Here is a 72,089-nt window from a genome sequence, read left to right as displayed (position 1 = left end):
AATATTACTGGTCTTGAAGATTTTATTGATCATGATCAGCTGAGATTTGAAAATGAAGACTCAAATTCTGATACAGAAAATCCTGACAGTCTAAGTTCTGATACTGTAAACTCTGATGGATTAAACTCTGATGTTATTGAAACTATGGTGACTACGCCAAAGGAAGATGCACCTATGCAGGGGGAGCATACTCAAGAACATACCACATCTCAAGAAGTATCAAAACATACATCTGGCTCTTCAAGTTCTGATTTGTCAAGTTCTGATAAGCCAAGTTCTGATAGTTCTGAAAATCTAAATTCTGAAGAATCCAACTCAGAGAGCATAGTTTCAGGGGGAGCATCAGAAAATGAAAATGAAGACAACATGGATCATGGGGGAGCATCCAGTTCTAAAGAAAACCTTCCATCTGCAAGGAAGTGGACTAAATCACATACACCTGATTTGATAATTGGAAATCCTGATGCAGGTGTCAGAACTAGAACAGGTACTTCAAACGAATGTCTTTACAATTCTTTTCTCTTTCAGACTGACCCAAAGAAAGTTGAAGAAGCTCTTCAAGATACTGATTGGGTGCAAGCAATGCAGGAAGAGTTAAATGAATTTGAAAGAAACAAAGTCTGGACCCTAGTGCCAAGACCAAAGAATAGATCTGTTGTTGGTACAAAGTGGGTATTCAGAAACAAAACAGATAGTGATGGCATAATTACAAGGAATAAGGCAAGGCTGGTTGCAAAAGGATATTCTCAACATGAGGGAATTGATTATGATGAAAGATTTGCACAAGTTGCTAGGTTAGAAGCCATAAGGATATTTTTGGCTTATGCTGCTCACAAAAAGTTTACTGTCTTTCAAATGGATGTGAAAAGTGTTTTTCTCAATGGAGAATTGGAGGAGGAAGTATATGTTGAACAACCTCCAGGCTTTGTAGATTCCAAACATCCAGATTATGTCTACAGGCTTGATAAAGCACTTTATGGACTTAAGCAAGCTCCCAGAGCATGGTATGAGACATTAGCTCAGTTTCTTCTGGAAAGTGGATTTAACAGAGGGACAATAGACAAAACACTGTTCTACCTCAACCATGGAAAAGACTTACTTCTGGTCCAGATTTATGTTGATGATATCATTTTTGGGTCTACAAATGACAGACTTTGCAAGAAGTTTGCCAAACTGATCCAGTCAAGATATCAGATGAGTATGATGGGGGGACTTAGCTATTTTCTGGGCCTTCAAGTCAAGCAAAATGAAGAAGGCACTTTTATTTGTCAAACTAAGTACACTAGAAACTTGATGAAGAAATTTGGAATGCAAGATTGTTCAAGTGCATCCACTCCCATGGCCACTGCAACAAAACTAGATAAGGATACTGGTAAATCAGTAGATATTACTGATTACAGAGGTATGATTGGCTCTCTACTCTATCAAACTGCTAGTAGACCTGATATCATGTATGCTACATGTCTTTGTGCAAGATTTCAAGCAGATCCAAGAGAACCTCACCTAACAGCTGTGAAAAGAATTTTCAAATATCTTAGGGGAACAGCTGATCTGGGATTATGGTATCCTAGAGAATCAGATTTTAAACTAATAGGTTACTCAGATGCAGATTTTGCAGGTTGCAAAATTGACAGGAAAAGCACAAGTGGAAGCTGCCAATTTCTTGGAGGCAGATTGGTTTCTTGGTTTAGCAAGAAACAAAAGTCAATTTCCACATCAACTGCAGAAGTAGAATATATTACTGCAAGAAGCTGTTGTGCACAGATTCTCTGGATGAAGAATCAGTTACTGGATTATGGGTTAACATATTTCAAAATCCCTATTTACTGTGATAATCAAAGTGCTATTGCTATGACAGGTAATCCAGTTCAACACTCTATGACAAAGCACATCAGCATCAGGTACCACTTCATCAGGGAACATGTAGATGAAGGTACAGTGGAATTGCACTTTGTTCCAACAGATCAACAACTAGCAGAAATCTTCACAAAACCATTGTGTTAAGCTACTTTTACAAGATTGGTAAATGAACTTGGAATGGTTTCAGGTTCTTTCTCTAAATCTGCTTAGTTTTGTTCTGATGCATCAGACTTTATGATCAATATTTACAGAATTTAATCTCTTTGTGTATTCTGTGCTTAATTAAAAAATGTGTTTAAGTACTGACTGTTGTCTGATATATGTTTGTAAGTCATATGTCATAGCCTATTTGTATATTCGAGGATTCAACTCAACTCAAATAAGAATGTAATAAGTAAATAGTGGATCGACCGTCAGAGAGATCTCGCAAAGCAATATCTGTCAAAGGATTCAGAAACAAGGTTCATCTACAGACTTGAGGAGTTAATTCACTGGAAAAAGTTCAAGAAGTTGATCATGCCTCAGTGATATAAATCAAGATCGTGGATATAATCAGGTGACAGAGATCTCGTCAGGGTATCAATTAATTACAAGGATTTAATCTGAAGAAAATCAAAGTGTCAAAGTCAAGACATGAAGAAACGTCACGGAAGTTAGTCACTCATGAACCAGACAGTACATCGAGTGTCAACATTGAAGTGGTGGAATTGATTCATAATTTTCAGTGATTTTCAGAAGATCTGCAGAAGGATGGGTGCTGTTGAAGACTAGAATTAATTCTCTATTAATTAATTAAGTCATCTAATTTAATTAAGAAAATAAATTATATCTGTGAAGAATAATTTATTTATTAATTGAATTAATTGATTAATTAATTCTGAATTAATTTTAGGAATTTTCAGGATTTAAATTGGATTAAAAATCTGCATTAAATCAGCAAGACAATTGAAAATGAACTAGCATGACAATCAGGATTGTCATACCGATTGTCATGCTAGGCCATTTTCAATAGTCTCACCGAAAGTTACACTAGGAGGATGATTGTCTTGCTAGTTCATTCTGATTGTCATGCTAGTTCATTCAGATTGTCTTGCTAGTTCAATCCATTGTCCTACCGATTGTCTTGCTGAGCTCAGAGATTGTCTTGCCAGTTCAATTCTATTATGTTGATTAAAAGAAGCAGACAAGTAGCAGATCAATAATATCCAATACACAAAAAAAAACAAAAACAAGAACACAGCAGCCGCAGCAAATATTTCATTTTTCATCTGCTTACTTCAAGATTAAATTTCTAGTTTGTAAAGTTAAATCCAATCAACTAGAAATCATTCTCTTGTTCTTGTGTAACAATCTAGCGGATCAAAATCCCTAGAACTTAATCTCAAATCGCGTTTAGCATTTGATTCTAATTATTGCAAAAATAGAAAAAGTTCATGTCGAATTTATTCTAAATTTGTGATAATTAATTTGAGATTAATTCCTTGTAATCGATACAGTTGTTGTAACACCTTTCAAGTTTAATAATATTTTTATTTAACTTGAATTTTGTTTCACATTTTTTATTCCGCATTTAATTCGATTATTCGGTACTGTTTGTATTCAACCCCCCCTTCTACAAACACATTGGGACCTAACAATTGGTATCAGAGCCTTCTGATTAACGAACAAATCAAGATCCTAGACTTTTGTGATTTTTCAACTCCTTGAATTTTTATTTATTCAAAAATTCATAATGACTTCACATAAAGTTGGAACCGTTAAAATTCCACAATTTGATAAAGAGAATTATATCATGTGGAAGAAGAAGATGCTATTATTCTTACAAGTTGCAAATCCCAAATATTCAAACTTGTTAAAGAAGGGTATAAAAACTCCGATGGTTATTGAACCGGAGGTAATAATAGATGGTGTGGTGACTACTGAAGCTAGAACCTATCCAAAAGAGCCTGAAGATTTTACTCCTGCTGAGAAGGAAGAAGCCTCCTTGGATGCCAGCCTTCAATTAATATTAATTGATTCCCTTGATCCCTTGATGAACAGACATGTGATGAACTGTAAAAATTCCAAACACATGTGGAAAACTATTGAGGTGATTAATGAAGGCACAGAGGAAGTTAGGGAGAACAAGGTGGAAATCCTAACCTCTGAATATGAACATTTCAAATCAAATCCAGGAGAAGGAATTACTGAAGTGTTTGAGAGGTACAATGCGTTGATCAACAACCTGAACATCAATGGAAAGTATTATTCAATCAGGGAGGTCAACAAAAAGTTCCTTTTAACACTGCCAGCTCATCTTGAACATAGAATCACTGCCATTAGAGAAGCTAGAGATCTGAGTGAGATTTCTTTGGACAGGCTCTATGGAGTGTTAAAAACCTATGAGTTGGAGCAGATTCAACAGAAGGAAGTCTACGGGAAGGATAGAATGGTCAGCACATCTAATGCACTTGTAGCTGAAGGTCAACAACAACAACAATCTCAACAGTTAGAAAGAATGGTACAGTTTTCCAAGGGTGAGGAAAATGAGTTAGTAGCAGAATATGATCCTCCTACTACAAATCAATCAAGTGATGATTTTTATTCTTTGGAAGAGCTGGAGCAATTGGAAGATGAATCAATGGCCCAAATTGTCAAGAGATTCTCCCATGTCAGATTCAGGAGGAATCCCAAGCTTAAGTACAAGTCCAACTACAACAAATTCCAGAAAGGTGGATCTTCATCCTCTAACACCATCAGTGGTGGGTACAAAACAGGAATGGTTGATCGGAGCACCATTAGATGCTATAACTGCAATGAGTTGGGACACTTTGCCACAGAATGTAGGAAGCCAAAGCAAGTAAGAAAGAACTCTGAAAGGGCTTATCTGGCAAAGGGAAGAAGCTGGGATGATACTGACAGTGAAGATGAAGATGAAGGAAATCTTGCTCTTATGGCTATTGATGGAAAAGCTTCATCGTCAAGAATAGAGGTAAAACTTTCTGATGCTGAAATGGTTTATCATCTAAGAGGTAACTTAGATTGTGCACGTCGTGATAATGAACTGTTAAGTTTACAGATCACAGACCTTGAGAAAGAGGTCAATGAATTAAGACTTGTGCACATTAATCAAGACAAATTAAAAGAACAGGTATCTTTTCTAGAGAATAGAGATGACTGTTATAGAAAACTCGAAACTATTCTCAAAGACAAGATCACCGGTCTTGAGACTAAGGTTAGAGCCTACTTCAATTCTTGTTCGAAGGCTAAAGAGTTCTACAGTAAGCAAGCTGTTAATCAAACATCTGGAATAGGTTATGATTACAATGCTGCTATTGGAGAATTAGGCATAAACTCCCCTCCTCATGTATGTGCTAAAGGGAGGGAAGTACCACATGTGCTTAAGGGTGTTGATGAACCCCTCTATAAAGCATCAATTGCTGAACCATTTGATGCGACCTCTTCTGTTATTCAAGAAGAAATACGTGCTGAGGATCATGCTAATGAGAAGATTGTTTCCAAGTCAAGTGAGTCAAAAGTTCCAGTCAAAGTTGTGAAAGCAACTGAGACTAACTCAGACACACATGAGTTGGATAACAATAATGCCATGTCTACCATGCATAAATTGCCTGCTGTTAATCACTCTCATAAAGCATGTGGTGTTGCTAATTGTATGTCTTGTGCTTTTAATATGATGTATGCTTATTTTAATGGTAAGCATGTGTCTAATGATAAGACTACTCCTCGTCAGCATGTGAATAACAAGAAGCATGATAGGTCTAAGACTGCTAGTCCTTCTAAGGCTAGAAAGGAGACATTTGTGCCTAAGCTTAAACAGAAATTTGTTAACGCTGTTTACAAGGTCAAATGTTCAGTCATTGAGAAAGTTGAGACATTTAAAATTAAAAATGTTGTTTTGCCTGACAAAGGACAGTTCTACAAGTATGCCGGGCCCAACCAAGTTTGGGTTCCGAAGAAGGTCTAATCCATTTGAAGTGCAGGGCAGTATACAGGTGTAACCGGTAGTGTGGATTCTTGACAGTGGATCATCAAGACATATGACCGGAGATAGAGCCCTGCTATCAAATGAGGATTGAGAAAGCTGGCCCCCTGGTTACCTTTGGAGATAACAGCAAAGGTTTATCTGAGGGATATGGCTGTTTGCAAGCTGGGAATGTTATCGTTGTAATTTTGTATATTGTGCTAGGTTATTATCAGGAAGCAGTATCTAACATATAGCACCAGTGACGAGACTTGAGAATATTATGACATATCAGGCACCTGCTGCACATTACACTTGGAATTGTACTCTAGTAAGATGTGTACAAGTGTACTCCTGATTGGTGAGTTAAAAGAGGAAGTCAGTGCACCACAGTTCATGGACTTTACAGCTGCAGATCTATTGGACTATGCAATCTCTTATTCACAATCTCACTTCAGGTTGGTATGAACTAGTATACTGCTCAAGCAATCGTCAAGGACATGGTATGGCACTCTAACTGCAGTTACAGTTTTATATGAATAAGTAGAGTCGTCATATTTATAACTATCTTATCACTAGGCACAATCATATTGTTTTATAAGTGCAGTGGTATATTGTTTATACAACATAACAATTAGTATCTAAAGTACTTGACAAGTATCGGTCAATGATATGTTGTTAACATTATGTTGCAGATATTTGTAAGCTTTTGACATGAATGAGAATTACTTAGACTTTACCCTAAGTGATCAATGTTTTATCAAAAACTCATTCATTTTGAAAAACAAAAATTAAACTTCTGTCTACATTAGTGGTTTCTTATTTCATGTAAAATCTTTTGAAATCACTAGTGTAAATCATTTTCTCTCTATTACCATATGTTCTATGATACAGGTTCAGTCTCCAATGACTTTCTTTCATTGACAGTCATGAGGTTGAAAACCCACAACGTCTATCCCAGACTGTAAAGACAAACACAAAAACAGAACCAACCAACACTCTTTTACCACTAAAAGTAGTATGAATGAGCGTGAGGGAGATAGTGCCTAGTGCACCACATAAGGAAGGTTCTGTAGTCAACCCAGTAGCTCTGTCTCATACATAGATGAGTAGTATTTAAACCGAGACAACTGCTAGCCCCCATACATCTTCTCAAAAAGATGTAATGGCTGAAAAGGCACAAAAACAGTTACTAGATTCATTCTCTCAACAGGGTGAGTCTATTGAATTTTGCCTGTCGGCCAAGGTATCCGATGTAGTGTCACCACTTCAAACATAATCAATTCTTGATGCACAAGGAGAGGTTACACACACAAAGGATGAGTTGACGGAAACAAGATTTTCGACCATTTTAAGGTCAGATTCGATTGTTCAAGGTTCGTTAGTGGACCAATTGCCTTTACAGGTGTTAGGAGAGGATACTGATCCAAAAGCCATATGTCAGTGGTCAGTGTCTACCTCCCCAGGCTTAAATCCCCTGGATGCATCTGCGGATAGTGGATCTGACATAGGCGCAGATCGGCAACTTGTTGACAATGATTCAGATATTACCTGATGAGTCACAAGGAAATGTCTTCACAGGCATTAGAAGGAAACTGTGATCTTTATGCTAAATTCTTTGGATCATTGTTTACCTTCCCAGAATTCAAATCTGGAACCCTAAAAGGAAAACTAGCAACTTGTAAATTATGACTCAGATTCATCTGACGAGTTTAACAAGGATGGGGATTTGTGAACTCCCATTGCACCACCTGTGACCTCCTTAAGGATGGCTAAGGTGATTTTCCTTGCAGGTACAGCTGGATTATGGAGCTATGAGAGAAGAGTGATACACTTGTGAGAATGAGTGTAAACACGAGTGGAGAGAAGAGTGAAACACATGTGAGGTACACTAAAACACAATCACACACTCACAGTGAGGAAGAAAGAGAAACTACTTGTTATTTCTTTTCCAACCAAGTGAAATATGAGAACTCCTTCAGACGACGGCATACATTCCTTCTTTAAGGGGGAGATAAAAGCTTAAGAAATAGTTTGGAGGATTCCTCAACTAAGGGGGAGAAATAGCAGGGAGGAAGAAAAAGATCCTAAAAATGTACACTACTCCACACCATTATTGTTTGTAACTACGGATCCTATTGTACGGGAGAGGTGGTAAACACAAGGTGATTTTCTGATAAGGGAAGAAGCTGTTAAGGGAGTACCATTGGTTTTTATCTGTGGATCCTATTGTACGGGAGAGGTGGTAAAACGAAGGTGATCTTATTTAATCAGTTGATTCTCATAGGGGGAGAAGCAAGAGATATGGGCTTCTCAGCAGGAAATGTGGTTGTACAAATGAAGATGGAACTACTTGAAGATATGTTCAGTCTAGAGGAACATCTACTTGGAATCTGGAAAATGTTAAATCTCATCCAGAACTTTTCTGCTATTTACTTTGCATGTATGTTTATATCTTTTTCTTATTTGTTAGTTGAGTTATCCTCTAGGTATTTGTGTGTTATTGTCTAACAAACAAATAGTGGGAGATTGTAAGTCATATGTCATAGCCTATTTGTATATTCGAGGATTCAACTCAACTCAAATAAGAATGTAATAAGTAAATAGTGGATCGACCGTTAGAGAGATCTCGCAAAGCAATATCTGTCAAAGGATTCAGAAACAAGGTTCATCTACAGACTTGAGGAGTTAATTCACTGGAAGAAGTTCAAGAAGTTGATCATGCCTCAGTGATATAAATCAAGATCGTGGATTTAATCAGGTGACAGAGATCTCGTCAGGGTATCAATTAATTACAAGGATTTAATCTGAAGAAAATCAAAGTGTCAAAGTCAAGACATGAAGAAACGTCACGGAAGTTAGTCACTCATGAACCAGACAGTACATCGAGTGTCAACATTGAAGTGGTGGAATTGATTCATAATTTTCAGTGATTTTCAGAAGATCTGCAGAAGGATGGGTGCTGTTGAAGACTAGAATTAATTCTCTATTAATTAATTAAGTCATCTAATTTAATTAAGAAAATAAATTATATCTGCGAAGAATAATTTATTTATTAATTGAATTAATTGATTAATTAATTTTGAATTAATTTTAGGAATTTTCAGGATTTAAATTGGATTAAAAATCTGCATTAAATCAGCAAGATAATTGAAAATGAACTAGCATGACAATCAGGATTGTCATACCGATTGTCATGCTAGGCCATTTTCAATAGTCTCACCGAAAGTTACACTAGGAGGATGATTGTCTTGCTAGTTCATTCTGATTGTCATGCTCGTTCATTCAGATTGTCTTGCTAGTTCAATCCATTGTCCTACCGATTGTCTTGCTGAGCTCAGAGATTGTCTTGCCAGTTCAATTCTATTATGTTGATTAAAAGAAGCAGACAAGTAGCAGATCAATAATATCCAATACACAAAAAAAAACAAAAACAAGAACACAGCAGCCGCAGCAAATATTTCATTTTTCATCTGCTTACTTCAAGATTAAATTTCTAGTTTGTAAAGTTAAATCCAATCAACTAGAAATCATTCTCTTGTTCTTGTGTAACAATCTAGCGGATCAAAATCCCTAGAACTTAATCTCAAATCGCGTTTAGCATTTGATTCTAATTATTGCAAAAATAGAAAAAGTTCATGTCGAATTTATTCTAAATTTGTGATAATTAATTTGAGATTAATTCCTTGTAATCGATACAGTTGTTGTAACACCTTTCAAGTTTAATAATATTTTTATTTAACTTGAATTTTGTTTCACATTTTTTATTCCGCATTTAATTCGATTATTCGGTACTGTTTGTATTCAACCCCCCCCCCTTCTACAAACACATTGGGACCTAACAATGTTTCTAAACTCTGATAGTGATATGTCTATTTAGGTAACTATTCAATCCTATGAGGATAAATGTGCTAGATGCTGACCTAGTAGTCTTCAATAAACAAGGGATCCCATGTAAGAAGTAATTATTTCTGTGGAAATCTATTGACACAAGCAAATTCTGATAATTGAGCTTAGTTGAGTTTACTTTGTCTATCTTATTACTAAGTCACAAACTAGAATAATGCTACTCATCTGTTAAGTTCTGATGCTAGTAAATATGTTGAATGTACTAAGTGCTGATAAACCTCACTTATCAAAAGAAAAAGAAAGAGAAACAAGGATTAAAAATCAGGTACTCCTTTGAGATCTAGAGTAAAAATGTGGAAGGGAAGACCCAAGTGCATTGCTAGTATTAAGTAATATGCATCAGAAAAGCAAATCAAATATTTTCTTGGTGACTTTTCACACTCTATGATTACTGGAAAAATACTCTGATAATAGCATAAATTCTGATAAGCAGTCGTGACTCACTTACACTGAGAAGCCACTGTAAAATAGAATTTAAAAAGATGCACAAAATTAGCACAAAATAGTTGAGGTGGACTCAAGCATGAATTCATTCAATAGTAGGTTTCAGAATAATGACAGCTCTTTAGCAAAGTTTTAGTTATGCCTTATTTTTAAGATGTACTGAAGTGAATCAGACTTTACTCCTTGTCTGTTATTTAGCTTACTGCACACACTAACCACTCCATATGAATGATGAAAATCACTGTGGTGATCTATGTTGTTTTAGATGAACAGTCATTGTGTCACATTGCACAAATTCTGAGGACAAGTTCTGATTGCATGTTCTGATGATTAAGTTCTGAAGAATATAAATCAGAATTTGTGTGAGGACTTACTAAAATAGGCATTCCTTTTTCGAGTTAAGAAATTATGTTCTGATGACTGTTAAGTTCTGATATAAGTCTAAGTTATGATATTACAGTCTGATTCTTTACTTGACTTATTTGTGGATAAAATTTGACAACAGTCTCAGATTAAACCAGAATATGTTGAAGTGGAAGATTAATAGTCACTATAGTTAGGGATAGTGGTACTCGTACATGAACAGTCAATTTTTACTTGCTTCTTGTGCGCATTAAACCATGTTTTCTCTTTCCGATGAATGTTTTTCTTTTTCCAAGTCTGGGGAGACGAGGTAGAATTAATTCTACCTGTCAGCATTAAATTTCTTTGCGTCTCCTGGCATTCTCTTGCCTATATAAGCAACCACTTCACATCAGCCTTCCCATCAAATCTTTTATCACAAACTCACCTTCATAATACTTATATAAAAAAACACCATGGTCAGATACAATATGTTTTTGAACTACGAAACATTCAACATGGAGCTGAGCTGTACCGATTGGCAGCAGGAATGGCACGTTACTGCCATTCCTGATGAGATATGGGACTCCGTTCCCCAGGAGGTACTCACCCACCTCCTGTTCTTCTACATGGACTACCATCGCCATCTGGAGCGATTGGAGGAGGAAAGGCTGGAAGCTCTCCGCCAGCAAGAGTGAATCATTCGACTCGCTATTCTGTTTGTCGAGAGTAGGAAGAAGAAATAATTTATTTTTTTCTTCCTGTTTTTCTTCATCATCAGCCTTGCCCTGCTTCTTGAGCTAGGACAAAGGCTGTTGACGTTAGGTTTAGCAGCTTAGGGAAATCTCGTACAAGTTCTGATGTAATTTAAATCTCATGAATGTATTCTCTTGATATATTAATGAAATTTGTTTCTGTTTCTAGATCTTGTCTCTGAGATATTTTGTAATGTATTGATAAATCCTGATACATATTCATATTCTGATGACCATATAAATTCTGGTTTAAATTACGTTCTGATTTTATTTTATCAGTACTTGCTCATCTGATTTATTATGGTCATTTTCACTTGAATTTTTTTTCAGAATATTGATGTTGCAGTGAAAAATAATTAAATAAGTGGGAACGATTTCAATTTTGAATTAAAACTGTTTCACCTTGATTAATGGAATAATTGGGTAAGTGGAACGGTTTTTCCTTGAAAAACTGCAAGTGGTATCAGAGCTAATCTGTTAACGCACATACAGTTAAAGATCCAAACACAATCATGTCTGAGACAGAATCTCCAACTAAGCCTACCAAAACTGAAGAACCCTAGCAGCTCTCGTGATATTTGTTCATCACTGAGAGGTAACAGTTCTATACTGTAACAGAGTTTATTGTTTCAATAAAGTTTGTTTTCTGTTACTTGAGATATTAAAGTTCGATTTGATTATACTTTACACTGTATTCACCCCCTCTACAGTGTGTGTGACCTAACAAAGTGCATTACAATGACAATGTCAAATCTCACCTTAAACCTCATGATACCAAACTGAAAATCTACAGAATTTAATGTACCCCTTTCCACCATGTTTCCCACTTGACAAACCAAACCAAACATCAACCCAAACCCAAACTAAACCTCAACCAAGGTAACCTACTGAACTAACACTCCCACATCCAATATTGGCTTGGTGGAGATCATCCGTATCTAAGGTACAATATAGCAAAACAAGAGTTAAAACATTACACTAATTACAAGTCATCACAATTTCGAAAATAACAACTTAAATCCTCCATATATATACGAATCAAAATCACATAACAAGGAGCACAAATCAAAATCAATATCTTAACTCAACTGAAATTAGAGTTTATTAACAAAAATCAATCCAAATAATCAAGAACTTTCAAAAATCATGAGTTGAATCTATGCATGCATGCTTTCGAACTTGCAAGCCAAAAACACTATGGTTTCCATATAAATTTCATCAAAACATCAACATGCAAGCCTAGCATTAACCATAACTAATATGATCACTTAGCATGCAAAGAGTTTTATCAAGTTTTTATTTCCAAATCCATGTTATTATCACATAAACATACAAAATCAAACAAAGCAATAAGAACAACATCCATTCGGCTCCTAACAAGTCATGGCCGAATGGATTAGGGTGAAAACAACATTTGCATAAGTGTGACACACTCATGTGACACACTCATGTCTAGCCATTATAAACCCCATGATAATATATCTCATGTTGTAAGCCTTAGATTCACAAGAATCAAGGGTGTTCACTTTGAGTTTAACAAAACACTACCATGCAAGATCAAAATATAGGTTTTTCATCATAAACTCTTTGGATTATAAATGAACAATATATGGGAAGGGAGATTACTTAAACGGAGGGTGGATGTTTGAATGAAAATGAAGGAGAATGGGGGTGGGGGTGGGGGCTTCGGCCGAGAGAGGGCCGAGAGAGGGAGGAGGGAGGTGAGAGTGGAGTGGAGTGAAGTGAGAGTGAGGTGAGAATTATGACAACTTGTCCTTAGTTTTATGGTTTTGGTTTGACTAAAATGTGAGTGGAATTAAGAATTGACAAAAGTAACCCTCAAGCAAGCTTGTGTCATTTTGCATGCAAGGATAAAGAAGTAACTTGGCTAGTGAAGTAGTAGTTAGTGGGGTTGAAATTTCCAAATTTGCCCTTATCTTGTGTTGGGAGTAAAATGCATGCATGGGCAATTAAGTAATTTGCAAATTAAAAATCAACTAATCTATATAAAACAATTTCTATAAATATAAATACACTTCCATAAATCATAAAATATATATTATAAAATAGCTTATGATTTTAGAAATTTAATGATATAAAATTTGAAAATTTTTGTTAAAAGATTTTTAAAAATCGATTTTTCATATAGAATGAAATACTTTTGATTATCATTTAAAATACTAAATAATATGATTTTCCCCTTTCAAAAATTTTGTATAAACTAATACATCAAACACTTAATTTATAGGCACTCAACATATAGATCACACGCATCTATAATTTAACACAATTTAAATCTCAATTATAAACACACAATTATATATATAGATAAGTTTTAGAAATAGCGGTCGTAATATTTACCGTATTATTTTCAGCAGTTCTAAACATGCCTAATTACTCAGTGAGTGTTCTGACTATCTCATTTCTTTTGTTCTTAAAAAACTAAAAATAGAAGTTGTTCAAAGATTTTTTGATCAAATTATGCTGAGTCTCTAGACCATTCTTGAAACCCCAAAATATCAAGGTAGATATACCTCTAATCTTTAGAACATATGGTCCAACCGGATATCATTCTCCCATTAATGTAAAAGTATAGTGCCTTATTATTGTCAAATCTTTCTGACGAGCCTATCCTTCAAACATCCTTTGAAGGTGCTCAATCATATCATAAGCATCATTATGCTCTTGTTACTTCTAAAGCTCAACACTCATAATTACAAGCATGAGACATGAAACATCATTTGCATAATTAATTTTCTTCTGGTAAGTATTTTGTTCAGCACATGTTTCATTCTCAGCTAGAAGAAATAAGGGAGGAGTTTGAGTGACATCCTTGAACCTGTGGACAATCCTCAAGTTCTCATGTCAATTGAGAAAATTATTTTATGTCAGCTTGTCCTTCTCAAGGACTATTACATAGAGAAGTAATTTGTGTTATTTTTCATTTGATATCTACAATATTAAAGTGCATAAAATGAATTATTCTACAGATGATCATTAAATTATGTTCAAGTGATTATTCATATATATATATATATATATTCAAAATATACACTACCACATAAATGGTCTTCAGCAACATCGAAAAAAATGTTAAAAATGCTGAAAAATGTAGCTATAGGGCGTAAGGCAACACTTTAGTCAATTTTATGGGTGTTGGAAATTTGCATGTGGCCTTTGATGTTATGCCAACACATTTTAGAAAACAATGCCAACATCCATTTTATGTTGCTTTAGGGTCCTATGGAAACACTTTTTACTCAATAGCAACACCAACACTGGTGTTGGTTTTAACTCTATGACAACACCCTCTAGTCAATAGCAACACAATATTGATGTTGACTTAATTGTTATTGCAACATCTTTCTCCATCTATAGCAACACTACTTGATTAACATTTCTTGTTTTTCCAACACCTCATCATGTTATAGCAACACCAATTGAATTATTTTTGCCAACACTCTATAAGGCGAAGGCAACATTTTTAGTGGTAATTTTTAAATAGCTTGTTACTTAAAAGGACCTCCCAATTTTAATCAATTTCATTCAAAGAAATCAAAATAATACACAAACCAATTCCAACTAAGATATGCAATATCAAATTAATTTGAATATAAATTTTAAACTCATACTTGAATAAACTTTAAAGTCATACAAGATAAGATTACATGTTTCGGTCAAAATCTAACAAAATATGATAAGTATAATAGTTATAAAGTTGATCACAAAAATAACAAAATATTAAAATATAACTAAGAGATGCAAAAGTATCAAGGACATGCATTCCTTGCTCCACTTGCACCATCATTATTTGGTGACCGCCTACTCTCCAGCTCCATCTCCTGTATATTTCCAAAAAATAAGAAGTAAATACACAAGTTCTAAAAAATGAGATCTATGATAACTTTAAATTAATATTTGTTAAGGTATTAGAATGGGGTGAATGGACAAATAAAGTTATATATTATTATATATAATCATTTAATAGAAGTAGATTATTGAGATGTCCGGGGAAGAGCAGGAAACACCGAATAAAAATCGAACAAAAAGAATATACAAATACTTTTACCTCTGCGATGTCGTGCATTACGTTGCTGAGCAACTTAGTGTTTAAATTTGAATACCCCTTCCTTGGGAAAGAAAAGAGACCAGAGTTGCAGCAGTTCCATGTATTTTGATAACCATAAAATCAGAATTATGAATAGAGAAAATGCCAGTACATACAAGAAAAATGTGACAGGGAAGCTGAAATCCATTTTGAAAATTGGTCTAAAATGAGCTAAAGGGCAGTGTATCCTAGACCATCAGCTCCAATTAATAAAAATTTAAAACTTAACTTAAAGCTAATTAATGCATAAAAATTCTAAACCCACCCTCCCAGACATACACACATCTAGATTCACACTCACACACCACATACACACACCCAAAAACAGGCTCCCTAGTTGTAAAAAAAAGAAAAGCAATCCAAACAAAATCATCAAAAAGGTAGCATGGAACCGAGAAAAAACTCAGAACTCCCTTTATTAACTTACTACGCCACCAAACCGAAACCATCGTCCTACTCGATACTCTCCTCTTGCAGCAAATAATCTGCCAAAAAACAAACTCTCCCAAATCATCGAAAAACCCCACTTCGTTGTTTCTCTCCTTCGAACACTCAAAAAAAGAAATTGGTAATACCTCAGATAGAGCCTCAATCACAATATAGAAATCTTCTGATTCAGCATCAAAATCACAAATAATGTCTTTAGCTGTGCCAAAAGACATATTCTGAGTTTTCCCAACAATACATAGATATAATCAGATAATGCTAACAGTCATGAAATGAAACTTGGATATCAAGCTTAAATAGCTACCATTAAAAAAATGTGTAATAGCTGGAAATAATCTACTCGTGAATCAAATCATTTTGTAATTGATCCCTACAAATATACCTTGAATCCAATGTAACACATGGTTTGCTCAGAGTTTGTCACTGCTTGCACCTCCTGTTTCCTTCTCATCACCCTCCAACAACATGAGAGCGACATTTCCATTCATCTCACACATGACCCCACGCTGTCCAGGAGACAAAGGCCTGAACATATCTTCGAATGTGTCATAATTACAATCTAAGTGAATTACATCTACTAGCACACTTCAGGATATCATTAACTCAAACTTACACAAAAAGCATAGAATTAGTACAAAACATGAGATGAAATACAACCTAAACCAAATATGAGTACAAAACCATGAGCACATCAGAGACTGAAGAATGGAAATTAAAAGCAGCAACAAGCAATCAAGAACAACAATATTAGAAATTTGAAACAATTATTCTTCAACATCTATGCAACAAAACTGGATAAGGATACTGGTAAATCAGTAGATATTACTGATTACAAAGGTATGATTGGCTCTCTACTTTATCTAACTGCTAGTAGACCTGATATCATGTATGCTACCTGTCTTTGTGCAAGATTTCAAGTAGATCCAAGAGAACCTCACTTAACAGCTGTGAAAAGAATTTTTAAGTATCTTAAAGGAACAACTGATCTGGGATTGTGGTATCCTAGAGAATCAGATTTTAAACTAATAGGTTACTCAGATGCAGATTTTGCAGGTTGCAAAATTGACAGGAAAAGCACAAGTGAAAGCTGCCAATTCATTGGAGGCGGATTGGTTTCTTGGTTCAGCAAGAAATAAAAGTCAATTTCCACATCAACTGTAGAAGCAGAGTATATTGCTGCAGGAAGCTGTTGTGTACAGATTATTTGGATGAAGAATCAGTTACTGGATTATGGGTTAACATATTTCAAAATCCCTATTTACTGTGATAATCAAAGTGCTATTGCTATGACAGGTAATCCAGTTCAACACTCTATGACAAAGCACATCAGCATCAGGTACCACTTCATAAGGGAACATGTGGATGAAGGTACAGTGGAATTGCACTTTGTTCCAACAGATCAACAACTAGCAGATATCTTCACAAAACCACTGTGTGAAGCCACTTTTACAAGATTGGTAAAAGAACTTGGAATGGTTTCAGGTTCTTTTTCTAAATCTGCCTAGTTTTGTTCTGATGCATCAGACTTTATGCTCAGTATTTACAGAATGTAATCTCTTTGTGTATTCTGTGATTAATTGATAAATGTTTTTAAGTTCTGACTGTTGTCTGATATATGTTTCTAAACTCTGATAAGTGATATGTATGTCTAATTAACCATTCAATCCTATGAGGATAACTATGCTAGATACTGACCTAGTAGTCTTCAATACACAAATGATCCCATGTAAGAAGTAATTATTTCTGTGGAAATTTTATGACACAAGGAAATTCTGATAATTGAGCTTAGTTGAGTTTACTTTGTGTATCTTATTACTAAGTCACAAATTAGAATAATGCTACTCCTATGTTAAGTTCTGATACTAGTAAAACTGCTGAATGTACTAAGTGCTGATAAACCTCACTTATCAAAAATAAAACCAAAAAGGATCAAAGAATAAAATCAGGTACTCCTTTGAGATCTAGAGTAAAAATGTGGAAGGGATGACCCAAGTGCTTTGCTGATATTAAGTAAATATGCATTAGAAAAGCAAAATATTTTCTTGGTGACTTTTCACACTCTATGATTACTGGAGAAATACTCTGATAATAGCATAAATTCTGATAAGCAGTCGTGACTCACTTATACTGAGAAGCCACTGTAAAATAGAATTTAAAAAGATGCATAAAATTAGCACAAAACAGTTGAGGTGGACTCAAGCATGAACTCATTCATCAGTAGGTTTCAGGATAATGACAGCTCTTTAGCAAAATTTTAGTTATGCCTTATTTCTAAGATGTACTGAAGTGAATCAGACTTTACTCTTTGTCTGCTATTTAGCTTAATGCACACACTAACCACTCCATTTGAATGATGAAAATCACTGTGGTGATCTATGTTGTTTTAGATGAACAATCATTGTGTCACCTTGCACTAATTCTGAGGACAAGTTCTGGTTGCATATTCTGAAGATTAATTCTGAAGAGTATAACTCAGAACTTGTATGAGGATTTACTCAGATAAGCATTCCTTTTTCGAGTTAAGAAATTATGTTCTGATGACTGTTAAGTTCTGATATAAGTCTAAGTTCTGATATTACAGTCTAAATTCTTTACTTGACTTATCTGTGGATAAAATTTGATAACAGTCTCAGCTCAAACTAGAATATGTTGAAGTGGAAGATTAGTAGTCACTATGGTTAGGGTTGATGGTATTCGTACTTCAACAGTCTACTTTTACTTGTTACTTGTGCGCATTAAACCATGTTTTCTCTTTCCAATGAATGTTATTCTTTTTTTTCAAGTCTGGGGACACGAAGAAGAATTAATTCTACCTGTCAGCATTAAATTCCTTTGCGTCTCCTGGAATTCACTTGCCTATATAAGCAACCACTTCACATCAGCTTTCCCATCAAATTCTTTCTCACAAACTTACCTTCATACTTTTTCTTTCAAAAACACAATGGTCAGATACAACATGTTTTTGAATTACCAAACATTTAATATGGAGCTAAGCTGTGCTGATTGGCAGCAGGAATGGCACGTCACGGCCATTCCTGAGGAGGTATGGGACTCTATCCCACAGGAGGTACTGACCCACCTCCTGTTCTTCTATATGGATTACCATCGCCATCTGGAGCGATTGGAGGAGGAAAGGCTGGAAGCTCTCCGCCAGCAAGAGCGAATCATCCGACTCGCCATTCTGTTTGTCGAGAGTAGGAAGAAGAAATGATTTATTTTCTTCTTCCTGTTTTTCTTCATCATCAGCCTTGCCCTGCTTCTTGAGCTAGGACTGTGGCTGTTGATGTTAGGTTTAGTAGCTTAGGGAAATCTTGTATAAGTACTGATGTAATTTCAATTTCATGAATGTATTCTCTTGATATATTAATGAAATTTGTTTTTGTTTCAATATTTTTCTCTCTAAGTTATTGTGTAATGCATTGATAAATCCTGATAATTATTCATATTCTGTTGACCATATAAATTATGTTTTAATTTAAATTCTGATTTTCCTTTATCAGTATTTACTCATATAATTTATCTTGGTCATTTTCACTTGATTTCTTTTCAAAATATTAATGATGCAGTGAAAAATAATTAAATCAGTGGGAATGGTTTCAATTTTGAATTAAAACTGTTTCACCTTGATTAATGGAATATCTGAGTAAGTGGAACGGTTTTTCCTTGAAAACAGGCAAGTGGGTAAGTAATGATTACTGTTTTCTCGAGCCCACTAACTATCCGTTATTACTGCTTGTCTGACAGGTGTCCCAACGGTTACTTTTTGTGTATAAGTAACAGAGAGAAAAGATTGTCAAATCTTTTATTTACTTTTCTCTTTTATCTCTCTCTCTTTACTTTCATCCTTTCTCATCTACTGACAATTTTTCATATAGACATTTTTTCAAACACAATACAGGCAACCGTATTTCTCTCAAATTTTAATGGCACCCAAGGACATAATCTTCCATGGAGCAAATTTTGTTCCTAATAACTTCTATGCAATACTCAACACGTCAGAGGCACCCTCTGAACTTCATTTCATTCAGGACTTTCTCACTAATTCTGATATTGGGTACGCTTTAACTGAGCCTGAATCAGTCTCTGGAGTTCAAGTACTGGAGTTCTGGAGGAGTGGAGTATATGATGATGGTGGTGCTCAAGGGTCCCCGAGTATTATCTTTTCATCAAGGGAAAATGAGTATGTTGTGACTTTGTCTACGGTTCGACAAGTACTGCAGCTACCTGAGAACTGTGTTTATTCTACGGTTGATGAACCAGTTCTTCAGAAAAATTATGGCCAGTATAGGATATGAGGGAACATTGGCAAAACTTGGAAAGTTGAAGAGATCTTTCATGAGGAGGGAATGGAGTTTCTTCTTTGACTGCATTACCAAGGCTTTCGCCAATAAATGCTCAAATTTTGATGCAATTCCCATATTCAGCCAACAAATCAGGTATGCTCTTATAAATCAAACTGATTTTGATTATACAAGTGTTGTCTTAGGTTTTATTGGGGATAGGATGACAGAAGATCGTAATACTGTATATTTTTCCAGATTTTTTCAGCTTATTTATAAGTTTTGTTGTAATCAGCCCCAAAATTTTGGTGATTTAATTCCATCCTTCAGAATTGCTAAAAGAGCTTTCACTGACTTATTATCTACTGATAATAAGAAGACTGTGTTAAGACCCCTCTTAATACCTTTATCTGTCAAACAAGCCTTGATCACCTATGACCCTGTTAAGTACACTGCACTTTTTCCTGATGTTCAACCATCAGAACCTCATCCCTCAACACCTACTGTGAAGCCTTCATCTTCTAAATCTAAGAAGACAAAGACTGTTCCTAAAACTCTTCAAAAGAAAAGGAAAATTTCCTTGAGAGATGAATCTGATACTGAGGACAGGTTCCTTCTTCAGAACCTGTTGTAAGTGAAGCTGAGAAAAAGACTTCTCAGAAGGATTCTGGAATTGGGGGATCTAGGCTTCTCAAAAGGCTTAGAAGAATGACAGTTCCTGAAACTCCCAAGGAATCCAAATCAACACCGATATACAAGAAACAGAGGACAAAAAGGCCAGTTTCAGATGATGAAGAGGAAGCAGCTAAGGAAGGGGATCAGGAATCTCTGATCTCACAAGACAAGGAATTTGCTACAGTCACTTCTTCTCTATCAACTCCATCTCAAGAAGCTATTTCTGAAAAGGCTACCACACCATCTGTGTCTCCTGTTGATCCAGGCACAAGTGCTGATATTGATGTTTAAAACTTAGTTGTGCCTGAAGTAATTCTCTTAGAAGCTCCAACAGTAACTAATCCTTCAACAACACCTGTTACTGATGCTGTTCAAACTCCAGAGTTATCTACACCACCTTCTCTGCATCATGATGCTGATGATCAGACTTTAGGTGAGCATCAGGATTTGGTTGTTGATCAGAACTTAGAACCAGATCAGCAACTAGAGGATGTTGAAGCCTCCATTGCTACTCACACTGTTGTTTTATCAGAAGATATTGATTCTGTAAGTTCTGATGCTGCAAATGCTGGAGATACTGGTGATGCTGCTACAAATGCAGATGCTGATGCAGTAGGTCCTTCAGGACATGCTCCTCAACAAACTACTCTTAAGTCTGAACTTGTTAAGAAGTTTGTTATCAGAGAAACACCAGTGCCTTGGAGTGAAACTACTGCAGGACAGGAGTGGACTAAGGAATGGAACTCAGTCACCTGTGTTCCAACTGCACAGAATCTGGCAGAGCAATTGACAAAAGCTGATGAGATGTTAAATACTGATGATTTCAAAACACAGCTTAGAGTCACTGCATTGAGTACTAAACATTTACAAGGTCTTCATTCAAATACTCATGCAGAGTTACATCTCTTAAAGGAAGAACTAATGAAGCAAGAACAAGTTCACAAGATTGATAAGAAAAAGTTCTTCCAACCTACCTTTGACAGGATTGCTTATATTGAGAAGACTCAAGATAATCAACAAGTTCAGATTGATGATATTCTGAAAAATCAAGCTTCTCAGCAATCACAACTTAATGAAATCCAATCTTCAGTGGAATTGCTTGTCTCTCTTCTATTACCTGCTGATGCCAAAAAGGGGGAGAAAGTAATTAAGTCCAAATGCAAGACTGACAAGACACTGAAAGGTAAGGATGATGGAAAAGATGATCGAGGAAGCTCTGGAATGGGTAGAGGTCATAGTCAAGGTAGAGGATTCACATCAAGACAAGCTGAAATCACAAGTCACAGGACAAGTTCTGATACTGGGAAAAGGATAAGTTCTGCTACTGGTAAAAGGATAAGTTATGATGAACTTTTAGATCTTGATGAGGAAATGTCAAGACAGTTATTTCTTCAGGAAAATCCAGGAATGGACTTGGAGAGTTTAATGGAAGAAGAAGCCAGGCTTAAATCAGAGAAAGTCACATCTAAATCTGAAGCTTCTGGTAAAAATCCACTTCCAAAACTCAAAGGCATTGTGATCAAAGAAAGGACACATTCTGAAGCAACATTGGCTAGATCACAACCACAGATAGATCCAAGATCCAAGGGTAAAGAGAAGGTTGGTGAACCTATCAAGGTTTATGTACCTCCTGAGGATGAAGAAATTACTGATGAAAAGGATGATCTTGCTCTGACTTCAAGAAAAGTTCTTAAAACAACCTCTGACATGGCTCAAGTTGTTCAGAGTCAAGAAATTGTAAGTTCTGATATTCAGAAGAAGCAAGTAACCTCTGACATAGATCAAGTTAACTTGATATCAGAAGATAGACCAAAGACACTCCTACCAGGATTCACTAAGGCAAAACAGACTCAACCTTTGAAGACTACTGCAAGTGGTTTTGAAGCAAGAGTAGTTACTGGAAAGGAAGCAAGAGATAAAACTGGATTGGGAAGTGCTGATGAAAGGAGAATACAGAACACTACCAATGATCCAACTTCCTTGAGTGAACCAGGTATTGGAGCAACTCCTGAGAGATTGAATCAACTGGAATCTGTACAAATGGCTTACCATACCTACTTGAAAGAATACATCTTGTTGTATTTCATGACAGATGGTAGGGTTTATCATATAAGGCAAAATGCCATTCCGTTGAAGTATTTTGAAGAATTGGAGCATGTACTATTCTTACTTCAAGTGGATGACAGATTGACAGGGACTGCTGCAAACTATTTGAAGGATCAGACTCAGAGACAGAAAAGGCTTTATTCTGTTAAGTCTGACAGCACATACGTTCCAAAGTACAGAGATCACAAGGGTGATATAGTTGAAATGAAGCCCAATTCTGCTCAAATTATAACTACCTTTCTAGGGTACAGGGCTGTGGAATTCAATCTTGAGTCTGATAAAGCTTATTTGATCAGACTGGATCAGGATATAAGAAAAGCAAAGATCAATGATCTCAGAGCTGCAATCTTTCAAATTGGTGAAGATACTGCAGAGCTTAAAGATGCTAAAAGGAGAATGATTGATTAACTTAGATATGCTTAGAGATGTTTGTTGAAGAACTATCTCAGAACAACTCCTGACATCAGAGAGATCAGATAAAGAAGCCAAGTCAAAGATCTACAACTGCTTAAATTCTTATATTTGTACAGACTGAAGTTGTTATCAGAAGTTAAATATTAGTAAAGCTTTAAGGATTGTAAGTTGTAGTTATCTAGTCTAATTCTCATGCATTTGTACTTAATGTTTTTGACATAATCAAACATCTGTTAAACTTGTATATTATGCTAATTTACAAGTTGGGGGAGATTGTTAGATATATTTGATAATGTCATGGCTAATATAATTTATGTTTAGATTTCAGATCTTACTTAACAGGACAAGTCAGTACTTAACTGTTAATCAGTACTTATACTGGAAGTCAGGACTTAAGGATATCAGTACTTATATTATCAGGAGATAATCATCAGAAGTTAGATATCAGAACTTAAGTGCTGAAGGACGTTCAGATAAGGACAGTAGCTGATTAAAGGAAAGAAGATCGAGATAAATATAAGAAGAGATATGCATGAAGAAGGAGTTCCGTGAAGAATGGAATACTTGGAAGAAAAGATATCTGATTGATATATTTTAGGAAGCAGAATTATATTCCATATCAATTAGCGATTATCTTGTAACTGTGTAGTATATAAACACAGACATAGGGTTTACACTATAAGTGTTATCATATTCGAGAAGATTATTTATTGTAACCCTAGAAGCTCTCGTGATATTTGTTCATCACTGAGAGGTAACAGTTCCATACTGTAACAGAGTTTATTATTTCAATAAAGTTTGTTTTCTGTTACTTAAGATATTAAAGTTCGATTTGATTATATTATACACTGTATTCACCCCCTTTACAGTGTGTGTGACCTAACAAAAGGAACTATTGAATAACCAATGAAAACGTAAGCTAGGCTGTAGAACATGAGGCAGTGTCAAGATTAATTAAAGAACATGATGCAAAATGTTCAGTGAGGCAGAGTAGTTATATTTGTAAACCAACATCCCAAGCAAACATAATTAACCTTTTTGTTTTCATGATGCAGCTACATCACAACATCCATAGGGGAAGATACACAAAAATGTCCAGGACTTCCCTAACAGTGAACCAGGACTTAACAAACAAACTAACTTTTTCGATGCCCTTGTTAACTATTAAAGTCAACCCCCAGACACAATAAAAACAACCACTCACAGAATCCAACCAACTCGAAAACATACCCCAAAGAAAGCCTTGATACAAACACGGAAACAAAAAGGTAGTTCCTCCCCCCTCTTCAGGCACCCAGAAAGAACACAACTCGAAAATACCCCTTCTCACAAAAACTAGACCAACCTTGAACTAAACAAAGCTCCTCCAAAATATACCAGTCCATATCAAGCTCTCGAAAACTCATCTGATTTTCCAAAAAAACAAATTCAGGATATAAGAAAACCAATGCACAGAAAACACAAATCAGCAATAATCTGAACCCAAACTTCAGACCTGTTTCAAAAACACAAAGTAGTGCTACTGGCCCTGGTAGCAGATAGAACGGAATGGCTGATCAATACTCAATAGCCAAACGATCAATAAAAGATGATGTGTGTATTTAACAATTCAACCGAAAATTATTATATGTGGTTTATCAGCATAGTTAGTATCCGTTTTTCGACTAGCGAATAATACTAGCAGAGCAACATAAGAGTTTGCAATGTGGTTATATATGCAAGTTTGATATAAACAAAAATGCAAAGTAAAATCACCGCTTATGCAATTTTATGTTTAATTAATGTTTTTCTAAGCGGCAATGTATCAAACACCTTGGGGGCGACTACGCTACTAACCGAATTGAACACAAAAATAGGATAATTCACATAAGATATATCATATATGCAACAAAGAATATATTAAATGTATAAATATAAGGAAAATATTATACTTACAGAGAGAAATAGATGGCGAGAGCTGTCGGAAGTAGGGCTACTCATGGGTTATTCATGACCAATTTTATTAACGCCTAAATGATACACCCATCTGAAATACTCAAACTGACCGCCTGCTTCGCTCTCCGACGATCCTTTTATCTGTGATGACGATGTCATCCTCGCTGTTGTTCAGCTCTTCTGTTGTATGAGTGTATGTGTGTATAGTTGTAGAAGAGGGCAGAAAGAGACGATCGTCGTTGAGGTACATAAATAATGAAAGGCATATGACATAGCCTATTTGTATATTCGAGGATATAACTCAACTCAAATAAGAATGTAATAAGTAAATAGTGGATCTATCGTCAGAGAGATCTCACAAAGTAACATCTGTCAAAGGGTTAAGAAACATTATTCATCTACAGACTTGAAGACTTAATTCACTGGAAGAAGCTCAAGAAATTGATCAAGCCTCAGTGATATAAATCAAGATTGTGGATTTAATCAAGTGATAGAGATCTCGTCAGGGTATCAATTAATTACAAGGATTTAATCTGAAGAAAATCAAGAGTATCAAGGTCAAGGCTTGAAGAAACGTCACGGAAGTTAGTCACTCATGAACCAGGCAGTACATCGAGTGTCAACATTGAAGTGGTGGAATTGATTCATAATTGACAGTAATTTTCAGAAGATTTTCAGAAGAATGGTTGCTGCTCAAGATTAGTATTAATTCTCTATTAATTAATTAAGTCAAATAATTTAATTAAGAAAATAAATTATATCTGCAAAGATTAATTTATTGATTAATTGAATTAATTGATTAATTGAATTAATTGATTAATTAATTCATAATTAATATTAAGGATTTTCAGAATTATTATTAGATTAAAATCTATTAATAATTCAGTAAGACAATGTGATTTGAACTACTATGACAATCGGTATGACAATTGATAGTCATACCGAAAGTCTTGCTAGTTCATTCAGATTGTCTTGCTAGCTATTGGGATTGTCTTGCTAGTTCAAGAGGATAGTCTCACCGAAAGTCCTACCAGTTCAAATGGATTGTCATACCAGTTCATTTGATTGTCTTGCTGAAAGTCTTGCTGAGTAAACTGGATTGTTCTGTTTACTTAAACAACAAAAACACAGCAGAAGACATTCATGCAATAATTCAACAGAAAACACAAGTCAAGAACACAGCAGAAACAAAAGCAAATTATTTCATTTTTCATCTGCTTTATTCAAGATCAAAATTCTAGATTGTAAAGTTAAATCCAAACCACTAGAATTATTTATCTTGTTCTTGTGTAACAATCTAGCGGATTAAAATCCCTAGAACTTAATCTCAAATCGCATTTAGCATTTGATCTTTTAATTGCAAAAATAGAAAAAGTTCATGTCGAATTTATTCTAGATTTGTAATAATTGATTTGAGATTAATCCCTTGTAATCGATACCGTAGTTGTAACACCTTTCAAGTTTAATAAAAGTTTTATTTAACTTGAATTTTGTTTCACCTTTTTATTCCGCATTTTATTCGATTAAACGGTATTGTTTGCATTCAACCCCCCCTTCTACAAACTAATTGGGACCTAACAAATAAAAATTGAATGGAGTAAAAGAGGCGGCGTGGAAAGAAAGCGACGAAATTGACCGGAGCGGAGCGATTGAACGGAGCCGTGAAAGAGAAATATGAGATCTGCGAGAGCTAGAGAGACGTGGAGTGTTTTTTATTTTTTTGGTTTTATAATTGGTTTTTTATATTTTATTTATTTTGCTTTGTGTTGTAAATGACAGACTGAGCGGGCTTTTCAAATTTTCCTTAGCGGTTTTTTTTCACTAAGGCAACACTAATATAGGTGTTGGCATAACTGTACTAAGGCAACATGCATGGCCACATTTTAAATTAATGTTGCTATACATTCTTTTATTCAAATTTTTGTCACCTAAGGCAACACTTTTTGTGCCAACACCATTTTTTAATATTGCTAAAGATCATTTGTGTGGTAGTGATATATCTCCCACTATTTTTATCAAATAAATAGCCCTAACTATTAATTTGGAAATAATATCTTCTATATCCTTTCTAGTGAGCCAAGATCCATATTTCACCATGTGTTAGGTCAGCTTTGGCTTTTCTTCTAAAATATGATTATTTAGGTAGACAACATTTGTCAATTATATCAACTATATAACTCTTGGATAGCTTGGTGGAACAACATTTGTTCATATTTATCTAATAAATCTCACCAAACTCTATGCCTCTAAGTTCACAATCCTATTATGGTAAGTCAAACCCAATAGTAAAAAATTATCAATATACTTCAACACATCTCCCACGATAGATGGGAGTACTTCACTTTGGCGAACCCACTCCTTATCGATCTAGGGGTTAACGCATTGGACTCATTGGACGACATTCGATCGACTTAATATTAACTTTAGGGTTTTGTTAATTTTAAAACGATCATGATTCCATCATAAAGAGATTCCCAATTTTTCCTTGAATAAAATACTTCAAATCAATATTCGTCAATGGTTTGATTTCCAGGTAGTGAGAGAGTCACAACGGTCTCGCTTAAAACCCACAACCTTACAAGTTCAATGAACTTGCTTTTAACAAAATCGCCCTATGTCAGAAACAAAGAAAATTTGTGTTTTATTCCGTGTTTCATAAACACGAGAATCTCATATTCATTTTTTCATTTTAAAATCTTGAGTCATTACAGATTTTATCTTGTTTAGCAAGTATGTCATGGGTGTCGTATCTAATACATACATCCTTAATCTAATTAAGCATGCATCTTTATAAACTACTCTACATATACATTCATCATATGTGCATATATATATAAAGTGCAATAAATAAACGTGATTGGTTATGGCTTCATCCTATGTGATCTTCATCAAGCTAATGATAAAGATCTAGGTCAATCTAAGGTGAAAAATATATACAAGCTAACTATTACATGTCTTCTTTTTTGGTATTGCTTCCTTGGATGGCCTCCATGTGAGATTACCCTTCCTTGGTCTTCAAATCTTCATGTATTCATGTAAATTACATGAATGAAAAATAAAAACTAATCTAATGTACTTATAATAAGAACTCGAGTTACATTCGAGATTTAATAATTACAAGATCAAACGACATGCAAGCCGTATTTAAAAATCCAAAACCATTAACCTAAGGTCATAAGCCATAACCATCCACCATGTTCAATTAACACATAAGAACAAGTTAGAACAGATAATCTGGTCTTAACATATCATACCCATCATGATCTAATCATAAAAACCAAATATAAAAAAATTTGAAAATTCGAAATTAAATCTGATAAAATTAAATCGCAGATTACAGGGTCTAAACAACGTCAAATGCCTTACAAATCAGTCGATAATAGCTTTAGCTATCTGTTTCGTTTAGACGCTTGAGTCCATATGAAATAACGTATTCGTTCACCAAAATCGGACACCAGACCCAGATGTCAGCAAATCCGCTGCATCCGATTCAAAATCGTATCAAATACGATTCATATAATAAGAACAAACATAAAACATGTATATATCAGTATATATACAGATTATATAATCATCATATGATTATACAACTCTCGTTAATATCATATATTCAAAACTTATACATACATACGTATATATAAGCATAACAACATGCAAAACATACAAAATCGCATACAAAACAGTCATGGAATATTGTATACATGCTATCATTGTAAAACCAGTAAACACATAAACAAATTAAACACTTTTTGCAAGTAGCTCTGATACCATTGAAGGGTTTCGAGCACATAAACATAACGGAAACAATAATTAAAAATGTAAAAAAATAGAATTTTCGAAACTCACCGCAAGATCCATGCGAAAAACATATATTTATTCGTAGATCAGATTGTTTACCTTAAAAAGCTTTACAAATTGGTTGAATAATGGAGATCCAAAGATTGTTCAGTCACCACGCATCCCACTTTCGCGATCTACGCTCTATCGGTATCCACAGGAATGCTTGAACTCAAAGATTGGATGTGTACTAGCACAAACTCGTTTCTTCTTGCTCTCTCCATCTTCTCGCTTGGTGGCTAGGGTTTTAGTAAAAGTCTTGCACACAAAATTAGCCACAAGAGATATTATATAAAGAGTAGAAAAAAAAATTATAACTCTTAACTAATTAGGAGTTATTATTAATTCGAAATTCCTATTTGTATTATAATTAAGTCTCACTTAATTATTTAACAAATAAATTTCATAATTAATATTAGTAAATTCGAATATCATTATTTATCTAATTAATTAAGTCAAACTTAATTAATATTATAAATAATTCAAATTAATTTAATTTAATTTAAATCAAATTTTAATTAAATAATCCTCCAAGCATTTTTTGTGTGTGACCCTATAGGTTATTATTATGTTGGCAACAAATTTTAAATCTAATTTAAAATCGTAAAAAATGAGTGACATCTAGTAATACATCATTGCTACCCAAGTAATAATAATTAAATTGGTGATCGATTAAACCCTTCGTGAATAATGTACAATGTAATATAATCCCTTTAACCACATATTATAGATTAAACTAGAGGCATGTAATGTGTCATCCTCATCAATGTTTAATCCAGGTTTCCTTGATCAATGAGTAGACTATCATATCAAATCAACATTTGAGCGTGGCCACGCATTTCATAGTCTAGCTCACACAAGATGCCAATTATATCACTCCAAAAATTAGGAAATAATCGATAGAACATAAACATTAATAATCCAAATATCTTAAACTGAAATATCATAGTGTTGTCTCTAGGGCACAAATGTGACGGCCTCAACCCCGGGGTCAGGGGCTGACGTCACCAAAAATATGATAAATTATAACAAAACTACTAAATAAACTTTATTATAACACACGACCCCAACCAGGAGCCAAAACAGGTTCAAGTATTATTTAGGTTACAACACACACACACACACACTAACTTATTCAAAACCAGACGCTCTCACTTATTACAGCAACTCATCAGACCTCAGGGCCTGATACAAACTACCTCAGAGGAGCCGGGACCGGAGGCTGACACTCTACGCTGACCTGGTCTTCTAGACATCTGCAATAAATAATTACAAAACAAGCTGCAAGGGTGAGCAATCCATTGCTCAACAGTACCTCTATATGAATAACCAGTAACATGGTGTATAAAACAATATAGGAACATATATTTAACAGATATACGAAAAATCCGTAAAACAGGTATAAACTGGATATCAAAACTAGCATGCTTTGCAAAATAACATCATATGTAGTGTGCTGTGTAAAAATACCAGAGTTCAATTTTAGCATGCTATTTCCTTTCCAAAACCACTGTCCATTGTTGGACCCATAAATCACCTGTCCCGTTACGGGGACTATAAACCATTAAACCTTTATCAGATATATAAAAGAGGATGAATTCTAGGGATAGCTGATCAGTCTATCCCATCACAAATTTCGTTCCGGAACTCAGAGACTAGCTAGGTCTCTGTCATGCTGGACTATGTGGCCTACCAGTGCGCGCATCCGACTTAGCCTCTTACGCAACTATGCAGGGCCGTTACCTAATAACGGACCTCTTACGCCAACTGACCATCCAATATCTGATTTATTTTTATCCAGTTACCAAAAACATTTACACCTATCTCCTTTTTAAACAATTACATCACACATTCTAAAAATCCATTTTTTAATTTTTAATCACAATCTAGAGATAGGCATTTTCAGAAGTTACTTTTTCCCCAAAAACTCATTCAGTAAACCATATTTAAATACGGGGAATACGTAACTTAAAACGTTCTGTTCCAGTACGTAATTTAAATCAACAACTATTCATATATACTGAACCGTAAAAGATTAGTTCAGGGGTACTTGCCTTGCGAAGCTTTGCACTAACTCTGGCTTAACTCTAATTGACTTCAACTACTGTGTCCTTTGACTCGATCCTACGAAATCGAAACAACCTAGGTTAGTCAACCGATTATGCTTGACTTTTCCTCACTAACTAATTACCCAACGATATAATTCTCGACTCGTAAGCATATTAATATCAATAACATATACGTAATAATAGTGCACATAACAATCAGGGTTAATTTGTATTAAACGATATATATATATATACACTCGATTTATAATTTAAGGTAATTTTTAGAAAAATTGGACAGCGACTCCTCTGTTTATAGGCCTACCCGTCGAAACATCAATCGACGTCAAATCCCAACAAACTCAACTTGAATCGTCACATAACTACATTTTAGTACCGAACATAATTTAAACAAATTTTATTTATTAAAATATTTAGGACTCAGAACATGGTCATCACCGTCCACCGCGCGCTCGTAAAAATTCATCGCGCGCGGCGGCAAAATTTATTGGTGCCCGAAAATATACGGGTGTCCGAATAAATTTCACCGATTTTTTAAAATCATTTCCCGCACAAATTGAATTTAACATCACGAATTATTATTCCACAGATTTCCTGCAGTAAATAAATAAATCAATAATTAAAAAAAATCATAACCCAATCCAATCTGTACCAAGTTAGCCCAACAGAGGCCCAAACAAGGCCCAACAAAACAGGCCCAAATCCGGCCCAACATTATCCAGGAGAAGACAGAAACGGAACCACGGCGCAACGCAGCCAACCACGACCACCACGCACAAACACAACACACACTAGCACACACACATCATCACACCATACACACAAATATATACATACAGTGGTATATATACATATATAATCCAACAAGACCGATCGAAACCACCCAGCCTCACCGGAAATAGATGGCGACGGCGGCAACGAAGCAATCGGAAATGGAAACGGAAAGAGACAGGGGAGAATCGCCGGAAAGTGCAAGAAAAACAGGAAAGAAAGCGGGAACAGAGAGGGAGAGGAGAGATAGAGGGAGAGAGAGGAGAGATTTTACTGAGAGAGACGAGAGATTGAAACCGAGAGAGGAAGAGAGAGTGATGTTTTTGATTAATAATTTTTTTTCTCTGTTTCCTGATGCAAGGCCACACAGCAAATGAATTGCTGAGAACTCAACATGTGTTAACCCAATCTCTGAGGGTTTAACACGTATTCCTTATTCTGAATGCCCCAAATTTTGATTTTTTAAGAGATATATTACGAATAAAAATACATCGAGTTATTTTTAAAATACTCTTAAAATTCCCTAAATTCCCTGAGTAATTCAAAATTAATAAGAATAAAATTTCATAATTTTTTAAACTATTTTTGGAGCGTAACTTATATCCGCTTTTAGCCTATAAACGAAACCATGCGCGGTTAAGTTTAATCCCGAAAATTACCAAAATAATTTTAAAATTCTCATAATATTATGAACTTAATAAAATACAAGTTTTATGATTTTTGAAGAAGTCCGGAATTAAATATGGATTTTACTAATAAACACAGTCGGAAAATCATTCAAGAATGAATAATCAATAGAATATTGATTTGTAAATTTTATAAAATCCCAAAAATAGTCCTTAAAATTATAGAATCATAAAAAAAAATTTAGAGGCAACCTAGATAGCTTTTGAAAATAAGATTGTCATAAAATCACTTTTTAAAAGTGATATCAAAATAAAACGGTGCAACAGCTAATTATAAAACACATTACGCAATCCAACAATCACCTAAAAACAATAATAAATCAGACACAGGGACCAAAATTAATACAAAATTCTTTATTCAATATATTTACGCAATAATTGCATATTTAAATATTACAGAAATATACGAGTCGTTATAACAAATACTTACAATTTCCTATATGGATTAAGTTTTTTATGGGTTTTCAAGTTGGACTCAAATATTAGATAAGTAGCTGATTTTGAATCTGATTGGGATTCCTAATGGGATTAGATTATTTTTTCTATCCTATATATACCCCTATATTGTAATATTTTGAGATAGAAAATTTCATGAGAATAAATCGTGAGTTTATACTTGCAAAACCTTTTGAAAGTTGGTGTTTAATTCCTTTATACTTTCTTCTCCACATTTTATTTAGTTTGTGGGTGATTAAATTTTTTAAGTAATATAAACAAATCGATCCTTTAGTTTTGTTTCTTGGTGATTAAATTTTTTATAGAAGCAAGCTAAAGTTATTTTTTTTTGCAACAAATATATATTACATAGAAAATATATATCATATATCAACAAGTAAGACTTTAATTGGTGTGAAGAAAATTGAGCAGCACTTCTCCTTGTAAAAACCCAAAAAGAATCAAACTCAACTCTCACAAAAAGAATTATGCAGAGTTTCATCACTGTTTTGCTGGAGAAGACTACTTGTTCCTTCATTGATCTGATGGACATATAGTGATGTGACCTGATTGAGAAGATAGGGACATGTGAAACATTGTAGTCCATTCATTTGAACTTGGAATGCTACTAATTGCCACTAAAATATTAGAAATTGACCAAGTAAATGCTGGAAATTGACCATGTCTTTTCCGATCTACAAATCGACCTTGGAAACCTCTAGATGCTATAAATCGATCATGTACAGCTCCTAGTCGACAATGTAACTTCACCTAGCTTGGAAATTGACAATAGAATGTTTATTCTCTTAGAAATCGATCTTAGGAAGATAGAGGGACTTGATGGTGACTTGTCATTTCCTAGGGAGCTACAAATCAACTATGTAACTTTCTTCGAAGCCAGAAATCGACAAGTCTCTCCTTTAAGCTTCTAGAAATCGACCAACCATGTACCATCCTTGATACTTATCGATTAAGAGGTAAAGGAAAGGTTATAGTGACATGTCTTGTCATTTTTTTTGAGTTTTCAACTTACAAATTAACAATGTACTATCTAGGAAGGCTACAAATTGAATGTAATTCTTCTATTGGGCTTATTAATCGACAACATAAGTCTTGGAGCTTATACTTATAGAATATTCAAGCCTTTACGCAATTCTTGTGTGCGTTGATCTGCTGTCCTCTGTATCTTCAAGTCTTCAGTCTTTTATCTTCAAATATTCTAATCTTCAGATCTTTATAATTAAATCATTTGACATTAACCTTGATTATGAATACCACTTAACAGTATTTCTGAGAATAACACTTAGTTTTCCTTCACGGATCACTGACACCTAGTGTAATTTGTCTAGTTCACAGACGACTAGTTCCGCTCTAAGGACTTCGTATTTTAACTATACAAACCACTGTTAAGTCTTCTATGATATACATTATTGTAGATATTTAGTGCAATGAAATATAACATAGAGGGGTTGAATGTGTGTCTTGGATTTTAATTCTCTTTTGAAAGTGTTTAGCTTAATTTGAACAAATGCAAATATGAATTTGTAGAGATAAGTTATTTTGACAGTAAACACAAGACAAAATATCAAAAACTCACTTGATTTTATTAATAAAATTTATTTTGCTACAAATATGTATTCTTCGAAATAAGAACTCAGCTATAATTCTTGAGAGAGAATACAAGATTTTCTAGATCTATTTTTGTTAACATCTAAACTAAGGACCCATGCATGCTTTATAGACCAACACCACGGGATTACAAAATGTGCACTAAAATATACTAACACATTTTCTAAAGCTATCTTGTCCATTTCAGTTCATGGTGTTAGCAAATCTGTGTAGAATCTTGTAGGTCTGTGACCATCCTTTGTCCAGTAAATCTTGACCCTTGATCTTGTATTCTTCAATCTGCTTTTGTAGTCTTTCCAATTCAGTGAATGAATTGTTTGTTGACTGATAATCTTGAATCTTGAACTTGTATGTATTTTGAATTTGAGATAGTTTGTCAAATTTGTTCAGTAGATAAGTGACATATCGATTAGTAAGATGACTTATCGATATCTTGAGTTCTATATATGTGTATTTGACTTGTCGAGGTATCTAGTTCTCTACATATAGAATGACTTGTCGACATCTCCAGTTATTTACACAGGATTTTGACTTGTCGACATCTTGAGTTCTCTACATGAAGATTTTGATTTGTCGATATCTCTAGATCTCTACATGAAGAAATGACTTGTCGATATCCCCAGTGTCACGCCCCAAACATTTACAAAAGACAATATACGAGTAATTATATTAGTTAACAAAAGGAAGTAAATACATCTGAATCCAAGATCTTTACAGTTTAGGATTTGGAACAGCCCAACACTATTAACTATTACAACCTGATTCCAATATCGAGTCCTTACACGAAACGATCACTAATCTACCTGAGCTCGAACATATGAATCAGCATCATAAGTTTTACGCGCTGTCTGCTTGAATCTAACCATATCTGCTAGATAAAATATCAGGGTAAGCAAGTAGTGAGCCAAATGCTCAACAAGCGCTATAATATACATAAACAAGAATAAAAGAATAAAACATTAACAATGGAATTGAAAGATTCAACAATATAGTATCAAGAGATAAACTTTCAGGGTGATGACATCTTTTCTTGTAATAAAACCATTCAAAACCATTTCCTTATCAAAAACCATTTTATGCACTCATTTGGTACGTATAATCATAATATCAACTCCGAAACTCATTTTCTCATGCACTACATAGTGTGGGCTCAAAAGTTTTTCCCGTCCTTCAGGGTTACTATTCATTAAATATTTTACAAGGTCTCAAAAATTCGAGTTATTACATGTGTTTAATTACTTTGTGTTTGATTACCTCAATATATTCATTCCGCACTTTTGCTTAATCAAACACTGTTATATATTTGAGATAGAATATTTCTTGAAATAAAAAAAATTAGAATTACATTTAACCCCACTTCTGTAATTCTTTATTAGATTGTTTGAGAATAACATGTATCATACTTGGATTTATATAAGACAAGAGGTTGATTTTGTATTTATGTTATTCATGCTATTTTTTTTCTAAACCTAAATAGAGATAATTCGTTCGTCAATATAATGACCTTGAAATAAGACAAAATAATACACTTATTAATCTTGGCTAGAACAAAATTATAATACTGGTCGAGGATTTAAAATCAAATTAATTATAATTAGTGGGATTTGGCCGGTATAATAAATTTCGGGCTAAATAAAATAATAAATATTAGTGCTTTTTTGAAAAATATCTAAGTTTCAAAACATTTTTACAAAAATACTGTCATTTAAAAAAAAATTGCAAAAATACATTTTTATTTGGAAAAAAAAATACTATTTTTCATTTTTTTTTGCAAAAATATGATTTTTTGTAACTAAAATCAACTGAATGCAAACTTCGAAGAGTTTCTGCAAATTCAACAAAAAAAACTCGATTCAACCAATTTTATATATGCTTAATTTTGGTTGATTCCGTATTTTAAAAAAAATTCAGAAGATGGTAAAATCGCAAAAAAAAACTTAGAAAAATTAGTAATTTTGGTAATTCTCTAAATATTATTGGTTCAGCTAAAATATTATATTATTAAACTTGTAATTTGTCGATATGTGTAATAGCGATGAGTTAAAATAAAATAATATATACTATTCATGTAGGCTAAAAAGTTATAGAGTTGATTTACCGTAAAATATAATTAAAATCAGAATGAATTTCGACCAAGTGAAACAAAATAGTATATACTATTTATCTGAGTTAAAACTTATTATTAAATTAAAAAATAATTATATTTAATAATTACACATAAAAATAATAATACAATATATTTCAATTTCAATTTGTATTTTTTTTAAATTTAAACAACTAAAAATAAAAATATCAAATATATGTATAATTATTATCAAATCATATCACATAATTGTTTTGAAATAAACAGATTATGTATATTAAGAATTTTAATTTAATTCATATTTTAAAAGTTATATAATATTTAAAAAGTTAGTATATTTATTATACAAAAAGAAGAGAAATTGCGAGAAGGCCTGGCTCGGTTCTCTTAGTTGGTTAAAGACGTCAAAAATTGTAACATGCTCAAAAATATAAAATTGGGTAAAACCTTGAAAATTGGGAAATACTGTAGTATATATATATATATATATATAGGGGAATGATCAAATACAAACTAAAACTAAATTAGAAACTAGGAATCAATCTAAGCCATTAGATCTATCAAATCTAATGGTCGATTCTGTACTTTTCTAAATCTCTCAACGATCGATTTGCATATCGTATGTGTTAATTCGAAATATAACACATATGATATGCAAATCGATCGTTGAGAGATGTATAAAAGTACAGTGAAATCGGATTTTAAAAAAATCTAATGATTTGACGGAAAAAAATAAATTAAAAATAAAGAAGAAAAACTGAAATTGGGTGCGGAAGGATGTAGACTAGTTGCGTGGGTGATTTAGGGTACCATTAGATTAGATAGATTTAATGACTTATATTATTTCCTAATTTCTATTTTAATCTCCGTATATATACCCCTCTTCCGAAACCTAATTGTCACTGCAACAACGTCGCGGCAGCCTCCGTCGCCAATTTTCTAATCGATTATCGTCGCTTAATATGGTTTCTTCCAAGGAACAGCTGCTTGAACGCTTCAAGGTCTCTCTCTCTCTCTCTCTCTCTCTCTCTCTCTCTCTCTCTCTCTCTCTCTCTCCCTCTCTCTCTCTCCACATACGCATACACACACGCATATACATACTCTCTCTCTCTCCACATACGCATACACACGCATATACATACATAAATAAACCTAAATTTGTTTTAGGATGTGAGTTCTGATTTTAAAGTATACTTGTAGTAGTTTCTACTCTTGTATAAATTGTACAACGTTTCTTCTAAGTGCTAATTTTAGTTTTTGCTAATTACTAATTAGCCATGCCGTGTATCCGAAACCAATTAAAAGAAAATTAATATTGCAGTTAATATAAAATTTCCTCATAATTAATTATCTTATTTGATGACATTCTCGAGGAGGAATTAAATTAACTGGACAACCTAGAGGAATGTATGATCGAATTGCCTCAATTCTAATTGCAAATGTTTAACGTCATAGTGTGTAGAGGGGATAATCGCCGATTCATGGGAATTAGAAACCAGTTACCTCTAATGCTCTATTCATGGGAATAAATTTAGGTGTGATTTGAATGAATATTTTACTAATTTGTAGGTAAGTTTTTGTAACAACCATTTCTTCCGTTCATTTAAACATAAAGTAGAATTCCACCCCACAAAACTATAGATGAATGCTTTATTCCACTCCTTAAATCCGCATCATAGAAATTTTGCACTATTTTTTTTCACTTTTCTTTCTCAAAAGCTTTATTTCTCCTTTATTTTTATTCACAATTTTTCCGTTCCATTCCTTATGCATTTTGTAACTAAATGGAGCATAAGTATGATGCAGATGTAGAGAGGGGAAAATGGTGGAATAATTCCCATATTCAGTTCTAGAAGATAATCAGAAGATTTGATATACTGTTCTTCAAAGAAATTAGCTGATTGTGCACTTTTCAATAGCTACTTTTACATTTTACTATGTCATAAAAAATTAGGAGTGTCATGCTTTGTCACTTTCTATCTTAAAACTGAAAGAAATATAATTATCTTCTTTATTGGTGTCTTTGATCATGCAGTTGTTGGTTGCTAAGTATACAAAATTCCATGTCAAAAAACTGTCATAATCTGCTTAACCTTTTGGCCCTTTCAGTGCTTTAGTCATTATCACGTCCTTTTGTTTTTGCAATGAGATTTTGTATATTGTACTTCCTCAGGAGCTTCAAATCGATTTTGCTCAATATGATCATCCTGTAGTGTTGACGGTTGAAGCTCAGGTACGCAAAGAGAAGGGGAGAAAACAAAATCTTTTGCTTGGTTGTATTTTTGCTGAAGTTTTCTTCATCTTACTTTTTAGGCAAAGTATGTTGGACACTTGAAAGGGGCGTTGAGTAAAAATCTATTTTTAAAGGTATGATGCATGATTTGGAAATACATCTTTAGTGTTCTGCAAGATTGCTTATCGTAAGATTCGCAACTCAGTTCTCACTGTCTTAAACCTACAACCTCTTTCCCTGCAGGATAAGAAACATAGATACTATATTGTTTCTGCTTTATCTGATACTAAAGTAGATCTAAAAGGTAAGAACAGTTATTCTTTCTAGTTTCTAATCTATACATCTTGATTTCTTTTAGTATATTAGGACTTGACTTTTAAGCCATTCATCTTGCTCGTTTTAACCCATGTTTTTAGTTATCATGAATTTGTAAGATTTATCTGATGTATAAGCTGAGCAGTTCTATCGCAAAGACTTGGTTTGGGAAAAGGAGGCTTAAGAATGGCTCCTGAGGAAGCACTTGGGGAAATACTCAAGGTGTATATCTGTCCCATGCCTTCCTTGAGATTTTCACTTAATTGCTATATTGGTGAAGTAGATTACTTCTTTTGCAGTAGCACAAAGGTCAAAAGATAAAAGTGTGTGCGGCTTATGTTTATGGTGTTGAGATGAATTTGACTTTGTGTTGAATCATATTAATTGTAAACATGGCCAAAATTAGGCACTGGCTTTTTAAAGTAGTTGCTAGTAGTGTTTTATTCGGGTAAGGCTTAAGGACTCCGTCGAGCAGGCAGCAGATGGTACGCAATGATCCACGGTTATGGAAAAGAGCTTAAGTAGATGAGCGAACATCTTTGAGGGGAAAATTACATAAAAAACTTTTGTTCTTTCTTTGATGGGCATAGATTGAATCAAAGTGCATTAAAATTCGTTCTTTCTAGTAATGCAAAACTGGCTTTAGTCTCGACAAGATACAAATGAGCCTATCATCTATTAGGAGAAAGAGTACAAATTTGGGATGAAAGCTTCTATGTTGGTAAAGTTCCTTTTATTAGTTTTTTCTTTTAAATGATTTTTGAACTTAATGAAAAAGAAAAATCAAAAAACAATTTTTCCTTTAATTTTCAGCAGAAGGCTGGCTTACCAGCGCCTGGAATTTCTTATTAAAAAAGAGATCCAAAATGTCAATTGCCATTTGTATACTTCCATATACGAATATATGAATATACTTGTCTGTTCTAAGATTGGCATGCAACCTGATGACATGACTTAGGACAATATATTAGCAGGTATACAAATGCATAATATATTAATATGTATCAGCATAAGTATCTTCTATCTAAAAACACAATTAAAGAAGGAAATAGTTCTTTCCTTGTTAACTGAAAATCTTCTGTTGCTTGTCATTTCAGGTTTCCCCTCTTTCTGATGGTAAAAGTTTCTGACCTAGTTTTCTACTATTTTTGGTGTTTTCTGTTTAGTAAGGTAAAGTAGCAGCTACATAGAGAAGACTGAGAGTAGAAATAGAGAGATTAGACAGAGTTCAGAGAGAGATAAGAGAGGCACTTGCAGGGGAAGATAGAGTTTAGAGAGAGAAATCAGTTGGAGAGAGAGAGAGTGAGTTAGAGAGAGAGAGAGAGAGAGAGAGAAAGGGAGGGAGGGAGGCAAAAGCCATTTTCATGTTATCATTTATAACAGAAATGAAAACTACATATAGTATTCATAGTTCAATACAAACAGGAATTGACAAGGACTATTGTACCCTTAATGAACCCCTGACTCCTACTCACAGCCTTACTACTTATTACTACTAACTATACTTCTCTATATTGACTTATCCTGACAGTAGTTGACCTAATACTTTAAATTGTAACAATTGTGTTGGTCCATGATTTGTGGTGCAATTTGTGTCTGTATCTTTTGTGATTTGGCTAGACTTGAATTTGTTAAATGCCACTTGTATTCATTTTAAAACTGTACAGTTTAACCGTGTCTTCTGTTTGGTGTTTTCTCAGGTTGTCGTTAAAGTTATCTTATTACTTCCATTTTCCTTTGATGAATATTGTTTCTCTGACATCTTTACTTCTTTTTTTTTGTGATATTTCAAGGTACCAGTAGGTTGTGTTACTCCTTTTGCAGTTGTGCATGAATCGGCACGGTATGAAACCTATTATTGTCTAGGTTTTCCTCATTTCTTGTTCAAGCAGATAAATATTAGCTGTGGATGCAACACAAAATCATCTTACTGAGGTTTTTTGTACATGGCCGATGGAGTTTATTCTTGCCAAGTATATATTTTTTTTTTAATATTCTGATGATGTGTGATTTTAATGGTGAAGGTATGTTTCGTTGTTGCTAGATCAAAAATTTAAGAGCCAGGTGTGTTGCTTTTTTCACCCACTTTCAAATGACATGTCAATATGTAAGTGCTTAGGGGCTCTAAAGATTAGATATTCTTTTCCTTGCTGAATGCTAAAATGAATACTCTGTGTGCTTCCATATTTTATACTTATAAATTCATTTGTAAATGTATATTCCATTGTTTTGCAAATTGTACTTCTTAGGCTTCTTTTTGAGCATCTTCCGCTTATTGCCAACTTCGTTCTCTGTTTCTGCCTGACTCTTTTTTTTTCAATCTTAAATATTAAATCGTGATGAAATATTTGATTTTATGAGCTTTGATTGAATCTTAAAATGTACGTCTGCCCAATTGTCTTTATAATTTTTTTTACTTGTATTCAAGTTCGACGCAGTGTGCAATATCTCAGTATAAATGCAAATACATGTATTTTTTAGCCCATCTCCTGCAAATTAATCTTGCTTGCATCAAATGAAAGAATGGCGAAATATACTATGGTTTTGGATTAAAACATTTTCAATATACTATGGTTTGTATTAATTCATTTGGAAAATGATCTCTCAACATAAATTCCTGGAAAGTAAATTTATTTTCCTCCCTTTCATTATCATGAAAAAAAGAGAGATGGTGAGAAAATCTTTAGCTTGGAAAATGGTTTCCTCTTTATATGAAAGGGGAAGTCATTTTCCACAAAATCATCTAACATTTTTTTCAAAATTTTCTCAGCTGGAAAATATTAAATTTACCCGAAATAAAATATATACAGGAATCTTAAGATTTCCGGTGCATACTATAGAATCTGGGATTCATAAGGTGTCCTTAAGCTAGTGCTTAAGTACCCAAAAAAAGTGTTGTCACGAGATTGATTTAAGGTACATATAACATAATATCAAGAGAAGTGTGATAAAAAGACTAGAATACCATTGAAGTGCTTTATAAGCTTTGAGAAACAGAGTACGTATTCCTTTTGCGGGGTTTGCTGGTCATATTGGTACTTTGCCCCTGTTTTTTTCTTTGGCCAAGTATATTATGTTCTAAAATTTTGTGCAACCTTATTGAGCCATTTGAATGAGACTATAATTGCTTGAAGATAACTCCTAGTATGTAATTTGTGGCATATTGTTTTCTTGTAGCTCTAAACGCCTTTGGTCTGGATAAGTTTCTTATATCAATTGGAAGAGATCCAGCATATGTTGATTTGGAGGTATTTGAAGTCTATTTAAAACGAAGTCATCCATTTCTTTCTTGTCTCTTAGGTAATAATAATTATTTCAGGCTAACCCTTCAGTAGGAAAGGATCAACCTCCGGATCTGGCTGCATTAGTTCCATCAGAGGCTCCGGTTCCACAAGATATTCAAGATAAGGTAGTTGCAGATAAAAATGACGTCGCTGCAAATAACAAATCGACAGTTGTTACAGGTATGCTATTAGGTTAAGTAAGCTTCTTGATTGACACCTCTTTCATAGACATCGATCACATTTCTTCAGTAATTTTCTAGCTTTTATTGCTAGTTATGAATTAGCAAATTATTTATTAGTAGTCACAGGTTCTGTGACCGGGGCGTATAGTTGGTCCATTTTCAGTTTAATTTGAGATGCTGATCAAAGGATAAAGAAGAGACTGGAAGTACCATATGTTTTGTGGATGCATTGAATTAATATGTTTATTTGAGATAAGTTTGATATTATCAAGTAAAGTTGAATTCAATTTTTTTTCCTTGTGAAGTTTGTTTTATTGAATGGGCTTGCTATTGTTAAATTCTCATTCCATTTAATAGTGAAGATTTGATACTTTCATGGTGTACATGTTATTGCAAAACCTTTTTCCTTTAAAATTCCCTGCTAAAGTTCAATGGTTCACTAATGTTAGGAGTTGTGTAGTCCGTAAGGGCCAGATAATACAATCATTTAGTATGGATCTAGTTGGGCCATTTAGCTCGGATATTTTTGGCTACTGAGGATGATTTATAATTGGGAGTGTATATATGGTCTGAGGTGCCCGATTTGATAATTTATGGATGGATTAGTAATAGTTGTCAAGGCATCACCTAGTCAGAAATACGGTAAAAGATGAATAGGCGACGTTCAACCATATACATGTATGAATATCTTTCTAATATACGATTAGGATTTGCTTATTTTTATCGTTCAGTGGTAACTTTATAAACTTGTACCGTTGAATTATAATTTTCCGAAGAAAAATCTCAAACGTTAATAAAATCTATTTGATCAACTCATATAAGCTAATTATTTCATTAATGTAATTGTTATATGTAACAATCAAAATATATCTATGTGGTATTCAATATATATGCCTATATAGCAGAATTCCTAATTTGCTTAATAGACGCCTAGGCGGTTTGCTTTTTCACCTTTAGGTCTTGACAAGTATTATGTTTATTATTGTAATGCTGTTATGAAAGGTTTGATTTCTATGGTTGAATGAAAGAAAGGATAGATAGAGTGTCTGGACCATGAGATGCAAAACAAGCGGAAAAAATCTAAAGCAGAACAAAAGATCAAAAGTGTATACTTCCAGTTTCATTTAACTTTAGGACCATTATATGATGATTTGAGCTTGTTTTCAATTGTTTATCATACTAGTTATTTTGTAATAGTTTAAGTTTCCACAGCACTTTCTGTTGCATTTTAATAGAACTGTAATTGATTTGTTCTCTCTTAAATCTGCTAAGCTATTATTGACAGAATAAGACATCAGTTTTTGCTGTTTAAACCCTTCAACTCGCATCATGAACACACAACTGATAGTACTGTTCTTGTTGCCTTCACTTCTTGCTTATACCTATTTTTTTGCGAGTAGATGCGTCTTTTAAAGAAGTATACTTAAGATGTGTCTTTTAAAGAAGCATAATTAAGATGTGTCTTTTAGTACAGTCAAGAAATTAACATGTGTTGGTAACTCATTTAAAGAAGCATCATTATCAAAACTGCAGTCAAGATGTCCTTTGAATTATAATTACTTAATGTGTTTCACCTTTAGACGGTTCTTCTGATTTCGGAAATTGTTAAACTGTTATGGCATTCAACTTTACATTTCAATTGACTCAATATGCAAGTTATGGTCGCGCTTTTTTCCCCAGTTGATGAAAAATAACTGTGCTGCTGAAATTTCAAGTAATGTTCATAATTTTTGTCTCTGATGCAGCAAAACTTGTCAAGCCATCCAAAAGTTTAGTGAAGGAGAAACTCAATGCAGTTAATATGTCGTCCTTTGCAGATCCTGAGAAGTTTGTTAATAAAATTCTAGAGAAAGCATCAGCTGTTATTATTTCTGAGGTTAGTGAACCATGAAATTTTAATTTATCTTCTTATCTTCTCAGTCAGGCCTGAGATATAAATTTCTACAGGCCAAGAAAGAGAATCTTGAGGAACAATCTGGCACTGTGTTGTCAAACTCTGTCAAGAAACATCTCACCCTGGAGTTGCAGAGTCTAGCTGTGAGTAATTGATGTATACAGTAACTATAAACATATGTTAGTCGAAGAATCAAAGCTAGTTGGTTGTTTAGCTTGTTCCAGTTTCACTCAATATACATTTTTAGTCATTTGTGAACTTTTGATCTTTTTAAGATGTTTTTATATGATTTGCAGACGATGTTCAAGAATTCAGCCTATACAGATGGTTTTGTTGCTGGTAAGAACTCCCAACCAAAGCGAATGTGAATTTAACATTTTCCCAACTGACCAGTAATGGAAGATTCACATGGGAAAAGAATTAGGTATTGGATTTTTTCCTATTCAGCAGTACAGGGAAAATTAATTCAGCAGGATAGGAGTTGTGTTGATTATTATCAAATTTATCTGCATGTTGAGTTTCATATTAATTTTTCTTGCTTCGAACAGTAATATATGTTCAAATGGTTTATCAGTATTAGCGACTCGGCATGTACAGCTGTCTAAAGACGCGGATTATGTATTAATGATGATACTGTCTAGTGATGCAGCCGCATGATTTGCATACACTCTGAGAAAGATACATTAAATGTCACACCTTGAACCAATATCAACCCAGATTATCCTGTCCATTACAAGTCGCTTTTTTGAATAGCCTCATGATAAATTCAACACAAACAAACATAATAATTAAAAACCGAAAATTCAACAATATACATTGACCACTTCTGTTCTAATCTGCCTATTAGATGTTGAGGCAGTTTGTGAATTTTTCGTCATTGCAAGGTTGTAGTTTGGGGGTGTTTGCCGCTGATTATTGTTTTTTGAGACAGAAACCTAATCAGGGTCAGTGTCAGGATCAACTTTAAAAACATGAATTTGTTTTTACATAATTCAAGTTTGGTGTCACCATTAATCAATGGGGGAACACATAACTAGTAACTAGTTCGGTGTCAACCTTGATAAAACTATTGATGAATTTCACTTTACTATTTAAAATCAGAAAGCGGAAACAAGTGATTGCAGACGGGAATTCCAACATATGAAAATATATACTTCAAATGTTGTACCCAATATATCGAGTTTGTTATTGTATTTCTCTGAATTTGTTGTTGCAGAGTCCGCGGCAATGGACTTATAGTATAATGCAACTCTGGTCAACTGCCAGAAAAATAAAAGAGAACACCGTGGAATTAAGACGCTGAAATACGGATTGATGGGAAGGTGAAGATTAGGTTTTGAAAGAACTCTTAATCATTATATAATGTAGTATATTTCAGTTATAGAACAGCAATCTTTAATATTGTAAGGAATCAACTCTCACCACGGCGAGAAGTTGCAGTACTATTTTCGTTGGCCTGGGGAGAGTGATGAAGTGGATGAACACTGGAGCGAGAATGCCAAAACGAACGCACAAACTGTCCCAGCCTTAAACAGCGACTATGATTTCTACTCGTATCCTCATTATTATTACTATTACTGGATTCCTCGGCCTCATTAGCAATGGGCACCAGCAATTCATGGCGACAAACTGGGCAAGAATTATGAAGCCGCAACCAAGGGATTATACAATCAGAATGGTAGATATGGTTACATGGCAGTTCTTTCGCTTCACCACCAACCTTAAACTCCTCCATACAAACTGGACAACTGGAGTCATCAATTAAATGTCTGTCTGTAATTTTGACAGCTGGCAAAGCGTTAATGGCTAAATCAGAGGCCGGTGGCGGCCCTTCCCTGTCATTTTGTGTTAGCTCTTCTATCAATGCCTCTAGTCCTGGTCCCAGAAAGTAGTTTCCTGGATCTATCCTGGGATCCCTTTGATTGTTGTTGGGCAATGGAATGTCTGGTCTCAATATTATCCAATCTCGTGGACGTGCTAAAATCCCAGCTTCAGGGACAAAATCATCTGTATTCTCTTCTATGTTGATATGATTCCGCCTTGTGCGTCTGCGATTTCTAGTTTGAACGCCAGGATTTTGATTGTTTCTAGGAGGCAATCCCAGTGAGGGATTCAGCATGAGGGCAAGTGCTTCTAGAATTCGGGATTCTGGGGAGGGGTCAAATTCTGTGAACAAGTCTATAAATCTTGGTCGTGTGACAGTGATTTCATCTAGAAATTGGCCAAAGCAGCGAGGACAGATGATTTCAGATGGGTTTTCAGAGGAGATTCTGACGGTTCTTTGGCACTGGTAACACCAGTATAGCTGAAAGATCCTGTTGTCACTGCTTGGTGTTTCATGAGGCGGGTTTAAGGACATACTTTTTTGAATGATTTAATCCAAATGGAATGTAAAATAATATCGGGCTCGTGAATTTGTTAGAGAATGATGAGTTATATACATGTAGACGTATAGGCCAGATATGGTAGTAGAAGAAGGAAGTTTTTCTGAATTGTAGACGGAGGAGATTCTGAGAACCTTGTTTGTCTGTAGGTTTCATCATGAATGCCATTTACTTTTAGGCAAAGACAAGAATGATTGGTTGCAGGTTTTGTGCAGCGAAATATGTATATCTATATATCTCTAGGGAGGAATAACAGTTAGTTTTCCCGGGAAGAGACCATACGAATATATGAATGACAGCCAAATGGTTCTTGGACATGATGGTGTCCTGGAGACTCACTCCTATACAATAGAATACACTTTGTTCCTTCTGCTATTTTGCAAATCATTTAAATTATTCGGATTCAAATACTACCAAGGGCCCATTATTATTTGGGCCCTATACTTTATTTGTTTTGCGGATAGTTATTTCTCAAGGCCCACCCAATCAACAATGTTGTGTTTCTTTATTGGCCTAGCCTCATATTTAGTGTACTTTGCTTAGTTTATGCTCATTTGTATATATCTTGTAAAATGAAGAAGAATTGTCAAAAATAAAATAAAAGAAAGACAGAAGACATGTTTTAAATTTAAATACTATAGAGCACACAAATGTTGATATCGACTTGTATTGTATATCTTGAGCCCATTACCGAGCATTACTGTTTAAATATACTAGTGTGAAATACTAAGTCAAAGTCAAAAGGAAAACATCTTTTAGGTCACCAAATAACTTGTATTTTATTTACTTTAGTTGCTAATTTGCAACTTATTCAACTGAAAATGTAACAGGTATCCCAGACTGGCATGTGTTTGTTGTTACTTGTAAGAACTTCTTGTAAGAACTTCTCAACTGGAAACCGCAATCTATGACGGCGGGTCGGGTTTGGATCGGGTATTTATAAAATTTAAATATTTTTGGGTTATTGAAATTCAAATTCGTCAGATTTTGGATCGGATACTTTCCGGATATCCAAGATTATAAATAATATAGTCGATTTTAATAGTATTTATACATGCAAATATCATTAATTATATTTATATAATATCTAAAATTAAAATATAATTAATTAATAAGTATTCAAATATATTATATTGCACGAGTTGACATTATGAGTTAAATCTAAAATTTGTAAATAATATAATATTTGTGGTAATCAGTATGAACACCAGTTTTGTCTAAAATAGCTGCATAGTTAGGAACGAACTTAGCATCGTTGTAAGTGAAAGCCTTTGTTGCAACTGGACAAGTCATTATAGCTGTTTGAGAAAAACTTAAAAACTGATTAGGATATCAGAGTTTAGTCGAGAGAGAAAAGAGAGCAAGAGTGTAGAAACAATTGGGTAAAAGATAAAGTGATAGTTTTAAATCAAAAATTGATTTTGTATCACTCTATACTCTTTTACTTACAAAAGATTCGACTTAGTGGGACACGTGGCACAATCGTATTGCTTATCAAATAATCATGGAATAGATAAATAGGAACAATAAAGATGTGCACGGTTACACAAGGCAAAATTTATAAATACTGAACCGTTTCTCCTGTTTACATGCCACTAACCACACAACTGTTATCATTACATTTACCCACGAGCTAAATCACAACCACTAATTCAAATAAAAATATTAATTTTGAATAAATTCAAAAATCATGAGAGTTTAACAGTCAACTTACATGCTTGACTCATATCAGTATTTATTTCTATCATCAGAGTTTATTCATGCAAATACTATAGAGAGTAAATTATCAGAATTTAACACTCTAAACACTTCTCATAAATCAAATAACATGAATTCATGGTATCAGTGTTTAAGACAGTCATAAGAATTTAAGAAATACTGATTCTAATAAATAAATACCAAACTCTAATCACTTATGCCTCTTACAAAAAGCAGTTTATTCATCAGTATTTGAGAAATATCCTGAGATCATTTCCAACTCATTCACCAGTCTTGAGAAATATCCCATGCGCAGGATCCATGCGAAAAATATGTTAGGACTTTTAGTATACTGTAGAGGGGGTGAATATAGTATTAACAATCAATTCAAATTAAAACTTAAGATGCAATAATAGTTTTTGTATTAATGAATGAAAACTGATTAGAAAAATATTTCAAAAGATGAACAAATATCCTTGAGAGCTGTTGGGTTACACAGAATGATAAAATAATAATCTACACATATAGTGTTAACTTAATATGTGCTTATATACTGCACAGTTACACAATCAATCTAGTTGATATGATATTCATGAATAAGGAAATCTAATACTTATCCAACTATTGATTGCTACAAATAAGTAAAGTTCTATACCGACATATCTTCTACAAATCAAGTCTTCTAGATAGAATCAATCACTTCCTGGAATCCAGCTTTGACAGATGTTGATACAAATACTAATAATAAACTCTAATATGTCAAATACTGATACGCTTGATAAGCTTTAATATCTTCCACTAGTAAACTCTAATGGCAAACTTCGATTAGTAAATTTTGATATCATCAAATTTCATCTAACAAAACAGATATTTAATCCGTAGATCGGATTATTTTTTTAAGAAGTTTTATGAATAGGTTGATTAATAAAGATCCAAATCTTGTTCTATCACCACGCATCTCGCTCTCGCGATCTACACTATCGGTATCCACACGAATGCTTAAACACAAAGACCAGATGTGTACTAGCACAAAATCTTTTTTCCTTGCCCTCTCCATCTTCTCGCTTGGTGGCTACGGTTTTTTTAATCAAAGTTTTGTGTTAAAAATCAGCCACATGAGATATTATACAGAAGTAAAAAAATGAATTATAACTATTAACTAATTAGGAGTTTTTATTAATTCAAAATTTCCATTTGTATAATAATTAAGTCTCACTTAATTATTTAACAGCTGAATTTCATAATTAATATTAGTAAATTCGAATATCATTATTTATCTAATTAATTAAGTAAAACTTAATTAATATTATAAATAATTTGAATTACTTTAATTTAATTTAAATCCAGTTTATATTAAATAATTCTTTAAACATTCTTTGTGTGTGACCCTATATGTTATTTTAATGTAATGTGTCATCCTCATCATATTTTAATCCCGGTTTCTTTGATCAGTTAGTAAACTATCATTTTAAATCAACATTGGAGCGCGACCACACATTTCATAGTCTAGCTCACACAAGAGACCAATAATATCATCCCTTGAAATTAGGAGGGTTAAAATTTTCTTATATCATTCATATTTCTCATACTATTCATAATATACCCGAAATACCCTTTCACCATTACTCGGTCAAAGGTAACTTTTAATGTTATCAAAGTATATTAATTCTCGTATAAAAATATAATGATTTCAAGTCTAAGGATCATTACATTATTATCACTGTGAGAATTACTTATGACACAACAGACGTGTAAAATCTCACTTTGGGTCTATCCAACATCATGTACATTTACATGTGCCCGTATTTCCGACTAGTATCACTATACCTATGATCAATGAGATGTGATCATCAGTCAACAAACACACTAGTATTAATGCATTATTATTGTCTCTTAGTAATAATACTTGATTAGGGACCTTTAGAAATATTTATATTATTCTCTAGGGAACAAACACTAACAACAGATTCACTACTAGTAAATAAAATAAATGACTGATGCTCCAACATATATTCTAAAAGGTGATGAGTATCAGTTTCAAAATGGGCTCTTCTATAAATTTAAGAGTTGGAGAATCAGTATGGGAAGTTGATATAAAATCAACATCCGTATGAGAAGTTGATGAGCCGTGTGTTGTTGTTTCAAATATAGTTTGCAAAGAGTAGGGATATGAGTCTACATTTACAAGAGTCACATCAATCTGAATTTGATAAGGCACATGGGTGAGATGCCTCATGTTCTAAAGGAACAGTTCAACTCACAAGATGAATGATTTAGAATTAAAGCATTCTTGTGATTATCTGGATGTGTTCTTTACTTTCATAAACCTCCAGTAAAATAGAGAGGATTTGAATACATCTTTCACTCAGATAGCATTCTCAAACCCTGGTTCTCTTTAGAAGAGACCACCACAATTGTGTATTTTCTATCATTGATAAATCAATATAGTTTAACTTATTGTATAAACATTTAGAGGAATGTATCCTAGAAAATAGTTGTGAGGGATGTTATTTAATCAAGCTGAACCTCCATTTTGATTGGAGTGGATTTGAATAGTTTCCCCTCAGAAGTACCATTCCTAGACCATATAGCCATTGCAAGTCTACTTGCACTTGGTATGTTCTAAATATCTCATGGTCTTCATTAAAAAGTGATGAATCCGTTGGTTTTGAATTGTCAACATTAAGGTCTAACTCAGCATGTTGCCTCTAAAAAAAATTAAATGAGTATTCTGAGTTAGAAAGCACAATGCAAGCACGGTGTTTCATAAAAGCTTGGCTAAGCAATAGAGGGAATTCATTGCTAATTTTGATGAAAGAAACTCGCATGTTCTGTTTACTGGCTTGTGGTTCTTTGCAATCTGATCACTCATGATTCATAAGGATCAAAAGGTGGTTAGTAATTTGTAGGATGCATTTTATTACCCTTTTAAGGCCAAATTACTTGATTTTGATAACCATAAGTGTCATACAACTGTTTCTAGTCTCTTTGAAGAAAAACTGTCAATGTAATATTTTAACTGTGAAGTCTATTTTGTTGTTATACCTGTTTGTCACAAAACTCAAAGTACAAATTTGTAATAATGGTTAATCATGTTAAAATTCAACCAATTAATTGACCATATCAGAGATTAATACAAGGTAATGCTCAGAAAAATCTATCAAATAATTTGAATAAGCACACTTGATTAATTCAGTATTATCTCTGTTTTAGACAAGATTAATTATGGCTTTAAACATTGATAAATTCTGAAAAGCATGTGTAAACAAGCATATTAGACCAAATATATAACATTCCATCTCAGACTTAATAACAACAGGATTTGAAAGAGATCGATAGTTAACATTATTAAGTTTCATTTATTCTTGCTTAGTTTTAATCATTTAAAAACTTGATTATATATGATAGAGACTAAAATGATAACTTAACATGCATTGATTTAATAATAAATTCGCAGAGCACAAGTAATCTTGGCTCAGCAGAACTCAAATTTGTCAAAAACTAAGAAAAATAAGCAAGAAAAGGATACTCATTAATAAATTAAGATTTTGAATTACATGAAATAGACAACAAAATAAAACATAAAATCCTAATTTAGGGTGTCTTATTTTTGTTGGCCTCCTTTCGACTTGCTTCCACGAGAATAGCAAGTCGAGTAATCCTCTCCTGATGAGCTATTCTCTCTCTCTCTCTCCTTTTCTTCATCTTCATAAATGACGAAGTTCATCTCAAGAAACAGAACTTCAGTTTGAAGTTCATGAGGCAGAGAACAAAAAATTTCTGATGGAATCTCAATTACATGGTAGAAGGTTCTGTCAATGCGAGCCCTAAAGGTGGCATATCAGACTTTGAAATTCATTTGAGTGATGTGTTTGAGGATTGATAGAAAAAATATTTGTATGAAGTAGAGAATGAGAAGGTTTATGAGAATGTGAGAAGAAGAGTGGTAAACCGGTTGCTTATAAAGATGAGAGAGAGGGGGGATATGAAAAGATGCCTTAAGTTTGAAGAGAAATAACCAATCAAATTTATAATAGAAAATATATTAATTATTTTTCTCCAAGATTAGGAGACACAAATAAATAATAATTATGTCATTGCATATACATCAAGATTAATCAGGCAAACATATAGCATGCAAGCACATTTATCTTGTCATATACACTCCTAAACTCATTATTACAACATAGCGATATGTGCAAAATAAAGAAAAAAACTTATCCGAGCATAAGATTTTAAATCCTGATTAACCAATCTCATTAAGATCTTTTTTAACACATCTTCTTCCACTTCTCTTCTTTTATCTTGCCATACTGTCCGCCCTACATCATTTTCTCAAACAATCTCCAAACCATTTGTTAATGAATTATATTGGAAAGTATGAAAAAAACTAAGGTTGTTGACTATACAATGAAATTCATATTATTTCTGAAAAAAATGAATCATTCATCAAAGAAAATAAATCCAGCCCGATTTTACTTCAAGAATATTAAGTATTAACCAAGTGAAACCTTACTATCGCAATTAAAATTCTTTGTTAAATTTTATTTAAGTTAGATTAAATAACTAAATTACATCAATATGTGAAGATTGTCTTCATCTGTAACTCATCTAATCAGAAATCTTATCACAACAAAGAATAAAATTAAATACTCAGTATCAGTGTTTGTTGGTTTCGGAAAAATACTGATATTTCAATGACTAATTATCAGTATTTATCAGTCTTTGCAAAACTAATAAATGTTGATACATGATCATTGCTATATTTTGAAATTTCACATCGACTTTTAGAACACATAGTTTGGTCAGCATCCTTAAAGTCATGGTTTGCAAGCTTCTTAATAATAATCTATAAATAAATATATGTCGATGGCTAATTCCTAGCAGTTGCTATGTAATTCGTTCATCAATTGCTAAATTATACTTTGAGACTCCATGTGTTTATTATGACTATCAACTGTTAAGAATATCTGTTGATATAGTTAAAATTGATTTGATCAACTTTTAACCACCTTAGTCTGAAAAGAATTTCAGACATGAGTCATAATTTAACACTTGATACTCACAATAAGACAATTTATCCATTGATGCACAAATATTTTAGCGGATAACACTTAAGTAAATAAAAGAAATAATTTTTAGCCGTTGAATAAATACCAAATATCAATAGATACAATTATTTTCAGAATAAACACCCACTTTATATATTATTATTGCAATAGTTAAAATGATAATAGATAGAGTAATTTTGGCATGCAAAATTTTTCCATCTTGTCAGAAAATAAATTTTTATCAAAAATTCATAATATATAATCTGGCTACTTTTAACACATATCTAATAATGCTTAAGATTAATTTCACGTACCTAGCTCACTTACCAATCTTGTGAAAACAGATTCTTCAAGTGGATTGGTAGAGATATCTGCTAATTGTTTTTCACTTGACACAAAGTGAAGTTCCACAGTACCATTCATCACATGCACTATAATGAAGTGGTACCTTAAGTCAACATGCTTGCTTCTTGAGTATTGAACTGGATTCTCAGTTATTGCAATAACGCTAGTGTTGTCATAGAAGATTGAAGTTCTTTCCAACTACAAGCCATTATCAACAAGTTGATTCTTTATCCATAACTGTGCATAACAAATTTCAGCTGCAATGTATTCAGCCTCCGCAGTAGAGGTTGAAATAAAGTTCTGCTTCTTGCTAACCCAAGATGCCAGTTTGCCTCTTAAAATTGACATGATCCGGTGGTACTTTTCCTATCAACTTTTGAAAATCTTGAATCTTCAAACCAGGAGGTTGGCATACATACACTTCTTCTTCAAGTTCTCCATTAAGAAAATCACTCTTCACATCCATTTGATAGACTTTGAAACAGGAATAAGTTGCATAGGCTAGAAAGATTCTGATTGTTTCCAATCTTATCAATAGAGCAAAAGATTCATCAAAGTCAATCCCTTATTCTTATGAGTATATAATTGGTTAAACAGTGTGCACAATCGAATTAGCCTCTTACGCCACCATCTGCTGGGCCGTTACCGAATAACGGACCTCTTACACAACTCCAATAGATTAACTGATTTCCCTTTTACCTCTTTCCAAATTCCACGACATAGGTGGATAGAACACTCCACGATATAGGTGGACAAAGATTCCATGACATAGGTGGACAAAACATTCCACGACATAGGTGGACAGAAGATTTCCACGACATAGGCGGACAAAACAAATTTTCACTTTATCCAGTTTTCAAATCCATTTATACTTATCTCATTTTAAAACAATCTTTATCACAACACATGTTCAAAAAATCTTTTTCCAATATCAATCACAATTAGAGATAGGTAATCCACGAGTTACTATTCCCCAAAACAACTTTGAATAGAACATAATATTAAAACAAGAGAATATGTAACTTAAATTATTTTGATCAAGTATGAGTACGTTAATCAAATATTGCAACCATGTTTATTCAAAAGTACTGAACCATGACAGATATGGTTAGAGGTACTTGCCTTGCTGAGCTTTACGACTGAAAACTAGACTATCCTTAGGCCGACTTCACGCTCGGGTCTTTCGACTGGGACCTACAGAATTGAAATACCCTAAATTAGATGATCAATTATGCTTGACATATCATCACTATCAAATCTACCCATACGATAACATAACCCGACTCGTACTTATATGTACTAACTCAATACACAAAACATATATGGCTCATATACTTGAAATTCGGTTTGGTAGTTATTCTCAGAAAATACGTATAGATGTCGTTTCAGAAAATAGGGTTGTCGAATATTTTGTAAAATATTTCACCACGATACGAAAGTAGCTTTGGTAAAATACTTATAATCATATAGTTATGTATGTTTGATTGGTATTCCCGATAATTACAGGATACGTTCCCGTAGTTCCGAAATTAATTTCTTGGAAATTGGGCACTATTTATCGGACCACCAGTCCATTTCCAAATCGACGCAATCAATCACCATAGCACAGTTCTACAATCCAATATCCAATGTAATCTTAACAACTATACCCGATTATTTTCTGATTTGAAAATAATTTTTCGAACTGAGTAATATTTTATAATTTGTGGGACTCAGAAATATTCATCAAAGTCCACCGTTAGCTCGCCGAGCCTCATCGCTGACGGCAACAAAATTCGTCGGTGCCCGATTAATTCGGGGTTTTAAATGAATTCTACCGATTAAATTAAATTTCCCGCACACAAATATTTTTATTTCACGAAATTACTCAAATAAATTTCCTGCAGAAAATATATATAAAAAAATATCCCAATCAGCCGGCAAACAAATCGAAAAACAATACACAACCGAACAACAACACAAGCACAACACACACGCGCGTCACACGTGCCTCCACACAAACCCGACACACACCCGACACACACACACAATACATCATACACACACATATACACACATTTGTATATATAATCAAATGGAAACTAATTGAAACCACCAAGCCTCACCGGAGTTAGGCGGCGGTGGAGAAACCACAGGGAACAGGCGTCAGAGAAAAAATCGAGGAGAGGGAAAGAGAAACAAGGAGAGAAAACGAGAGAGAGAGGAAACAAGAGAGAGAGAGAGAGATTGAGATTGACAGAGAGAGACAAGAGAGGTAGAGAGATTGGAATGTTTGTGTTTATTAGTTTTTGTGGTTTTTTTATTTTCTTTTCTTTTTTTAAAAAAAACTCAGCAATTGACACGTAGCTGATGGAATGTAAAAACTGAACACGTTCCCCCTCTTCTCAGCTCGGTTCTGTTCCGCTTGTTGCGTTATAACGGTATAACTCACGGATAAAAATAAATCGAGATAATCCCGAAATAATTTTAAAATTTCCCAAATATTCAAAAACTAATAAAATAAAATTTTCATAATTTTAAGACGTTTTTGAATTTAACCTTAGACCCGTATTTTGCGATTTAACGAACAAATGTGCGGGTAAATATAACCCGAAAGATTTATGAAACAATTTTAAAATTCTCAAAATATTTAAGAATTAGGAAAATATAAGTTTCATAATTTTTGAAACTTTCTTGAATTTAATTTTAAAGCCGCAATTAAATACAATCAGAAAACCATTTAGGGATAAATAATTGACGAAATATTATTTTTTAAATTTTATAAATTCCTGTAAATAATAATCGAAATTATAAAACTACAGAAGTAATTTTAAAGATAATTTATATATTAATGGAAATAAATCTTTAATAAAATCACTTTTAAAGACTAAAACAAAACGATATGACTTAGCACTTAATAATACAAATAATTCTCGCACACCACTGAGTCACACATAATTAATATTAAACACAACACATAATTGATTGAACTATAACATATTTTATTATTTATTTATTTATTTAGTATTCATATTTTTATTAATACAAATATACAGATCGTTATAACCTTCCCCCCTTAAAAAGATCCTGTCCTCAGAATCTTACCTAATCAAACAAGTGAGGATATTTTTCAAGCATACCTGACTCTAACTCCCAAGTAGACTCTTCTATTCGAGGATTTCTCCAAAGTACTTTTACTATGGGAATCAACTTATTCCTACGAACTCTAGCGAATCGGCTGATTGATGGGTCTATTTTTGAATATGCTGCTGCTACGACGGTAGCGCTAGCTCATAGACAACTTTACCTACTTTTCTCAATACCTCAAATGGTCTGATATACCTAGGACTTGGCTTACCTTTCTGTCCAAATTTCACTAACCTTTCTAAGGCGAAACCTTCAGCAATACTAATGACCCAACTTTTATCTCTATATCCTTTTGATATAAATATGCACTCTTCCTCTGTCTATCGTGGTCAACTTCTAATATTTTCCGAGTCAACACCACTGCATCCTTAATTTGCTGAATTTACTCAGGACCTAACAACTTTTTAATATTTTTCATCAATTCGGGCTGGAAAGTATTCTCATACAATTGCTCCTTATCACCTTCTGGTACTCGAACTTCAATCTCCAACTTTTCCAATTCTTTCGCCAACTCCTCAGCGATCTTAATCATATTCAACCTTTCTTTTCTACTCAAGACATCTGCCACTACATTGTCTTTTCTTGGGTGGTAGTTAATGAAACAATCATAATCCTTAATCAATTCCAACCAGAATTCGTACTTTGAAAACTTAACATAAAGTTGCTTCTCTCCCAACCTTTGTAGGGGAATCTTTAAATGTTCTGCATGGTCTTCCTTAGTATTTGAATAGATGAGGATGTTATCAATAAATACAATTACAAACTTATTCAAGTACTCCTTATACACTCTGTTCATTAAATCCATAAAGGCGATTGGTGCGTTTGTTAATCTAAATGACATCACCAGAAACTCATAATGACCTCAGGCTTGATCTTTAACTGATGGTAGCCCGATCTTAAGTCAATCTTCTAAAAATAACACGCTCCCTTAAGTTGGTCACATAAGTCTTCAATTCTAGGTAGGGGATATTTATTCCTAATTATCAACTTATTCAACTCCCGATAATCGATACATAACATTATACTTTCATCCCTTTTCTCTATAAACATCACTGGTGCACCCCACGGGGATACACCTAGTCTGATCATCCCCCTACCCAGCAATTCCTGAAGTTGCTAAGCTAATTAATTCATTTATATTAGAGCCATACGATATGGAGCTTTTGACACTAGTTCGGCTCTGGGAACTAAATCAATGGGAAACTCTATCTCAGAGGGGTAGTCCTGGTAATTCGTCTGAAAAGACTTCTGGGAATTTATTTACTACCGGAATTCCTTCCAGTTTAGGGTTCCTTCTTAGTATCCACTACATGTGCTAGATATGCCTTACATTCTTGTCTTAACAACTTCTTTGCTTGCATGATTGAAAGAAACTTCTTATCTTGCTTCTACCCTTGGAAACTCACCCCAATATTATCTTTCGTAAGAATTACAATTTGCTTCTTCTGGAAATCAATATTTGCCTTATAATGGGACAACCAATCCATTCCTAAGATTATATTAAATTCTCCTAACTCGAAAGGTATTAGGTCGATCATAAAAGAATGTCCTAAGATTTCTATAGGGCATATAAGACATAACTGATTTACTGATACTTTATCTTAATTAGCCTCTTCTATAATTAAGAGTTCGTTTAAATATTCCGACATTAAATCCATTTTACACACACAATCTTCTGACATAGACAATTTAGATGCTCCAATATCAAACAGTACTTTAACGTGTATGGAATTAAGGGAGAGCGTACCTGCTACCACATTAGAATTTTGAGTAGTTGACCTTTTAGTCATCTTAAAAGTCCTAGCCTTGGGTGTACTGGATGTCGGGCCTTTTGATGCACTACCCCATACTATATTGAGAAACACTCCTAAAGTTCTTGGCAAGATGTCCTACCTTGCCACAATTATAACAGGTGACTCTTGGATTTTCCACTCTACACTCCAACGCGTAGTGTCCTTTTGTCCACACTTGAAACATACAATACTTTCTTTGCACATTCGACCATTGTGGCACCCCAAAATCCGGGGTCAGTGATCTAGGAGGCCACGTCAACTTGAATCTTGTTTAACACTTATCTCATACAGCAATATATAAATACTCACACCTTTATTATCCCACATTTATCAACACACACAGTTACAGGTTATTATCTTGGAAGCGAACCATGCATTACTAGAGTGTATCAATCCACAAAGTGATAATTATTACAATCCCAAAAGTGATTAAGTCTTACCGCGAGAGTAACCTTTATATAAGGTTAGAACGGTGGCCAAATATACGTTTCTTATTTATTGTCTTACATAAGTCATACTTGTAAATAAGTCGTACTAAAAATAACTGAAAACCAATCCAACTTATTCGATGTACCTGAGGTACAACACCAAACATCCTATGAAACAGCTAGTCGTTTCCTACCCATTTCTTGGCCATGATTTTCATGATAGGAATCTTGATTCACTGTTGTGTTGTGTCAATTTAAGAAAAAAAGTGTGAGCTATAATGCCCAACATAATAATTTACAGTATGAAAAGACTGTATAAAAAATTTATGACTGATACCATATACTATTTATATGTTTGTTTAGAAATAGTTCTTCTCGGTGATACACACTATCTTTTGAAACAATTATTTTATTGACTTATTAGTCTGCAAATACCTTAATGGTAAACCCAGCACCTAGGCTTGGGTTACAGTATTGCATCTCAATTCCAATTGGAAGAATATGACATTCACCAGAGCCCCCGAGACACGATGATCAGTCATATAACAGTAAATATTTATTGTTCTCTACATGTAGAAGGACGACTTCCTTACTCTCGATTGTCACCCTATCCGCATTCAGGCTTTATATGCTTCCCCTTTCTCACAGGTATGTTTTGCATACTTCGTATGTCCTTCAGTACACATGGTACCTTCCAATATGGAAATTAAGTTGCCAGTCTCCCCAGTCCACGAAGTACTGGATCTCTACCCCTCCCTTTTCCTTTTAAGAATCCTATCATATACTTGGAACATCTAATTATATCGAAGTTTCCCAAGCGTTTTGCTTGTTGATAGGCACAACTCATCTCATATATGTGTATATATATGTGTGTGTGTGTGTGTACTTCCGAGAATTTTCGGAGGAAGTACTAAGATAATGTGAGTTGACTGTTGTCAACAGATAAATAATTAAGGGGGAGTTTCGTTTGAAGCTATACTCAAAATATTTAAAATATATCGAGATAATATTCTTCGACGATCTGAAAGTATTAGTATGATTTTCTGAAACTCATAAAATATTTTAAATTAGATTTTATGATTTTTAAATCATATTAAATCATTTGATAAATATTTAATAATTAAATAATAATTATTAAAAAATTAAACCTCAAACAATTATATTTTAAAAGAATATTTGAAATAATATATATCAACTAATTTATGTTTAAATAATTAAAGTAATCTATATTAATTATAAATAATCGAGTTGTAATAATTAATAATTAATCGTTGGAGAATATCTCTCCTATATTAAATGAATAATTGAAATATATTCATTGATCGAGTAACAAAATATAGTTGAGGGAATACGATTTTGAAAATCATTTTAAATAAATTCGAGGTACTAAATACTTCGTAAGCAGACATCGAGTCCCTTGGAATAAAATAAACACGAACTTTTGATAGTCCAAAACATCACCGGGATGGCTCCCGGGTTTTATTTTTATAACTCTGACCGACTCTCGGTCTTATAATTATACACCACGCTTATGGTAGCGCTAAAATATTCTACGACATATATGTATTGTAACTCAATTGTTGTTGAACCGTAAAACTCACAATGCTATTATCATGGCAAGCATGACAATTGTACGAAAGACAGTAAAATAATCTTTTCACAACACAACAGTATATGGAGTTGGGTTCGTAAAATTTTTTGGGTACTTTGAAGCGGAGGATACTTTAGGGTCCGCTCAGAAATCTATAATTATAAACAATTTCATTTCGTTAGATCCCGTTTGTATTTATAGCTTGTTGTACATACATGATACTTTACTAATCGTCCACGTAACTCACTTTAATCTTATTATCCAATTAAGTACAAGCACTCGTTATATTCGGTTTCTTTTCTAAATCCCTTATGTCCGTTAAGGCCTTTTACGTTTCGATCATCGGCCCCACTAATGATTCTTAAGGGTTTCTATTCGTGCGGTCTCGACTTCGATATTTTTATAAAATTGAAAAATCTATATTTTCACTTGAAATTTTTATAGAAGTTAATAAACTCTATTTCTTAATCTCTGTAAAAATTTCATGATTTTTGAATATTTTTAAGTTGGTCATTTCTATTTCCAAAGTTCGTAATTCGTAGCAATTTTTATCGCATAAATCACTTTTACTAAAACGGTCATAACTTTTGATCTGTAAATCAAAATTAAGCGATTCAAGCGCCTAAACGATCCTCATAATATTATATATCATAATAAGGTCTTACTTTTCAAGAAACTACAGTTTATATCTTCAGTAACCTCTTTAGAAAGCTTATGTTGTGTTTTGTTTGTTGTAACGAGGTTACGATTACGATCCAAGTTTCATTTACATTCTGGATCATTATTCAACCATCAACAACCACCATATCATCATCTCAACACTAACTCCTCTCAATAAAATCATGTTCTTGAGGCAACAAACATCAACCTCAATACTAATTAACTAAACATCAAGAAAATAGCAAAACAACTTCTAAACCTAGGTTTATAGCTAAGATCTCAAAGTTTCTTGAAATTTAAACCTTAAAAAAAGTCTGGTCAAGGATTTATACCTTTCTTGAAAGCTTGTTATGTGTTCTTCTTGATGGTGGAGTCTTGGGGATGCTTGGTTGAGTTTAAGGAACCTAGATCATGGCATTAAAATTCAAGAAACCAAGAAGAGTTACTATTCATCACTATTCATCACCAATTTATCATTACTTTCTTGATTTTATTTCACCAATAAAATCTTAATAGAATGATCTCAAAACTTTATCTTACCTTATTTTAGGATGTAGGAAGCTTATAATTTAATTGTAGAATTTTTCCATGGCTAGAAGTTGATGTTTTGAATTTGATTTCTTGTTTTTTATTGATTTTGCCGAATGGGAGCTTCAAGAGAGAGAAGGGAGTGTTTTTGTTGGCTTCTAGGATGCTTCTTTGTGAAATTATATGTTTATGTGTGTATATCTCATCCTAGGATTGTAATAGCTTTACAAAATTATCCTAGGCAAGCTATTATCCAAGCCACCTTGCTAGCTTGGTACCTTGATTACTATTCCACCACTATTCACTAGCTAGGTTATCATTTCTATTAGCTAGGTTACTATTCTTGCTAGGTTAGCTTACTATTTGGTTACTGACCATGGTTAGTTTCTTACTCTAGTTATCTTGTATGGTTAGCTTAGCTTGATACGTTTATTTTTTCACTTACGCGTTCGCTCGGTCGCTTATTCATTTTCATAATAAACCTTCATAGTTCACGGGGTAAAACCTTTCTTATACGTCTTTTACGTTTTGAAGTCTCGTACTTGGGTTTGAATTTGTAGTATTTTATATTTGTAATTATACTGTGATTCTCGTAATCCTTAATGGTTCGTAGATACGGTCATTTTTCAAAGTTCGTTTTCTTCGAAAACTAATAGCATTTACATACACTTATTTGGTACGAATAATCATGGTATCGACTCGGAAACTAAATTTATCATGCACAACATAGTGTGAGATAAAACGTTTTTCCCGATTGTCAGGATTACTATTCATCAAGCATTTTACAAAGTCTCAAAAATTCGAGTTATTACAGTCTTCCCCTCTAAAAAGGATTTCGTCCCGGAATCAAATAGAAAATAGGCGGGGATATCTTTCCTTCATCGCGTCCTCTAGTTCCCAAGTTGACTCTTCAACATTCAGATTTCTCCACAAGATTCTGATCAGCTTCACAGTCTTGTTCCTCATCACTTGTTCTTTCTGGTCCATCACTCTCACCGGTTGCTTAACGTAGGTCAGGTCTGGTTGTAAGCGTTAGGAATATATTGTGTACTCGATGATAAGTTAAATAAAACACCTTAGTAGATTTAATTTAGTGTATTTTGTAGCTTTCAACAGATGATCACTTTAACATCCGTTGAGAGAGTAGCTTATGAATCAATAAGTCTTGTAACACATTTCTGCATTCTACATACCCTAAAGAGTCTAAAAGTTGTAGGATATTCTAAGTCATGTTGACTACTAGTTTGATATGCAAAATAGGTTGGCTAATTGTAAATTTTGGATGCCTTGTAATTTTGCATAAATGAAATAGAGTTAACTACTATGGAAGACTTTCAACGGATAATTTTACAAGGCTTCAATGGATGACTCAAGTCACACTCAACGGATGATTTAGTGAAGTTTTGACGGATGATCCAATACAGTCTAAACAGATGATGCAATGAAGTTTCAACGAATGTTTAAATTCAAATAACAGTTGATAGTGACTTGACAGTCATATGGGTTGATTAGATGCAAATGGAATGTGGCAGCCTATTTGCAGGTTTTAGAGAACAAAGATGCATTTCCGTTTCCATGCTAACTTGAAGTTATTCAAAGATGCTGAATAGAAAAATGAAGAAGCATGTAATTAGACTAAGAAATTTTTTGTCTTATTTATTTGTCTTTTTATCATGTAACTTGGTGATATATAAACCAAGGGTAGCAAGTAGAACATTATCGAAGTTAGTAAGTAATTACTAGAGAAATAGATAAATCTATATCTGTAAAAAAATTCTCTGTTCTTTGTAAGTTCAACTTGTAAGCAGCTGTGTGCCAATCTTGCATCACAGAGTTCTCGAATTTATATATATCTCTGGTGGAAATGTTTAATCCACCAGAAAGTTTTTAAATACTTGTATTTGATTATATTGTGTTTGATTTCTTCAATACCTTCATTCCGCATTTTAGATAAATCAAACACAGTTATATATTCAAAGTAGAATAGTTCTTAAAATCCAACATTCAACCCCCCATTCTGAAATTCTTTGTTAGATTATTTGGGAATAACAGTAAGTCTACCTGTTCATACTCTATCACATGTCACGTATCGGCATGGTACTTCCTTAACATTGACACGTGGAACACGTTGTGTACTTGTTGCAGATTAGGAGGCAAGGCGAGCTCGTAAGCTAGAGATCTTATTCTCCTCAAGATCTCAAAGGGTCCTATGAATCTGGGACTCAGTTTCCCTTTCTTTCCAAATCTCATCACTCCTTTCCATGGAGACACTTTCAACATCACTGAATCTCCTACTTCATGTTCTCTATCTTTCCTGGTCTGGTCGGCGTACTTCTTCTGTCTGTCATGAGTCGCTTCCAGCCTTTTTCTGATGAGTCCCACCATCTCTCTTGTCTATTGGACTAACTCGGGTCCTATTATGTTATGTTCTCTAACTTCATCCCAACATAAGGGAGAACGACATCTTCTTCCGTAAAGAGCTTCATACGGAGGCATTCCTATGCTAGCATGGTAGCTATTGTTGTAGGCAAATTCGATCAGGGGTAAGTGGTCATTCCGGTTCCCTTCAAAGTCAATGGCACATACTCGCAGCATATCTTCTAGGGTCTGGATGGTCCTTTCGCTTTGCTCATATATTTTGGGGTGGTAAGCGGTACTCATATTCAGTCTGGTGCCTACACATTCTTGGAAGCTTCTCCAAAATTGGGAGTTAAACCTTGGGTCCCTATCTGATACTATGGCAATGGGAACACCGTGCCTCACCATGATTTCTCTCAGGTAAATATCCACTAACTTGTCTACTGTGTAACTTTCATTGATTGGCAGGAAATGTGCGGACTTGGTCAGTCTATCAATGATAACCGATGTGATATCGTGATTGGTTTTAGTCCTTGGTAGGCCTGTCATAAAATTCATGGCTATATGCTCCCATTTCCATTCCAGAATTTCCAGAGGCCGTAATAGTCCACTCGGTCGCTGATGTTCAACCTTCACTCTCTGGCATGTCAAACATTTGCTGCCCACTCTGCTACTTCTCTCTTCATGTTAGGCCACCAATAATATTCCTTAAGGTCACGGTACATTTTATACTTCCTGGGTGGATTGAATACCTGAAGCTGTGCCCTTCGTGTAGCAGCTCGTCTCTTAGTTCTTGCACATTCGGAACCCAAATTGGGGATGCATACCTCATGATCCCTCTCTCATCTTTCTCGCATCTGACCTCCTCACCGGTAATGTTTCTCTTTCTTCATTCATCTTCCTTTCCGACACAATCGTATCTTTTCAGCTAGTTCCGTTATTAACTTGATCTCGAATAGTCCTTCTGATCCTTTACCGGTTATTCGCACATCAATCTCCATCTTTTCAAATTCCTTAACTAAATCCTTAGATGTCATTATCATTTTGAGTCTCTCTTTCTTACTGAGGGCATCAGCCACCATATTGGATTTACTCGGGTGATACAAAATTTCACAAATGTAGTCCTTAATCAGCTCTAACCATCTCCTCCGTCTCATGTTTAATTCTTTCTGAGTAAAAATATACTTGAGGCTCTTATGGTCTGTTTAAATCCCGCATTTTTCACCGTACAAGTAGTGCCTCCAAATTTTCAGGGCAAACACTATGGCTGCTAATTCTAGATCGTGGGTAGGGTACCTTATCTCATATTCTTTCAAATGCCGAGAGGCATACGTAATAACCTTTCCCTGCTGCAAAAACACACATCCTAGCCCCTTGTACGAGGCATGGCTGTATATCACAAACTCTCCCTTTCCATCAGGAAGAGCGAGCAGTGGTGCTAACAGCAGTCTCCTTTTCATCTCTTGAAAGCTTTTCTCACATTTCTCTATCCACACAAACTTTTCTGTTTTCCGGGTAAGCCAAGTCAATGGGCCGGCTATCTTGGAAAAGTCTTGCACGAATCTCCGGTAATATCCTGCTAAGCCCACAAAACTCCTAACCTCGGTTGGGGTAGTCGGTCTTTCCCAATTGGATACCGCCTCCATCTTGGCGGGGTCGACTAAAACTCCTTTTCTACTCACCACATGCCCTAAGAACTGAACTTGCTTTAACCAAAACTCACATTTTGAGAACTTTGCATACAATTTCTCATTCCTCAAGATTTCTTAGACTATCCTCAAATGTTCTGCGTGTTCTTGCTCTGTCTTTGAGTATATTAGAATATCGTATATGAAAACTATCACACATATGTCTAGGTACTTCTTGAACACTCTGTTCATTAAATCCATAAAGGCTGCGAGTGCATTTATCAGCCCAAACGAGATGACTAAGAACTCATAATGTCAATACCTAGTGCGAAAGGCAGTTTTTGGTATATCTTCTAGTTTGATTTTCAACTGGTAATATCCTATCCTCAAATCTATTCTGGAAAAGTGCACAACACCTTTGAGCTGGTCGAATAGGTCATCAATCCTAGGGAGAGGGTACCTATTCTTGATAGTCAGCTTGTTCAACTCTCAGTAGTCTATGCATAATCTCATGCTACCATCCTTTTTCTTTACAAATAGTACTGGTGAACCCCATGGTGACACACTGGGTCTTATCATCCCGTTATCTAAGAATTCCTGCAGTTGAGAAGCTAATTCATTTATCTCAACTGGGGCCAGTCTATAGGTGGCCTTAGATACTGGTGCCGTCCCTGGTGCTAATTTTATAGTGAATTTTATTTCTCTGTCGGGTGGCCATCCTCTGCTGATTAGAGGAGGATGAGGATACAAGCTATGTCAATCTAGCACTTATGGACAAATCAGATGAAATAGAAGTCAGTTCATCTAGTAATCAGGTAATCACCACTAATCTAGCATGTTTATCTAAAGCTAAGTGTAATGATGCAATAAATGACATGTCTAATGAATTATATAATCTGCGTGTTACACTCAAATCTCTCACTAAAGAAAACACTAAAATTAAAGAGAACAATTTGTTTATAAGTAAAGAAACAATGTGTTAGAAGCTCAATTTGTTGAGTTTGAAAAACTGAAGATGGAGTGTAAGATTGCCAAAGATGAACTGACTGAATCCTTAAAGAAAGATGATATTTTAAGAAAGCAACTTGAATGAGAACATGAAGTAATTAAGGCATGGATATTATCTAGAGATGTCCATGCTCAAATTACTAAAGTTCAAGGTATATAATCCTTCTATGATGAAGCCTAGAAAAAGAGCAAGGAGAAAATGAATCCCAACTCGGAAGAAGGACTTTCAACGGATGTGGATTCAACGGATGATGAATGTTATCCATCGAATGATCAAAAGAAATATCCGTCAAACGACAAGGAACCACATCCATTGAATGAAAGAAAGCCAGTTAGCAAATCCCAAATCCCATCTAGCTAAGTTAAATGAAAAATATGGATCAGTTTCCAAGAACTTTGTTCCAGGAGAAACAAGTTAAGTGAAAAAGAATAAGAGAGTCAATGTAGGGCATCTGTTAATTAAGCAATTGAATGAATGATTGGAGAAAATTGAAGTTAAAGCAGAATCAAAAAGGAAAAATAATAGGAATGGGAAAGTAGAGATTAACAAACATAACAACTACACACCTAATAAATATACACCTAGAAAAATCTGTATGAAATGTGGTAGTGTTAATCATTTGTTTGTTAATTGCAAACTTGCTATGCCTGCACCCATGTCTGCACCTTCTTCATTTCCTAACATGCCTATAATTCATGTGAATGTTATGCATGCACATAATTTGAATGCATAATTTAATAATATGCCATTTGCACAAAATCCTTACTATGCTGCATTTAATATGCCACAAATGCCATTTAGCATGCCTTACTGGAACAACATGTTTGCACATATTATGCTTTTTCATGTTAACCAACCCGTGCATGATAATTCTGTAATGATGAATGGTTTTAAAAGATCTACTCAACTGACTAAGGATGAATCTCATATACCTAAGTCAAATGAGGACAAGCCTAAGAAACCTAAGAAAAAGGCTAACAAAACAGGACCCAGGGAACTTGGGTACCAAAATCAACTTGATTTGATTTTGTTGTGTGCGGGGAAATAGAAAGAATCTTTGGTATTTGGATAGTGGGTGCTCAAGGCACATGACTGGAGATTCTACCCTGCTCACTGAGTTCATGGAGAGAGCTGGCCCAAGTATCACTTTTGGAGATGACAACAAGGGTTATACTTGGGATATGACTTGATTTTTAAAAACAATGTCATCATTGAGTATCATCCATCTTTGTGATAAGGTCAACTCAGTAACATTCAATTCTGAAGCCTATGTTGTGACCAACAAGAAAACCAACAAAGTGGTCCTCACTGGAGTGAGAAAAGGAAATGTGTATCTAGCCGTCTTCAACTCATCAAATGCAGAATCTGTCACTTGTCTCTTCAGCAAGGCAAGCCAAGATGAAAGTTGGATATGACATATGAAGCCGTCCAATCTTAATTTCAAGACTATGAATGAACTAGTCAAGAAATCTTTGGTAAGAGGCATTCCTCAAGTGGAATTCTCAAAGGATGGATTGTGTAATGCATGTCAAAAAGGAAAGCAGATCAAGGCATCATTCAAAAAGAAGCTTGATTCAACAATTGAAGAAACTCTACAACTACTGTACATGGATTTATTTGGACCAGTCAATGTGTTGTCCATTTCAAAGAAAAGATACTGCCTAGTAATTATGGATGATTTCTCAAAGTTCTCTTGGATATATTTCTCAAATCCAAAGATAAATCTAGTGAAATCATCATCAATCACATAAGGCAAGTTCACAATCATCCTGATTTCAAAGTTAGAAGAATCAGGAGTGACAATGAAACTGAGTTCAAGAATTCTATGATGAGATAATTTTGTGAAGAGAATGGGATCATGCATGAGTTTTCAGCAGCAAGAACACCACAATAAAATGGAGTGGTGGAAAGAAAGAACAGATCTGTAATTGAAACTGCAAGAACAATGCTAGAAGAATCAAAATTACCAACATACTTTTGGGTTGAAGCTGTAAATACTGCATGCTATACTCAGAATATTTCTTTGGTTAATTAAGCAAAGTGCATGACACCCTACCAGTTGTTCAATAATATGTAGCCAATATTAAACTTTCTTCATATCTTTGACTGTAAATGCTATATCTTAAGGAATCAAACTGATCAGCATGGAAAGTTCGATGCCAAAGCAGATGAAGGAATTTTTGTTGGATATGCAGTTGAAAAAGCATATAGAGTCTACAATCTCAGAACCAATATTGTTATGAAATCTGTACATGTTGTGTTTGATGATAAATAGATTGAAGGACTGCAAGATGGAGACTTCCATGAAGGCCTCAAATTTGATAATGTTGAGATGATTTGTGATGATAGTGATGATGAAATTGATCAAGAAACAAAATCTAAGGACAATGCAGAAAAATCTAAAACTAATGAAGCACATAATTCAACATCCGTCGAAAGACCAAGTGCATTATCCGTTAAAAGAAAGTCTGCATCATCCGTCGAAAGGCAAAGATCAACATCCGTTGAACCATCAATAGGAGTTGAAATCCAAAATAGATCACAATCAGAAAGAATCCCAAGTTCAATTCAAAGATCCACAAACTTAGGGGGAGTTTCTTCTAATAAAAACTCAGTCACACATCAAGACAACTATGTGGCATCTTCATCTAGAGCTAATCTACCACAATATAGAAAATGGACTAGAGATCACACATTTGAGCTAATTATCGGTGATACATCTTCAAGAGTGCAAAAAAGGAAAGCAACTCTAGAAGAATGACTTTACAACAGCTTTCTATCATAGGAAGAGCCTAAAAAGGTAGAAGAAGCTCTGTTGGACCCTCATTGGGTTTTAGCTATGCAGGAGGAGCTAAACCAATTTGAAAGAAATAAAGTTTGGAAGCTGGTACCCAAGACTAAAGGAAAGAATCCTATTGAAACCAAGTGGGTATTCAGAAATAAGATGGATGAAAATGGCATAGTAGTCAGGAACAAAGCTAGTGTTATTCCCAAACAATGCAACAAGAATTATAGAAGGGGGGTTGAATGTAATTCTTGCTTCTTTTTCTGATTTTAAGAATGTTCTTGCTTAGTATATAATAGTGTTTGATTTTGCAAGAAGTGCGGAATGAAAGTAGAATAGAAATCAAAGCACAAAGTAATAAAACACAAAGTTTTAAAACTTTCTGGTGGATTTGAACTTATCCACCAAAGATATATATATATATATATAAAGTTGAGAACTCTGTGATGCTTGAATAGCACACAACTGCTTACAAGTGAACTTACAATATTACAGAGAGATGCTTAACATATATAGCTTTATCTATCTCTCTCAAAATTATGCTTACTTGGTTAGTTTGTTCTACTTGAAGAAATGTGCTACAATACTTATTGTTATATAAGCTACACTCTCGATGGATGTTCAGTTGTCATCCTTCGGGACTATAAAGTTCATCCATCGGCACTATATTAGAACATCCGTCGAGAGCTACAAGTTAATCTACTAAGGTGCTTTGTTCAACTTATCATCAAGTTCACAACATATTCCTAACAACTAGATTGGTTGCTAAGGGCTATTGTCAACAAGAAGGAATAGATTTTGATGAGACCTTTGCTCCTGTTGCAAGACTTGAAGCCGTCAGAATTTTTCTAACCTATGCAGCCCATGCCAATTTCAAAGTCTATCAAATGGATATTAAAAGTGAATTTCTGAATGGGGATTTGGAGGAGTAAGTTTATGTTAGTCAGCCTCCTGGTTTTGAAGACCCCAAGTTTCCAGAATATGTCTACTATCTTTTGAAAGCACTTTATGGACTGGAGCAAGCACCTAGAGCCAGGTATGACACTTTATCAAAGTTTCTCTTAGAAAATCATTTCACAAGAGGTACTGTTGATAAAACCTTATTCTATAGAAATGTTAATGGGTCTAGTATACTTGTTCAAATTTATGTAGATGATATTATATTTGGCTCTACAGTTGAGAAACTTTGCAAAAAGTTTGTCAAATTGATGCAAAGTAAATATGAAATGAGTATGATGGGAGAGCTAACTTACTTTCTTGGTTTACATATTAAGCAAATTAGTGATGGAATATTCATTAGTCAAACCAAATATATTTATGACCTTTTAAAGAAGTTTGACTTAATGGATTGTACATCCGCAAAAACTTTCATGTCCACTGCAACTAAACTAGACTACTGAAAAGTCTGTGGATATTTCAAGCTATAGAGGAATGGTTGGCTCACTTTTATATTTAACATCCAGTAGGTCAGATATAATATTTGCTACTTGTCTTTGTGCTAGATTTCAGGATGATCTTAGAGAATCTCATTTAGTATCTATTAAGAGAATTTTCAGATATCTCAAAGGAACACCAAAACTTGCCATTTGGTATCCTAGAGATTCTGGTTTTAATCTAACTGGTTACTCATATGTAGATTATGCAGGTTGTAAAATTGATAGAAAAAGTACTACATGAACCTGTCAATTTCTAGGAAATAAGCTAGTATCCTGGTTCAGTAAAAAGTAAAATTCAGTCTCTACTTCTACAGCTGAGGCTGAATATATTGCTGCCGGTAGCTGTTGTGCACATATTTTATGGATGAAAAAACTGTTGGACTACGGTCTATAGGTGAATAAGATTCCTATTTTCTGTGATAACACAAGTGCCGTTGCAATTACTGAAAATCCAGTACAACATTCAAGGACCAAACACATTGACATCAAGTACCACTTCATAAGAGAGCATGTTGTTAGTCCCTTAACAATATAGCAAGAATTATAGAAGGGGGGTTGAATGGAATTCTTGAACCTTTTTCTTAAAATAAAAATGTTCAACTCGATTATGGATATATT

The 72,089-nt window shown here is 34.1% G+C and overlaps 2 protein-coding genes across 2 annotated transcripts; one reads left to right on the top strand and one right to left on the bottom strand.

Annotated features, from left to right (window-relative positions):
* Nucleotides 1-37,605: 37,605 nt before the first annotated feature.
* On the top strand, nucleotides 37,606-45,318 carry LOC141720344 (uncharacterized). Its single transcript, XM_074522701.1, has 12 exons — nucleotides 37,606-37,744; nucleotides 38,917-38,976; nucleotides 39,057-39,110; nucleotides 39,220-39,280; nucleotides 39,437-39,513; nucleotides 41,085-41,134; nucleotides 41,316-41,398; nucleotides 42,469-42,539; nucleotides 42,611-42,755; nucleotides 44,503-44,633; nucleotides 44,705-44,794; nucleotides 44,948-45,318. The coding sequence occupies exons 1-12, from the start codon at nucleotides 37,706-37,708 to the stop codon at nucleotides 45,017-45,019; spliced, it is 933 nt and encodes a 310-aa protein (XP_074378802.1). The 5' UTR covers nucleotides 37,606-37,705; the 3' UTR covers nucleotides 45,020-45,318.
* Nucleotides 45,319-45,381: 63 nt separating this feature from the next.
* On the bottom strand, nucleotides 45,382-47,243 carry LOC141720343 (putative E3 ubiquitin-protein ligase RHC1A). The gene is made up of 2 exons (XM_074522700.1): nucleotides 46,074-47,243; nucleotides 45,382-45,910 (listed from the first exon to the last, which is right to left on the bottom strand). The coding sequence occupies exons 1-2, from the start codon at nucleotides 47,008-47,010 to the stop codon at nucleotides 45,885-45,887; spliced, it is 963 nt and encodes a 320-aa protein (XP_074378801.1). The 5' UTR covers nucleotides 47,011-47,243; the 3' UTR covers nucleotides 45,382-45,884.
* Nucleotides 47,244-72,089: the final 24,846 nt, after the last annotated feature.

This window comes from Apium graveolens, chromosome 4 (genome assembly GCF_009905375.1).
Source record: "Apium graveolens cultivar Ventura chromosome 4, ASM990537v1, whole genome shotgun sequence".
NCBI classification, from domain to species: domain Eukaryota; kingdom Viridiplantae; phylum Streptophyta; class Magnoliopsida; order Apiales; family Apiaceae; genus Apium; species Apium graveolens.
The sequence above is the reverse complement of the archived record's forward strand: the minus strand, read 5'-3'. Positions and strand labels throughout refer to the sequence as shown.

What these genes read in the sequence shown, in the direction of transcription:
- LOC141720344 (XM_074522701.1), top strand. Translation starts at nt 37,706, where the DNA reads ATGGTTTCTTCCAAGGAACAGCTGCTTGAACGCTTCAAG. An exon ending in TACTAAAGTAGATCTAAAAG is followed by an intron (nt 39,281 to 39,436) that starts GTAAGAACAGTT and finishes TAAGCTGAGCAG; the next exon opens with TTCTATCGCAAAGACTTGGT. An exon ending in CACTTGGGGAAATACTCAAG is followed by an intron (nt 39,514 to 41,084) that starts GTGTATATCTGT and finishes TGATATTTCAAG; the next exon opens with GTACCAGTAGGTTGTGTTAC.
- LOC141720343 (XM_074522700.1), bottom strand. Translation starts at nt 47,010, where the DNA reads ATGTCCTTAAACCCGCCTCATGAAACACCAAGCAGTGACAACAGGATC. An exon ending in TACTGCAACTTCTCGCCGTG is followed by an intron (nt 45,911 to 46,073) that starts GTGAGAGTTGAT and finishes TTTTTCTGGCAG; the next exon opens with TTGACCAGAGTTGCATTATA.